This window comes from Pseudophryne corroboree, unplaced genomic scaffold, assembly GCF_028390025.1.
Source record: "Pseudophryne corroboree isolate aPseCor3 unplaced genomic scaffold, aPseCor3.hap2 scaffold_460, whole genome shotgun sequence".
NCBI lineage: Eukaryota > Metazoa > Chordata > Amphibia > Anura > Myobatrachidae > Pseudophryne > Pseudophryne corroboree.
In genome coordinates this window covers 91,891-163,531 of record NW_026970076.1, presented here as the reverse complement: position 1 = coordinate 163,531, position 71,641 = coordinate 91,891, and the positions used below count along the sequence as shown (strand labels likewise).

At 47.3% G+C, this 71,641-nt stretch overlaps 15 non-coding genes across 15 annotated transcripts; 7 read left to right on the top strand and 8 right to left on the bottom strand.

Moving 5' to 3' along the window:
• The first annotated feature begins 33,324 nt into the window (after window positions 1-33,324).
• On the top strand, window positions 33,325-33,488 carry LOC135027132 (U1 spliceosomal RNA). Its single transcript, XR_010223647.1, has one exon. It is a non-coding gene; the product is annotated as a U1 spliceosomal RNA (small nuclear RNA).
• A 152-nt stretch (window positions 33,489-33,640) lies between these two features.
• LOC135027156 (U1 spliceosomal RNA) lies at window positions 33,641-33,803 on the top strand. The gene has a single exon (XR_010223670.1). It is a non-coding gene; the product is annotated as a U1 spliceosomal RNA (small nuclear RNA).
• A 674-nt stretch (window positions 33,804-34,477) lies between these two features.
• LOC135027146 (U1 spliceosomal RNA) lies at window positions 34,478-34,641 on the top strand. Its single transcript, XR_010223660.1, has one exon. It is a non-coding gene; the product is annotated as a U1 spliceosomal RNA (small nuclear RNA).
• Window positions 34,642-34,793: 152 nt separating this feature from the next.
• On the top strand, window positions 34,794-34,956 carry LOC135027153 (U1 spliceosomal RNA). Its single transcript, XR_010223667.1, has one exon. It is a non-coding gene; the product is annotated as a U1 spliceosomal RNA (small nuclear RNA).
• A 675-nt stretch (window positions 34,957-35,631) lies between these two features.
• On the top strand, window positions 35,632-35,795 carry LOC135027141 (U1 spliceosomal RNA). The gene has a single exon (XR_010223656.1). It is a non-coding gene; the product is annotated as a U1 spliceosomal RNA (small nuclear RNA).
• Window positions 35,796-35,947: 152 nt separating this feature from the next.
• Window positions 35,948-36,110, top strand: LOC135027152 (U1 spliceosomal RNA). Its single transcript, XR_010223666.1, has one exon. It is a non-coding gene; the product is annotated as a U1 spliceosomal RNA (small nuclear RNA).
• Window positions 36,111-36,785: 675 nt separating this feature from the next.
• Window positions 36,786-36,949, top strand: LOC135027137 (U1 spliceosomal RNA). Its single transcript, XR_010223652.1, has one exon. It is a non-coding gene; the product is annotated as a U1 spliceosomal RNA (small nuclear RNA).
• A 357-nt stretch (window positions 36,950-37,306) lies between these two features.
• Window positions 37,307-37,469, bottom strand: LOC135027124 (U1 spliceosomal RNA). Its single transcript, XR_010223639.1, has one exon. It is a non-coding gene; the product is annotated as a U1 spliceosomal RNA (small nuclear RNA).
• A 152-nt stretch (window positions 37,470-37,621) lies between these two features.
• LOC135027140 (U1 spliceosomal RNA) lies at window positions 37,622-37,785 on the bottom strand. The gene has a single exon (XR_010223655.1). It is a non-coding gene; the product is annotated as a U1 spliceosomal RNA (small nuclear RNA).
• A 671-nt stretch (window positions 37,786-38,456) lies between these two features.
• Window positions 38,457-38,619, bottom strand: LOC135027159 (U1 spliceosomal RNA). The gene has a single exon (XR_010223673.1). It is a non-coding gene; the product is annotated as a U1 spliceosomal RNA (small nuclear RNA).
• A 152-nt stretch (window positions 38,620-38,771) lies between these two features.
• Window positions 38,772-38,935, bottom strand: LOC135027142 (U1 spliceosomal RNA). Its single transcript, XR_010223657.1, has one exon. It is a non-coding gene; the product is annotated as a U1 spliceosomal RNA (small nuclear RNA).
• A 670-nt stretch (window positions 38,936-39,605) lies between these two features.
• Window positions 39,606-39,768, bottom strand: LOC135027150 (U1 spliceosomal RNA). The gene has a single exon (XR_010223664.1). It is a non-coding gene; the product is annotated as a U1 spliceosomal RNA (small nuclear RNA).
• A 152-nt stretch (window positions 39,769-39,920) lies between these two features.
• Window positions 39,921-40,084, bottom strand: LOC135027143 (U1 spliceosomal RNA). Its single transcript, XR_010223658.1, has one exon. It is a non-coding gene; the product is annotated as a U1 spliceosomal RNA (small nuclear RNA).
• Window positions 40,085-40,759: 675 nt separating this feature from the next.
• Window positions 40,760-40,922, bottom strand: LOC135027149 (U1 spliceosomal RNA). The gene has a single exon (XR_010223663.1). It is a non-coding gene; the product is annotated as a U1 spliceosomal RNA (small nuclear RNA).
• Window positions 40,923-41,074: 152 nt separating this feature from the next.
• On the bottom strand, window positions 41,075-41,238 carry LOC135027133 (U1 spliceosomal RNA). The gene has a single exon (XR_010223648.1). It is a non-coding gene; the product is annotated as a U1 spliceosomal RNA (small nuclear RNA).
• Between the last annotated feature and the right edge of the window lie 30,403 nt (window positions 41,239-71,641).

Here is a 71,641-nt window from a genome sequence, read left to right as displayed (position 1 = left end):
ACTCCCAAAAACAACAACCGCGTCATTGGGACCAACTGCGATTTTGGCAAGTTTAGGAGCCAACTATGTTGTTGAAGAACTGTCAGGGAGAGTGCAATGTTTTGCACTAACTGGTCCCTGGATTTCGCCTTTATCAAAAGATCATCCAAGTACGGGATAATTGTTACTCCTTGCTTGCGATCACCCTGGTGAAAATCCTCAGAGCCGTGGACAGACCAAACGGCAATGTCTGAAATTGGTAATGACAATACTGAATTGCAAACCTCAGGTAGCTTGATGCAGAGGCTAAATGGGAACATGTAAGTAGGCATCCTTTATGTCTACCAAAACCATGAAATCTCCTTCCTCCGGACTGGAGATCACTGCACTGAGAGATTCCATCTTGAAATTTAATTTCCTTAGGTAGAAATTGAGGGATTTCAGATTTCAGATTGGTCTGACCGAGCTGTCCGGCTTAGGGACCTCGAAGAGGCTTGAATAAAAACCTTCTCCCTGCCGACTAAAGCCGATTTGAACAATCGGTGAGGGGGAACGTCTTGAAACCCCAGTTTGTACCCTTGGGACACTATTTGTAAAACACACGAGTCCATGTCCGAATGAATCCAGAACTGACTGAAGAGTTTTAGACGTGCCCCCACTGGTGCGGGCTCCTGCAAGAGAGCCCCAGCGTCATGCGGTGGATTTGGCAGAAGCAGAGGATGATCTCTGCTCCTGCGATCTTGAAGAGGATGCAGACCTCTTCCCTCTTCTCCTTCCTCTACCTGCAAAGAAAGGGGAATCTTAACTTCTTGCATATCTATTGGGCCGAAATGACTGCATCAGATAATGATGCGTCTTCATCCGTTGGGAGGGAACATAGGGCAAGAAGGTTGACTTACCTGCGGGAGCTGCCGAGATCAAATTAACTAGGCAGTCACCAAACAACGCTTCACCTTCATAGGGAAGAGACTCCCTTTCTTCTTGGAGTCAGCATCAGCATTCTCTTGGTGAATCCACAATGCCCTCCTATCCGAGACTGCCATGAAATTGGCCCGTGAACTCAAGAGTCCTATATCCCTTGCAGTCTCACGTAAGTATGCTGCAGTGTCCTTGATATGATACAACGTAAGGAGTATCCCATCTCTCCAAGGTATCTATATCGGATGACAAGGTATTCGACCAATTCTTGAATACTACTACTCACCCATGCACATGTAATGGCAGGTCTAAGTAATGTACCCTTGGTTACATAACTAGAAATAATGTAGCTTCCTGCATACGATCCGCTGGATTTGTGACAGGGCCCCGTGCAGAACAGGGGGTGACTCCCACTTTATTCTGTCCGCGGCGGGAAATGAATAAACAACCAGAATCCTTTTGGGGATTTGAAACCATCTTGTCGAGCTGGCCCAGACTTTCTCAAACAGAGATGGAGGAACGTTACATCAGCTTTCATTATATATCTATATATACATACATATAGACCCCTTTGTCAGGAACAGCAGGGCCTTCAGTGATTTTAATATGTCCTTAATATCCACAATCATGTACTGAATGCTCCTTGCCAATATTGGATCTAATCAGGAAACATTATGGTCGACATAGGAATCAGTATCCGTGTCAGTATCAGTGTGTAGTAACTGGGCAAAATAACATTTTTGCGACCCCGCGGGGCCTGAGGGAAAAGAAACATAGCCATGAACATCACATCTATTCTCTACGTCTGTGTCTGGGACACAGATTTATCCAACCTTACTCTGATATTACTGAAACTTTTATCCAGTCAGTTATTGGTGGTGCCAACAGGGCCACCATCATATGTCTGCATTCCTAATATAGTTTCCTCTTGGAAAAAACATTCAGCCACCGACATGTTGACACACATGTACCAAGTACCCACAGACACATCGGCTTATGGGGGACAGACCGTCAGTAAATCTGTCAGAGGGACACAGAGGATTTTTCAGCTCACAATCCAGCGCCAAAAGTACACAGTCTGGGAAATAATAAACTCTATAGTGATAGACTTGTAATGCTCTAAAGATGTTCTGGTGAGGTGAGGAAGAAGCCCCGCTACTGTAATGGCGCGTATCTGTCCCGCTCAGAAATAATTAATTACGCTAGCGGGGTAAGGACAGTGCCCAGGCACTAATGTCCACTTTTTCCAGCCTTTTGTGAGGAATTTATGCTGCCCAGGGTGCCCCCCCCCCGTGCCCTGCACCCTGCAGTGCCTGCGTTTGTGTGGGAGCATGGCGCGCAGCGTTCCGCTCGCTGCTCGGTACCTCAGAATGCCATCACTGGAGAAGAAGTCTTCTGTTCTTCTGCTACTCACCTGTTTTCTGGCTCTGTAAGGGGGTGACGGCAGGCTGCGGGAGTGTGCATCTAGGCGTACCCAGCGATCAGCACCCTCAGGAGCTAATGGTGTCCTGTCAGCCTGAAGCAGAGCCATTGAACTCACTAGAAGTTGGTCATACTTCTCTCCCCTAAGTCCCACGAAGCAGGGAGACTGTTGCCAGCAGCCTCCCTGAAAATAAAAAAAACTAACAAGTCTTTTCAGAGAAACTCAGTAGAGCTCCCCTGTAGTGCATCCAGTATCACTGTGCACAATACTAAAACTGGAGTCTGGAGGAGGGGCATAGAGGGAGGAGACAGTTCACACCCTTTGAAAGTCTTAAAGTGCCCATGTCTCCTGCGGATCCCGTCTATACCCCATGGTTCTTAATGTGACCCCAGCATCATCTAGGACGTATGAGAAAACAAATAACGCACACATGAGGAGGAGAGAACTAAGGAAGCTATAAGGAGAAGAGGGGAGGGAGGGGGGGTTGAAAGGTAAGGTAGTAAAGGCATATTGGATAAACTACAACCTTATACATATTCATTAATGTACCAGTAGTTAGAAGTAGAAGAGCTCTAACAGAAACCACAAAGCTTATCTAAAGCCACACCACACTGGATATGCCCAATCTCATTTGATTTTTGAAGCAAAGCAGTATTGGACTTTGTTAATACATGGATGGGAGACTGCTTGGTAGTATCAGATTCTTTAGGTGTTTTTAAACTACCAACACCATTTTCTTGGTAGATTTAATTTTTACATGTATTCTTTTATGTACCAGAAGTTAGAAGTAGAAGAGCTGTAATAAAAACCACCAGCTCATCTACAGCCACAGCACACTGGATTTGCCCAATCTCTCCTGATCATGGAAGCTGAGCAGTGTTGGTCCTGGTTTTAGTACTTGGATGGGAGACCACCAGGAAATACCAGGAGCTGTGTGTATTTTTACAATACTAACACCGTTCTCTTGATGCATTCCATTTTGAAACATTGGGGCAGATCTATTAAGCCTGGTGAACTGATAAAGTGCAAGGTGATAAAGTACCAGCCAGTCAGCTCCTAACTGTCATTTTTCAAACCCAGCCTGTGACATGGCAATTAGGAGCTGATTGGCTGGTACTTTATCACCATGCAAATTATCATTTCACCAGGTTTAATAAATCGTCCGCTTACTCATTTATGTACGAGTAGTTAGAAGTAGAAGAACTCTAACAGAAACCACTAAGCTCATCTACAGCCACACCACACTGTATATGCCCAATATCACCTGATTTTAGGCCTGGTTTGTTCTTGGATGTGAGACCACCTGGGAATACCAGGTGCTGTAGGTAGTTTTATACTACCAACACCGTTCTCTTGATGCATTCTATTTTGAAACTTATTAATTGATGTACCAGTAGTTAGAAGTAGAAGTTAGAAACAGCAAAAATCATCTACAGCCGCATCACACTGGATATGTCCAATCTCATCTGATGTTGGAAGCTAAGCAGTGTTGTGCCTGGTTAGTTTTTCGATTTCAGGTCCTGCCTTCTGGTTTGGCCACGGCACCTCGGAAATTCACCAAGGTCATGGCCGTGATGACGACCCTTCACCATCGGTGGACCAGGGAGGAATCTCTCCTCCCGATAAACATTCTGGAATTGCAGGCAGTGTTCAATTCATTGACACTGGCCCTGCCTCTAGTACAGAACAGGCCTGTTCAAGTACAATCGGACAACGCCACCACGGTAGTGTACACAAATCATCAAGGCGGCACTCGAAATTGCATAGCAAAGCTGGAAGTATCAAAAATCCTCAGTTGGGTAGAACGTCATCTGCCAGCAATATCGGCAGTGTTCATTCCCGGAGTCCTCAACTGGGAAGCGGATTTCCTCAGTCGTCAGGACGTTCACGCTGGAGAGTGGAGAGGCCGCAGCAGAAATGTCTGCACTGGTGTCAGTAGGTGACTGAGGCAGGGATGACTGGGAGATAGTGGGTGACTGAAGCATGTATGAGTGGGAGATAGTGGGTGACTGAGGCCGGGGTGACTGGGAGATAGTCAGTGACTAAGGCAGGGGTGATAGGGATATAGTGGATGACTGTGGCAGGGGTGACAGGGACAGTAGGAGACTGAGGCAGGGGTGACAGGGATAGTGGGTGACTGAGGCAGGGGTGATATGGAGATAGTGGTTGACTGAGGCAGGGGTGACAGATAGTGGGTGACTAAAGCAGGGGTGACTGGTATAGTGGGTGACTGAGGCAGGGGTCGCAGGTATAGTGGTTAACTGAGGCAGCGGTGACTGGGAGATAGTGGGTAACTGGGGCAGGGGTGACAGGGAAAGTGTGTGACTCAGGCAGGGGTGATAGGGAGATAGTGGGCAGCAGATCACTGCCTTGCTGACAGCAGCACATCCCTGCTTCACTGACAGCAGCACATCCCTGCCTCATTGACAGCAGCACATACCTGCCTCACTTATAGCAGCACATCCCTGCCTTACTGACAGCAGCAGATCACTGCCTCACTGACAGCAGCAGATCACTGCTTCACTGACAGCAGCACATCCCTGCCTCACTGGCAGCAGCAGATCCCTGCCTCACTGGCAGCAGCAGATCCCTGCCTCACTGGCAGCAGCAGATCCCTGCCTCACTGGCAGCAGCAGATCCCTGCCTTACTGACAGCTGTATATAGGGTCTAATTCAGACCTGATCTCTGCTGTGCATATTCACACAACAGGAGATCAGGTCTGAAGTGTGTGTGTGTGCTGGTGCCGCAGTGCACCGGCACATGCCAGAGATGCGATCAGCATCTCTGCCCAGTGAGCGCCTCTGCCAACACATACTTATCTTGCATATGAGATCTCTTGATCATAAAGATAGTTCTCACAGGGTGAGGTTCATCCATTACATTTTAAAGTAGGAAGGTACAAATTACATATTCAAATTACATATATGTGCTGGATTCAAATGTTTTCCCCCCTTCCTTTCTCAATTGTGCCCATCAGCAGCTATTCTAATGTTGCTGCCAATGGGTGTGACACATTCATTTCTTCTGTGGGGTACACTGGACTCCACAAGGATTCACATTGGGGTGTAGAGTAGGATCTTGATCTGAGGCACCAACAGGCTCAAAGCTTTTGACTGTTCCCAAGATGCTCAGCGCCCCCTGCTCTATAACCTCGCTTCCATGAACAGGGAGCTCAGTTTGTAGTTGGTGCCTTCAGTAGCAGGCCACTTAACAGGGGGCTGCCTCAGGCAGCCTATTCTTAGCTATTAATTTTGACAAGAAAAGAAGAACTTTTTTTTATAAGAATCTACAAGGGCTGCAGCAGGCTAGGTCTAATAGACATCTTTACTGCAGCTCCATCACTCCCAGCGGCGCAGTATACTCCCGTGCCCTGGTTGCTGGGTCACTGCAGCGGAGGCTCCGGTTTCTTCCTAAGGTCAGTCACACACACACCGCCCTCCGGGATCACGAGGCCGCTGATGAAAGGGAGGTAAGGGGCTTCTGTGCCCACACTATACCGAGATCCAGCGTGGCTGTAGGGGGCGGGCCGTGTGCGCACTGGCGTGGACACTGATTACTGGGCAGCCGCTCCACTAGCCACCAGGGACAGTTAAGGAGCACAGCTCTGGGGGTTTTTCTCCTATATTAACCCCATTTTGTACTACCTGCAGTGCATTGTGATAGGTAATAGAGCCTGATTCAGGTTGGATTGTAATCGCAATAAGCAATCCAACTGCAAAAATTGCTAAGAGCATACGCATGCGCCTGCATTTTCTGTGGCACCCCGCAGATAATGCGATCACCTCTGACTGTCAATCGGTGCGGGGGGGGGGGGGGGTCAGCAACAATCCATTTCAAAGTCGGAGATGGAGCGGTGCAGGGCTACAAAATGGGGTCGGCAACGGAGAAACATGAGGCATGGTCAGAGCGGCTGCATGACATCACATGCAGCCGCTGCGATCACAAAAATGGTGGCGGCTTCCTGCGCACACGTACAGTCTGCACCAACAGGAGGCTAACCCATTTTTTATGATCACGCTGAACTGCACTGAGACTGCAATTTCAGCGTGGTCAAGAAGGGAGGCGGCATGCTGGGTGGCCATGCCCTGTGATGGGTGGCCCCAGCATGCGAACCAAAGGATTGCAAATTCTGTTACTTAGCAGAATTTGCAATCCTTACTGAATTAGGCCCATTGATTACAAAATTGTAAACAATATTTGAAGTTTTTCTTCAGGGACTAACACAAAAGATGCTTGGGGCTACTAACACATGGGTAAGCCACGTAAAGCTTCCCATGGGTCAGTGGCATCACAACAGGGTTGCGGCACACACCCGAGTGTCACCCGCCAAGGGGGGTGACACCAAAGTGCCGGCTCTTCTTCAGTGACAGAATATGGGTGTTTCACTGTGACATTACGTGCAACACCCAGTTTCTGTCACTGTGCAGGAGCCAGCACCACTCACACACTAGTCCCCGGGTGCAGCCCCCAACCCCCGGGATACCCGGAGCAACAAAATGGTGATTCAGGCCACGCCCCTACCTATGAGACCATGCCTCCTTTTTACCATTGCGCTGCTTATCTGCGCGCACTGCATTACAATCTCCTTCGCCACCTCTCTGGGTGTCACCAGTGATAGTGACACCTCTGCCATGCTTGTAGCAGCTGGTCCTAAGATCTACGCCTCCAGCCCTGAGTGTTTGCCCATGTGACTTGTTGATCATCATAGCGAAGCAGATGCTTACAGAAAACTGCAGGGGCTTAGATTGAAAAGAAAAACATTGATGAACCCATCATTTCAGCGACAGGGTCTGCCACACGACTGACTGAAATGACTGGTTGGTTTGTGCCCCCACCAAAAAAGAATCAATCAATCAATCTCTCCTTGCACAAACTGGCTCTACAGAGGCAAGATGTCCACCTCATCATCCTCCGATTCCTCACCCCTTTCACTGTGTACATCCCCCTCCTCACAGATTATTAATTCGTCCCCACTGGAATCCACCATCTCAGATCCCTGTGTACTTTCTGGAGGCAATTGCTGGTGAATGTCTCCACGGAGGAATTGATTATAATTCATTTTGATGATCATCATCTTCTCCACATTTTCTGGAAGTAACCTCGTACGCCGATTGCTGACAAGGTGAGCGGCTGCACTAAACACTCTTTTGGAGTACACACTGGAGGGAGGGCAACTTAGGTAGAATAAAGCCAGTTTGTGCAAGGGCCTCCAAATTGCCTCTTTTTCCTGCCAGTATACATACTGACGTGCCTACCTGGATGCAGTCGCTCATATAATTCTCCACCATTCTTTCAAAGGTGACAGAATCATATGCAGTGACAGTAGACGACATGTCAGTAATCGTTGCCAGGTCCTTCAGTCCGGACCAGATGTCAGCACTCACTCCAGACTGCCCTGCATCACCGCCAGCGGGTGGGCTCGGAATTCTTAGCCTTTTCCTCGCACCCCCAGTTGCGGGAGAATGTGAAGGAGGAGCTGTTGACGGGTCACGTTCCGCTTGACTTTACAATTTTCTCACCAGCAGGTCTTTGAACCTCTGCAGACTTGTGTCTGCCGGAAAGAGATACAATGTAGGTTTTAAATCTAGGATCGAGCACGGTGGCCAAAATGTAGTGCTCTGATTTCAACAGATTGAATCCTGGTTAAGCGAATTAAGGGCTCCATCCACAAGTCCCACATGCCTAGTGGAATCGCTCTGTTTTAGCTCCTCCTTCAATGTCTCCAGCTTCTTCTGCAAAAGCCTGATGAGGGGAATGAACTGACTCAGGCTGGCAGTGTCTGAACTGACTTCACGTGTGGCAAGTTCAAAGGGTTGCAGAACCTTGCACAACGTTGAAATCATTCTCCACTGCGCTTGAGTCAGGTGCATTCCCCCTCCTTTGCCTATTTCGTGGGCAGATGTATAGGCTTGAATGGCCTTTTGCTGCTCCTCCATCCTCTGAAGCATATAGAGGGTTGAATTCCACCTCGTTACCACCTCTTGCTTCAGATGATGGCAGGACAGGTTCAGGAATGTTTGGTGGTGCTCCAGTCTTCGACATGCGGTGGCTGAAGGCAGAAAGTGGCCCGCAATTCTTCGGGCCACCGACAGCATCTCTTGCACGCCCCTGTCGTTTTTTAAATAATTCTGCACCACCAAATTAAATGTATGTGCAAAACATGGGACGTGCTGGAATTTGCCCAGATGTAATGCACGCACAATATTGGTGGCGTTGTCCGATGTCACAAATCCCCAGGAGAGTCCAATTGGGGTAAGCCATTCTGCGATGATGTTCCTCAGTTTCCGTAAGAGGTTGTCAGCTGTGTGCCTCTTATGGAAAGCGGTGATACAAAGCGTAGCCTGCCTAGGAACGAGTTGGCAATTGCGAGATGCTGCTACTGGTGCCGCCGCTGCTGTTCTTGCTGCGGGGGGCAATACATCTACCCAGTGGGCTGTCACAGTCATATAGTCCTGAGTCTGCCCTGCTCCACTTAACCACAGACAAGTGGACATTGGGTACAACTGCATTTTTTAGGACACTGGTGACTCTTTTTCTGAGGTCTGTGTACATTTTCGGTATCGCCTGCCTAGAGAAATGGAACCTAGAGGGTATTTGGTACCGGGGACACAGTACCTCAATCAAGTCTCTAGTTGCCTGTAAATTAACGATGGATACCGGAACCACGTTTCTCACCACCCAGGCTGACAAGACCTGAGTTATCCGCTTTGCAGCAGGATGACTGCTGTGATATTTCATCTTCCTCGCAAAGGACTGTTGGACAGTCAATTGCTTACTGGAAGTAGTACAAGTGGTCTTCCGACTTCCCCTCTGGGATGACGATCGACTCCCAGCAGCAACAACAGCAGCGCCAGCAGCAGTAGGCGTTACACTCAAGGATGCATTGGAGGAATCCCAGGCAGGAGAGGACTCGTCAGACTTGCCAGTGACATGGCCTGCAGGACTATTGGCTCTCCTGTCTAAGGAGGAAATTGACACTGAGGGAGTTGGTGGTGTGGTTTGCAGGAGCTTGGTTACAAGAGGAAGGGATTTAGTTGTCAGTGGACTGCTTCCGCTGTCATCCAAAGTTTTTGAACTTGTCACTGACTTATGATGAATGCGCTGCAGGTGTCGTATAAGGGAGGATGTTCCGAGGTGGTTAACGTCCTTATCCCTACTTATTACAGCTTGACAAAGGCAACACACGGCTTGACACCTGTTGTCCGCATTTGTGTACAGGATGCATACCTTCATGTCCCCATTTATCCACCTCATCAGGCGTACCTCAGATTTGCGGTACAGGACTGTCATTGCCAATTTCAGACGTTGCTGTTTGGTCTCTCCATGGCCCTGAGAATTTTCACCAAGGTAATGGCAGAAATGATGGTGCTCCTGTGCAAGCAAGGTGTCACAATTATCCCGTACTTGGGCGATCTCATAAAAGCGAGATCAAGAGAGCAGTTGCTGAACAGCGTATCACTTTCACTGAAAGTGTTACAGCAACACGACTGGATTCTCAATATCCCGAAGTCGCAGTTGATTCCTACTACTCGTCTGTCTTTCTTGGGCATGATTCTGGACACGGACCAGAAGAGGGTTTATCTCCTGATAGAAAAGGCCCAGGAACTCATGACTCTTGTCAGGAACCTATTGAAACCAAAACTTGTGTCAGTGCATCACTGCACTCGAGTCCTGGGAAAGATGGTGGCATCATACGAGGCCATTCCATTCGGCAGGTTCCATGCGAGGACTTTCCAATGGGACCTACTGGACAAGTGGTCCGGGTCACATTTACAGATGCATTGGTTGATCACCCTGTCCCCCAGGGTCAGGGTATCACTCCTGTGGTGGCTGCAGAGTGCTCACCTTCTCGAGGGACGCAGATTCAGCATTCAGGGCTGGATCCTGGTGACCACAGACGCAAGCCTCCAAGGTTGGGGAGCAGTCACACAGGGAAGAAATTTCCAAGGTCTTTGGTCAAGTCAAGAGACTTGTCTTCACATCAACATATACAATGCCCTACGTCAAGCGGAGACCTTACTTTGCGACCAATCGGTTCTGATCCAGTCAGACAACGTCACCGCAGTGGCTCATGTAAACCGCCAAGGCGGCACAAGGAGCAGAGTGGCGATGGCACAAGCCACCAGAATTCTTCGCTGGGTGGAGAATCACGCAAGCGCACTGTCAGCAGTGTTCATTCCGGGAGTGGACAACTAGGAAGCAGACTTCCTCAGCAGACACGACCTACATCCGGGAGAGTGGGGACTTCATCAGGAAGTCTTTGCACAGATTACAAGTCGGTGGGAACTGCCACAGATAGACATGATGCCGTCCCGGCTCAACAAAAAGCTACAGAGGTATTGCGCAAGGTCAAGAGACCCCCAGGCAGTAGCTGTAGACGCCCTAGTGACACCGTGGGTGTTCCGGTCGGTCTATGTATTTCCTCCTCTTCCTCTCATACCAAAGGTGTTGAGGATAATAAGACAAAGAAAAGTGAGAACAATCCTCATTGTCCACGGAGGACCTGGTATCCGGATCTGCAGGAAATGCTCACAGAAGATCTGTGGCCTCTCCCTCTAAGACAGGACCTATTGCATCAGGGGCCCTGTCTGTTCCAAGACTTACCGCGGCTGCGTTTGACGGCATGGCGGTTGAATGCCGGATCCTAGCATTCCGGTTGAGGTCATCCCTACGCTGATAAAGGCTAGGAAGGATGTAACGTTAAAACATTACACCGTATATGGCGAAATTATGTTTCTTGGTGTGAGGCCAGGAATGCTCCTACGGAAGAATTCCATCTGGGCCGTTTCCTTCACTTCCTACAAACTGGAGTGAATTTGGGCCTACAATTAGGCTCTATTAAGGTCCAGATTTCGGCCTTATCCATTTTCTTTCAAAAAGAATTGGCTTCTCCTCCAGAAGTTCAGACTTTTGTAAAAGGAGTGCTGCATATTCAGCCTCCTTTTGTGCCTCCGGTGGCACCTTGGGACCTTAACGTGGTGTTAAGTTTTCTAAAATCACACTGGTTTGAACCACTTAAAACAGTGGAGTTAAATTATCTCACGTGGAAGGTGGTCATGTTATTAACCTTGGCTTCGGCTAGGCAAGTGTCGGAATTAGCGGCTTTGTCACATAAAAGCCCATATTTGGTATTCCATGTGGATAGAGCGGAATTGCGGACCCGTCCTCAATTCCTACCAAAAGTGGTTTAATCTTTTCATATGAACCAACCTATTGTGGTGCCTGTGGCTACGCGTGACTTGGAGGATTCCGAGTTACTTGATGTGGTCAGGGCTTTGAAAATTTACGTGGCCAGGACGGCTAGAGTCAGGAAAACTGAAGCGCTGTTTGTCCTGTATGCAACCAACAAGAATGGTGCCCCTGCTTCAAAGCAGGCTATTGCTCGCCGGATTTGTAACACGATTCAGCAAGCGCATTCTATGGCTGGATTGCAGTTACTGAAATCGGTCAAGGCCCATTCCACGAGGAAAGTGGGCTCTTCTTGGGCGGCTGCCCGAGGGGTCTCGGCACTACAGCTGTGTCAAGCTGCTACTTGGTCGGGTTCAAACACCTTTGCAAAATACTATAAGTTTGATACCCTGGCTGAGGAGGAACTCATGTTTGCTCAATCGGTGCTGCAGAGTCATCCGCACTCTCCCGCCCGTTTTGGAGCATTGGTATAATCCCCATGGTCCTTACGGAGTCCCCAGCATCCTCTAGGACGTTAGAGAAAATAAGATTTTAAACCTACCGGTAAATCTTTTTCTCGTAGTCCGTAGAGGATGCTGGGCGCCCGTCCCAAGTGCGGACTACTTCTGCAATACTTGTATATAGTTATTGCTTCAATAAGGGCTATGTTATAGTTGCATCGGTCCTGCACTGATGCTATGTTGTTTTTTCATACTGATAACTGGGTAGTTTATCACAAGTTATACGGTGTGATTGGTGTGGCTGGTATGAATCTTGCCCTGGATTAACAAAATCCTTTCCTCATACTGTCCGTCTCCTCTGGGCACAGTTTCTCTAACTGTGGCATAGAGGGAGGAGCCAGTGCACACCCAGAACTAAAGTCTTCCTTAAAGTGCCCATGTCTCCTGTGGAGCCCGTCTATCCCCATGGTCCTTACGGAGTCCCCAGCATCCTCTACGGACTACGAGAAAAAGATTTACCGGTAGGTTTAAAATCTTATTTTCTACTGTATTCTTTTCTATCCTAGTTTATTACGACCAACTCTCATCCAAGGAGTTTGATATTCTACTACCTGCATGCAATTTAAATTGCTTAAATTGTTTATATGGTTGATTTGTCCTTCACAATCCATAATCTGCAACTTGGATGGTTTTGTGTCATTGAAAATCTTATAATAAAAATGTATATATATATATTAAAAAAAAAAAAGTTATAAGACATATGCATTCAATATTTGAAGAAACAAAATAAAATAAAGCTATCTATTGGGTTTCACTAACAAGCACATTGGAAGACTTGACTACTGTTAAAAGACATGCATTACATGGTATAGAGCCACAAACCACAATGTAGTAAAATAAAAACAAACTTACATGTGTATCAAACCTATGTGAGGCTTACATTGATAGTGCAAGATCAACACTCTATCAACTGTGCAAACTAGACTGCACATAAATGCCATAACATTTATCTGAGATTTTAGTAAATAAGGCCCGTTGCTGTCCGGGTCACGCAGCCGTCACGGCCCGCCCCCATACGGTCCGGCCATGTCTGCGTTGTCCGGACTGTGCCCCCAAAATGGCGGCACAACGCCGCTGGCCCGACTCCTCCTGCCCAGTGACCGCCTATGCCTGTCAATCAGGCAGAGGCGCTCACTGGGCAGAGATGCTGATCGCATCTCTGGCATGTGCCGGTGCACTGCGGCACCAGCACACACGCACTTCAGACCTGATCTCCTGTTGTGTGAATATGCACAGCAGGGATCAGGTCTGAATTAGGCCCTATATACAGCTGTCAGTAAGGCAGGGATGTGCTGCTGCCAGTGAAGCAGGGATGTGCTGCTGGTAGTGAAGCAGTGATGTGCTGCTGTCAGCGAAGCAGTGCTGTGCTGCTGTCAGCGAGGCAGAAATGTGCTGCTGTCATCGAGGCAGGGATGTGCTGCTGTCAGCGAGGCAGGGATGTGCTGCTGTCAGCGAGGCAGGGATGTGCTGCTGTCAGCGAGGCAGGGATGTGCTGCTGTCAGCGAGGCAGGGATGTGCTGCTGTCATTGAAGCAGGAATGTGCTGCTGCAGTGAGGCAGAGATATGCTGCCCACTATCTCCCTGTCACCCCTGCCTGAGTCACACACTTTCCCTGTCACCCCTGCCTCAGTTACCCACTATCTCCCAGTCACCGCTGCCTCAGTCAACCACAATACCTGCGATCCCTGCCTCAGTCACCCACTATACCAGTCACCCCTGCTTTAGTCACCCACTGTCACCCCTGCTTCAGTCACCCACTATCCCTATCAACCCTGCCTCAGTCACCCACTATCTCCCAGTCACCCCTGCCTCAGTCAGCCACTATCCCTGTCACCCCTGCCTCAGTCTCTTACTGTCCCTGTCACCCCTGCCACAATCATCCACTATCTCCCTATCACCCCTGCCTTAGTCATTTATTATCCCTGTCACCCACTTTCTTCCCATACTTACCCAACCCCTTCCTATCACCCCTCCCTCAGTAACCCACTATCTCCCAGTCACCCCGGCCTCAGTCACCCACTATCTCCCACTCATACATGCTTCAGTCACCCACTATCTCCCAGTCATCCCTGCCTCAGTCACCTAATGACACCAGTGCAGACATTTCTGCTGCGGCCTCTCCACTCTCCAGCGTGAACGTCCTGACGACTGAGGAAATCCGCTTCCCAGTTGAGGACTCCGGGAATGAACACTGCCGATATTGCTGTCAGATGACATTCTACCCAATGGAGGATTTTTGATACTTCCAGCTTTGCCATGCAGTTTCGAGTGCCGCCAAGTTTCGAGTGCCGCCTTGATGATTTGTGTACACTACCGTGGTGGCGTTGTCAGATTGTACTTGAACAGGCCTGTTCTGTACTAGAGGCAGGGCCAGTGTCAATTAATTGAACACTGCCTGCAATTCCAGAATGTATATCAGGAGGAGAGATTCCTCCCTGGTTCACCGACCCTGGAGAAAGTGTTGCTCCAACACCGTGGCCCAGCCCAAAAGACTGGCATCCATTGTCAGGAGGACACAGCTGGAGATCCAGAAGGGATGGCTCCTGCTCAACTGTTGGTCCTGTAGCCACCAGCTCAGTGTCAGACGAACCTCCGGAGTCAAGGAGATCATTTGAGACATTATCCAATGAGGCAGGCCGCCCCACTTGGAGAGGATTAACCTCTGCAGAGGGCGGTAATGAAATTGAGCGTACTCTACCATATCGAAAGCCGACACCATGAGGTCTAGTACTTGCATCGCCATGTGTATCAACACTCTTGGGCGAGAGAGAAAGATACTGTCCTGAATTTTCAGGACTTTCTCTGGAGACAGAAACAATTGTTGGCTGTGTGTGTCCAGCAGTGCCCCTAGGTGCACCATGTTCCGAGCAGGGACCAGCAAGGACTTTTTTCAGTTGATGAGCCACCCGTGGACTTGTAGGAATTGGACCGCCAGTTCCAGATAACTGTGGAGAACCTCTTGGGAGTTCACCAGGATCAGCAAGTCGTCCAGATTTGGCAGGATCCTGATTCTCTGATGGTGAAGGGTCGTCATCACGGCCATGACCTTGGTAAATATCCGAGGTGCCGTGGCCAAACTAGAAGGCAGGACTTGAAATCCAAAAACAAACCAGGCACAACACTGCTTAGCTTCCATCATCAGATGAGATTGGACATATCCAGTGTGATGCGGCTGTAGATGATTTTTGCTGTTTCTAACTTCAACATCAATGAATAAGTTTCAAAATAGAATGCATCAAGAGAACGGTGTTGGTAGTATAAAACTACCTACAGCACCTGGTATTCCCAGGTGGTCTCACATCCAAGAACAAACCAGGCCTAAAATCAGGTGATATTGGGCATATACAGTGTGGTGTGGCTGTAGATGAGCTTAGTGGTTTCTGTTAGAGTTCTTCTACTTCTAACTACTCGTACATAAATGAATAAGCGGACGATTTATTAAACCTGGTGAAATGATAATTTGCATGGTGATAAAGTACCAGCCAATCAGCTCCTAATTGCCATGTCACAGGCTGGGTTTGAAAAATGACAGTTAGGAGCAGACTGGCTTGTACTTTATCACCTTGCACTTTATCAGTTCACTGAACTAATCTCCTCTTGCGCTATAAATAGTATGATATGGCTCAAAGTTCAATAAAAACAAATAAATAATTTCATATATTCTATATTTTTTATTACATATAAATATATATATATATATATATATATATATATATACACTTTACAATAAACTATTAGACCGGTCAAATAAAATCACTAACAATATATTTGCATAGCTATAGGAGGTGGATCTTAGATAAACTCTGTGCACAGAGAAATTTTCAAAAATAAAAATCAGTCCATATATTGGATTAAAAAATCAATTTACCAGCTGTAATTCGCACCCATGTAGTAGATAACATATTTATAAGTGGTTATATATTGGAATTCCTCAATATGCTGCCACTTGGCAAAGGAGATGATATTGTGCAAAATAACCGCTCCACACTGGAGCCTTACGTGTAGCTTGCACCAGTTGTTATAACACGGGAGAGTCATTGGACCCTTATACCAGCCTTATTTGCACCCCCAAAATATACCATCATCTAGCGGTAATATCCGTGGACTAAACGGAGATCGGGAGAACACAACCGTGATTGTGGTGTCTGCATACGGCACTTGGAGGCGTGGACTCATAAAGCTTGGAAGTCGGGTAATTATTCAGCACAGCAGGCGCCAGTGAAGCGCCGTTCCCGCAGCCCGAGACCGTCTCTTCTGTCATTGGACTCTCCCGTGTTATAACAACTGGTGCAAGCTACACGTAAGGCTCCAGTGTGAAGCGGTTATTTTGCACAATATCATCTCCTTTGCCAAGTGGCAGCATATTGAGGAATTCCAATATATAACAACTTATAAATATGTTATCTACTACATGGGTGCGAATTACAGCTGGTAAATTGATTTTTTAATCCAATATATGGACTGATTTTTATTTTTGAAAATTTCTCTGTGCACAGAGATCTAAGATCCACCTCCTATAGCTATGCAAATATATTGTTAGTGATTTTATTTGACCGGTCTAATAGTTTATTGTAAAGTATATATATATATATATATATATATATATTTATATGTAATAAAAAATATAGAATATATGAAATTATTTATTTGTTTTTATTGAACTTTGAGCCATATCATACTATTTATAGCGCAAGAGGAGATTAGTTCAGTGTTCCAGTGTTACCGGAGACTTTAAAGTGCCGGTTCTTTTTTTACTTGATTTAAACCAAGTCAAGCTCTCTCCTGCAGCTTAAGTATACATTAATTGCAGTATTATTTGTACATAATTTTTAATACCAGTAATTTGATCACCAGAATATGGTGATGATGTATTAGCGCCTGGTTATATTCTTTTGTATTTTTTTACTTTATCAGTTCACCAGGCTTAATAGATCTGCCCCAATGTTTCAAAATGGAATGCATCAAGAGAACGGTGTTGGTATTGTAAAAATACACACAGCTCCTGGTATTTCCTGGTGGTCTCCCATCCAAGTACTAAAACCAGGACCAACACTGCTCAGCTTCCATGATCAGGAGAGATTGGGCAAATCCAGTGTGCTGTGGCTGTAGATGAGCTTGTGGTTTCTGTTAGAGCTCTTCTACTTCTAACTTCTGGTACATAAAAGAATATGTGTAAAAATTAAATGTACAGTACCAAGAAAAGGGTGTTGGTAGTTTAAAAACACCTAAATAATCTGATAATACATGGATGGGAGACTGCTTGGTATTAACAAAGTCCAATACTGCTTTGCTTCAAAGATCAAATGAGATTGGGCATATCCAGTGTGGTGTGGCTTTAGATAAGCTTTGTGGTTTCTGTTAGAGCTCTTCTACTTCTAACTACTGGTACATTAATGAATATGTATAAGGTTGTAGTTTATCCAATATCCCTTTACTACCTTACCTTCCCCCCCCCCCTCCCCTCCCCTCCTTATAGCTTCCTTTGTTCTCTCCTCCTCGTGTGTGCGTTATTTGTTTTCTCATACGTCCTAGAGGATGCTGGGATCACATTAAGAACCATGGGGTATAGACGGGATCCGCAGGAGACATGGGCACTTTAAGACTTTCAAAGGGTGTGAACTGTCTCCTCCCTCTATGCCCCTCCTCAGGGCCGAAACTAGGACTACCGGCACCCGGGGCAAGACAGAAATTTTGCGCCCCCCCCCCAAAAAATAAATAAATAAATATATATATATATATATATATATATATAATAAAATAGAAAAATAAAAAAAATAAGAAACAAACAAATTCAACACAGATATCCCTCAGACCAGCAGACACCAGTAATACACACATGATAGATATATATATATATATACACACACACACACACACACACACACACACACACACACACGCGTGTATATATGTACACAGCCACATACATATATTATATATCTATATATATATATATTTATATCTATATCTATCTATCTATATATATATATATATATATATATTATATATATTTTATATATATATATATATATATATTATAAGGTCACGGTCGTGCCCTTATATTAAGGCTGAATCGAACAAACGGAATTCTCCCATAGGGAACTTCTGAGATGGGGGCATGGTGTTTGAGGGGCTACACCTCAAAACTGATTGGACGTACTGAGCTGAAATTTGCCATGGGAGCGTAGAATCGTCACACGGTGCTGCATGCCAAATTTCAGGGCAAAATAATAAAAAATGAGGAATTGGGAGTAACCTAAAGTTCCAACTGTCAGTTTTTTTCTGCCACTCCCTCTGTGGCTTTTTGACACCGTATTCCCATAGAGTGAATGAGGATTTTTTTGGGAAGGCATAACTCAGGATAGAGGACGAATTAAGACTTGGGGTTTGTTTTACTAGATAGAGTATGTCCCAGTGTAGTGCCTTTTGGGGTTAAGGTTTTTCAGGAAGTTACAGTTTTTTTTTAATTAAGTAAAATATGCCCCATTATAAAGATAGGGCTTTTCAATTTGTTGCGGCTGCGCAGTGGCCGCCAGCAGGGGGTGTACAGAGAGTAGCTCTGGCAGTTGGGCACGAGGAGACAGAGTGGGAAGGAGTCACGTGGAGCTGCAGGAGGACAGCCAGCGGTTCCCGGCGCGTGAGTTCACTGAGGTCCATGAAGCGGGAGGAGCTCGCCGGAGCTGCGTAGCACTGGGTGAGTTCTGTCAGGCAGCCCACCGCTGTGTACCCAGCTTCCACTTCTCCCCCGCTTGTCCGCCCTCCCTCCCGCTGTGTGCCCGGCCGCCCGCCGGACCTTCCCTGGTTGCTGCCTGCGTCTCCTCCCCGCGTCTGTGGTGCGGCTGGCAGTAGGAGCCGTCTCGGGCAGCTGTGTCCGGCCACTCCTCCCTCCTTCTCCTCCTGCTGTGTCCGGCCCTCCCTCCCTGCAGTATGCGATATTTATCAAGGTCTCTATGGTCACCAGTCCTCCCCTCCCTCCCTGCTGTGTGTCCGTCGTCCCCCACCCCCTCGCCCTCCCTGCTGTGTGTCCGTCTCCCCCCCCTCGCCCTCCCTGCAGTGTCCCCCCCCCCGCCCTGCAGTGTGTCGTCCCTCCCTGCAGTGTGTCAGGTGTGTCCCCCCCCCCTGCAGTGTGTCCGTTAGTCCCCCCCTCCCTGCTGTGTGTCCGTCCGCCCCCCCTGCCCTCCCTGCTATGTGTCTGTCCGCCCTGCTGTTTGTCCTTCCATACCCCCCGCCCTCCCTGCTGTGTGTCCCCCCCCGCCGCCCTCCCTGCTGTGTGTCCGTCCCCCCGCCCTCCCTGCTGTGTGTCCAGCCACCCTCCCCTCCCGTGCTGTGTGTTCGGCCAACCCCCCTCCTCCCGCTGTGTCCGGCCACCCCCTCCCCTCCCTGCTTTGTGTCCGCCCCCCCCCCCTGCTGTGTGTCCGGCCACACCTCCTCCTCCCTTCCGTGTGTCCGGTCACCCTCCTCCTCCCTTCCGTGTGTCCGGTCACCCTCCCCTCCCTGCTGTGTGTCCAGCCACCCCCCCCCCGCCGTGTGTCCAGCCACCACCACCCCGCCGTGTTTTCCCCCCCCCCCTTGCCGTGTGTCCAGCCCCCCCCCCGCCGTGTGTCCAGCCACCCTCCCCTCCCCTGCTGCGTGTCCGGCCACCCCCCCCCTCCTCCCTGCTGTGTCCGGCCACCCCCTCCCCTCCCTGCCGTGTGTCCCGTCACCCCCCCCTCCCTGCTGTGTGTCCAGCCACCCCCCCTCCTTGCTGTGTGTCCGGCCACCCTCCCCTCCCCTGCTGTGTGTCCGGCCACCCCCCCACCTCTTGCTGTGTCCGGCCACCCCCTACCCCCATCCCTCCCTGCCGTGTGTCCGGTCACCCTCCCCTCCCTGCTGTGTGTCCATCCACCCCCCCTCCTCCTCCTCCTCCCTGCTGTGTGTCCGCCCCCCCCCTTCCCCCCTGCTGTGTGTCCGGCCACCCCCCCCCCCCCGCTGTGTGTCCGGCCACCCCCCCTCCCTGCTGTGTGTCCGGCCACCCCCCTCCCTGCTGTGTGTCCGGCCACCTTCCCCAGACACGCAGCGCCTGACACACACAGACATGCAGCGCCTGACACACGCACATGCAGCGCCTGACACACGCATATGCAGCGCCTGACACACACGCACACACGCAGCACCTGACACACACGCAGCACCTGACCCACACACACAGACGCAGCACCTGACACTCAAACGGACCTGACACACACGCACACACTCACACACAGCACCTGACACACACACAGACACGCAGCGCCTGACACACACAGACACGCAGCGCCTGACACACACAGACACGCAGCGCCTGACACACACAGACACGCAGCGCCTGACACACACAGACACGCAGCGCCTGACACACACACACTCACGCACCTGACACACACACACTCACGCACCTGACACACACACACTCACGCACCTGACACACACACACACTCACGCACCTGACGCACACGCACACTCACGCACCTGACACACACGCACACTTACGCACCTGACACACACGCACACTTACGCACCTGACACACACGCACACGCAGCATCTGACACACACGCAGCACCTCACGCACACGCAGCACCTGACACACACGCACACGCAGCACCTGACACACACACTCACACGCACCTGACACTCATACTCATGCACCTGACACACGCACTCACACGCAGCATCTGACATACACGCAGACACGCAGCACCTGACACACACACAGCACCTGACACACAAACACGCAGACATGCAGCACCTGACACACACACGAAGACACGCAGCACCTGACACACACACACACACGCAGACACGCAGCACCTGACACACGCAGACACGCAGCACCTGACACACACGCAGCACCTGACACACACACACACACACACACACACACACACAGCACCTGACACACACACACACACACACAGCACCTGACACACACACACACACAGCACCTGACACACAGACATGCAGCACCTGACACACACACACACACACACACACACACACACGCAGCACCTGACACACACGCAGACAGGCAGCACCTGACACACACACACACGCAGCTCCTGACACACACACGCAGACACGCAGCACCTGACACACACACACGCAGCACCCGACACACACACACACACGCAGCACCTGAAACACACACACACACACACAGCACCTGACACACACACACACACACACGCAGCACCTGACAGACATGCAGTGCCTGACACACACACACGCAGCACCTGACACACACACGCAGACACGCAGCACCTGACACACACACGCAGCACCTGACACACACACGCAGACACGCAGCACCTGACACACACACGCAGACACGCAGCACCTGACACACACACGCAGCACCTGACACACACACACATACGCAGCACCTGACACACACACACACACACACACAGCACCTGACACACACACACACACACGCAGCACCTGACACACAGACATGCAGCGCCTGACACACACACGCAGACATGCAGCACCTGACACACACATGCAGCACCTGACAGACACACACACACACGCAGCACCTGAGACACCCACACACACAGACATGCAGCACCTGACACACCCACACACACACACAGCACCTGACACACATACATACATGTGGCATTTAACGCACACACGCACAGCACCTGACACACAATCATATACACTCAGAGCACCTAACACACACATACACTCGCAGCACCTCACAAACACTCGTATACACACGCAGCACCTGCCACTCACACATATATACACATGCAGCACCTGACACACACATACACGCGCAGCACCTGACAGTCACACACATACAGATGCGACACAAACACATACACGCTCAACACCTGACACCCACGTGGCAGCTGACGCATACAAATGCAGCACCTGAGATACACACATATACACGTGCAGCACCTGAGACACACACATACACGTACAGCACCTGACACACACACATGTATGTACACGCGCGGCTCCAGGCACACACATACGTACATACACACGCGGCATTTAACACACACACACATACACGTGCGGCACCTGACACACACGTACGTACACGTGTGGCACCTGACACACACACGTATGCACACGCATGGCTCCTGACACACACACACACAAGCACGCGTGGCTCCTGACACACACACATGTACGAACACGCGCTGCTCCTGACACACACACACGTATGTACGTATATGCTCGGCACCTGACACCTACACGTATGTACGTATACGCACGGCTCCTGACACCCACACACATGTACACGCGCGGCTCCTGGCACACACACACACACACACACACACGTACACGCGCGGCACCTGACACACGCGTGTACGTACACACATGCACAGCACCTGACATACACACATGTAGGTACGCGCCACCTGACACACACACACACATACACGCACGACACCTGACACACACGTACGTACACGCAAGGCACTGACACGTACGTACGCGCACGGCTCCTGACACACACGTACATACTAGTGATGAGTGGGTTCGGTTCGTCGGAATCCGAACCCCCCGAACTTCACCCATTTTACACGGGTCCGAGGCAGGTTCGAACCTTCCCGCCTTGCTCGGCTAGCCCGAGCGCGCACGAACGTCATCATCCCGCTGTCGGATTCTCGCGAGATTCGGATGTCTGCATTCGTGGAAAGGGGTCCCATGTGTAAACATGGGACCCCTTTCAGTCCGTCTGGTCCGGGTGTTCGGTTTGTTGTTTTGCCAAGTACGTGGATTTAATCTGGAACCTGGATCAGGTGAGTATAATTATCTTATTTTCAGGTACCCGTGGATTCTACTTGGAGAAGAGGACCGACTGCTTCATGTCAACATAGGTAAGTATGTGTGTGTCGGCAGGTGTGAAATAAAGTTATACTTTCACGGTGCCTGTGTCCTGTTTTTATTTGGGTATTTTTTTCCCAGTAGAACTACAGGTACCAGCGGGCCCGTTTTTCTCCTGCATGCTGGTACTTGTGGTTCTCCAAGTACCAGCTTGCGGGGGAGGCTTGCTGGGACTTGTAGTACTACTAGAAAAAACAATATTCTTTAAATTTTCTCAAGGCTATCAGCCTCCCATCCGCAGCCCTTGGATGGGGGGGACAGCCTCGGGCTTCACCCCTGGCCCTTGGGTGGCTGGGGGGGGGACCCCTTGATTGAAGGGGTCCCCACTCCCCCAGGGTACCCCGGCCAGGGGTGACTAGTTGGATATTAAATGCCACGGCCGCAGGGCACTGTATAAAAGTGACCCCCGGCTGTGGCATTATCTGTCCAGCTAGTGGAGCCCGATGCTGGTGTAAAAAATACGGGGGATCCCTACTCTTTTTGTCCCCCGTATTTTTTGCACCAGCACCAGGCGCAGAGCCCGGTGCTGGTTTTAAAAATACGGGGGATCCCCTGTCCGTTTTTCCCCCGGATTTTTAGAACCAGGACCGGCTCGAAGAGCCCGAGGCTGGTTATGCTTTGGAGGGGGGACCCACACAATTTTTTTTCTGGGTTTTTCACATTCCATTTAAAAAATAAATAATATTTTAAAAAATATATAAATAATACTTGTGCCTCCAAAAAAGACAAACCAAGTACCTAATCCCTTCTAATATAAATAGATATGCTATTACCAGAAAAAAAAAAAACAGCAAAAAAAAACATGTTTTTAAATTTTTTTAATTAGATTCCGCCAGCAAAGTGTTGCAGATTGAGAATGACGAATTTACTGTTTAAAAGCACTGTTGTCGAATTTACAAACTTCAATTGAATATACTTTTGTCGAATTGCCGCATTTGTACCATTGCAGAAAAGTCGAATTTGTCAAATGTCGAATTTTAAAGTCGAATTTTGAAAGCCTGTAAGAATAGGCCCCGCCCCCTTCTTCACATCAGCCGTCCCCTTCTACCCCTGTACCTTGCTCTCTCCTGTCTGTGCTCTCTCCCGTCTGTAGGACTAGGCCCCGCCCCCTTCTTACCCTCCTGTGACTGCTCTCTCCTGAAAAGTGGACCAGGCCTGCCCCCTACACGCTGCTGGTGTCTTCATTGTTACTTGGTCTGGAGCTCCGTTAGGGAGAGAACTCACGTGAGCTCATTAAGAATTAGGAACTGGGATGTTTTAATTTTATTGTGAGTAGTGTAGTGTGGTGATGTAGTATGTTGTATGGGGGGTATAGTGTAATTATGAAGTGCAGCATATGGGAGGGCTGTAGCATAGTGATGTAGTGTGGCATATGGGGGGTGGTAGCGCATAGGCGTGCGTACAGGGGGTGCCTGGTGCGCACAGGCACTCCCTAATGTCCAGCACCGCTGCACGCCACGCTTGCTGTAGCACAGTGATCGCTGAGTGTGTGATCGGTGGAGCCTAGCCTGCAGCTCATTTCCGTACCTCCCACCACCGCTGCACCCGCCCCCCCTCTGCCTGCTGCTAATACTATGCTGAGTGCATTCGTCGGCAGCCTCACTGGGGTGACTGGCGTCACCTTGCAATGTGACGTGGTGATGTCCGCCCATGCTCTCCTCCCGCCCACCTGTGCTTTCCTCCTGCTGCGGTCTCTCAGTCCTAGTGTGCCGCGGCCGCCACACCACTGGCAGTGTTCCTCTAGGAGGGACTGGGAGCTGCTGGCAGACACATTCTGCTGAGACTTACTTGTCAGTGTGGGTTCCGGACGGCAGGCGGCGGGTGGGAGGGCAGACGGGGAGCAGGTGTCACAAGGAGTGTGTGGGTAACTAATTCACAATACTTCCGCTCAACGTGGCACTGCTGGTCCTTCATCTCCCATGTCTCTTCACCAGGTGGCGGGCGGCCCGGAAATTAAGTGATGTGTTGTGCAGCAGTCAGTGTGAAGTGACTGTGAGTAACACTGGTGGTGCTGATGATGATGCTGCAGAATCGGGAAGCAATTAATTCATAAATATAATGTACTCTATCAGTGTATTATACATACATAAACATGTACATACGTGTATTTGTGTATACATGTATATGCATGTATATACATGAGTGTGTGTGCATATATATATATATATATATATATATGAAAAAAAGGGGAATAGGGGTACCAGCGACTTACAGTGTCTATCAAATTAAAGTAACTATGAAGAATATAGCAGGATACGGTTTTAGAAAAAGGGTAACAATATATTTATTTATGCAATTTATAATATAATGATGGGATAAAAAAGTAGGTAAAAAATTTTTTTTTGATATGCAGTAAAAAAAAAAGATTTTAAAAACATAAACAGGTAAAAATAGAGTATATAATTTAGCTAGAATCCAAAATCATGTAAAATCAGTAAAAACAATTTCATACTGATAAAAAATATTTCAGGATGATAAAAATGATGCTTATCTTTTTGAAGATGGAGAGTCAGTGGAGGTACACCCAACGCGTTTCGTCCTTAGACTTCATCAAGGGGTGATGAAGTCTAAGGACGAAACGCGTTGGGTGTACCTCCACTGACTCTCCATCTTCAAAAAGATAAGCATCATTTTCTCTGACGTCCTAAGTGGATGCTGGGGACTCCGTCAGGACCATGGGGGATTAGCGGCTCCGCAGGAGACAGGGCACAAAAGTAAAAGCTTTAGGACTAGGTGGTGTGCACTGGCTCCTCCCCCTATGACCCTCCTCCAAGCCTCAGTTAGGTTTTTGTGCCCGGCTGAGAAGGGTGCAATCTAGGTAGCTCTCCTGAGCTGCTTAGAATAAAAGTATAGACTTAGGTTTTTTTATTTTCAGTGAGTCCTGCTGGCAACAGGCTCACTGCATCGAGGGACTAAGGGGAGAAGAAGCGAACTCACCTGCGTGCAGAGTGGATTGGGCTTCTTGGCTACTGGACATTAGCTCCAGAGGGACGATCACAGGCCCAGCCATGGATGGGTCCCGGAGCCGCGCCGCCGGCCCCCTTACAGAGCCAGAAGAGTGAAGAGGTCCAGAAATCGGCGGCAGAAGGCATCTTGTCTTCAAGAAAGGTAGCGCACAGCACTGCAGCTGTGCGCCATTGCTCTCAGCACACTTCACACTCCGGTCACTGAGGGTGCAGGGCGCTGGGGGGGGGCGCCCTGAGACGCAATGAAAACACTATTTATGGTAAAAAATACATCACATATAGCTCCTGGGCTATATGGATGTATTTAACCCCTGCCATTTTACCTCATAAAAAGCGGGAGAAAGGCCGCCGTGAAGGGGGCGGAGCCTATCTCCTCAGCACACAAGCGCCATTTTCCCTCACAGCTCCGCTGGAAGGACGTCTCCCTGACTCTCCCCTGCAGTCCTGCACTACAGAAACAGGGTAAAAAAGAGAGGGGGGGGCACTAATTTGGCATATAAAAACATATATAGCAGCTATAAGGGAGAAACACTTATTTATAAGGTTGTCCCTATACATATATAGCGCTCTGGTGTGTGCTGGCAAACTCTCCCTCTGTCTCCCCAAAGGGCTAGTGGGGTCCTGTCCTCTATCAGAGCATTCCCTGTGTGTGTCCTGTGTGTCGGTACGCGTGTGTCGACATGTATGAGGAGGAAAATGGTGTGGAGGCGGAGCAATTGCCTGTAGTAGTGATATTACCCGATAAGGAGTCGACACCTGACTGGATGGTCTTATTTAAGGAATTATGTGATAGTGTCAGCACTTTACAAAAAACTGTTGACGACATGAGACAGCCGGCAAGTCAGTTAGTGCCTGTCCAGGCGTCTCAAACACCGTCAGGGGCTCTAAAGCGCCCATTACCTCAGTCGGTCGACACAGACACGGACACTGACTCCAGTGTCGACGGTGAAGAAACAAACGTATTTTCCAGTAGGGCCACACGTTACATGATCACGGCAATGAAGGAGGCTTTGCATATTTCTGATACTACAAGTACCACAAAAAAGGGTATTATGTGGGGTGTGAAAAAACTACCCGTAGTTTTTCCTGAATCAGAAGAATTAAATGAAGTGTGTGATGATGCGTGGGTCTCCCCCGATAAAAAATTGCTGATATCTAAGAAATTATTGGCATTATACCCTTTCCCGCCAGAAGTTAGGGCGCGTTGGGAAACACCCCCTAGGGTGGATAAGGCACTCACACGCTTATCAAAACAAGTGGCGTTACCGTCTCCTGATACGGCCGCCCTCAAGGAGCCAGTTGATAGGAAGCTGGAAAATGTCCTAAAAAGTATATACACACATACTGGTGTTATACTGCGACCAGCGATTGCCTCAGCCTGGATGTGCAGCGCTGGGGTGGCGTGGTCGGAGTCCCTGACTGAAAATATTGATACCCTGGACAGGGACAGTATTTTATTGACTATAGAGCGTTTAAAAGATGCGTTTCTATATATGCGTGATGCACAGAGGGATATTTGCACCCTGGCATCAAGAGTAAGTGCGATGTCCATTTCTACCAGAAGATGTTTATGGACACGACAGTGATCAGGTGATGCGGATTCCAAACGGCATATGGAAGTATTGCCGTATAAAGGGGAGGAGTTATTTGGGGTCGGTCTTTCGGACCTGGTGGCCACGGCAACAGCTGGAAAATCCACCTTTTTACCCCAACTCACCTCTCAGCAGAAAAAGACACCGTCTTTTCAGCCTCAGTCCTTTCGTCCCCATAAGGGCAAGCGGGCAAAAGGCCAGTCATATCTGCCCCGGGGTAGAGGAAAGGGAAAAAGACTGCAGCAGACAGCCTCTTCCCAGGAACAGAAGCCCTCCACCGCTTCTGCCAAGTCCTCAGCATGACGCTGGGGCCTTACAAGCGGACTCAGGTGCGGTGGGGGGTCGTCTCAAGAGTTTCAGCGCGCAGTGGGCTCACTCGCAAGTGGACCCCTGGATCCTACAGGTAGTATCCCAGGGGTACAGATTGGAATTCGAGACGTCTCCCCCTCGCAGGTTCCTGAAGTCTGCTTTACCAACGTCTCCCTCCGACAGGGAGGCAGTATTGGAAGCAATTCACAAGCTGTATTCCCAGCAGGTGATAATCAAAGTACCCCTCCTACAACAGGGAAAGGGGTATTATTCCACACTATTTGTGGTACCGAAGCCAGACGGCTCGGTGAGACCTATTCTAAATCTGAAATCTTTGAACACTTACATACAAAGGTTCAAATTCAAGATGGAGTCACTCAGAGCAGTGATAGCGAACCTGGAAGAAGGGGACTATATGGTGTCCCTGGACATCAAGGATGCTTACCTTCATGTCCCAAATTGCCCTTCTCACCAAGGGTACCTCAGGTTCGTAGTACAGAACTGTCATTATCAGTTTCAGACGCTGCCGTTTGGATTGTCCACGGCCCCCCGGGTCTTTACCAAGGTAATGGCCGAAATGATGATTCTTCTTCGAAGAAAAGGCGTCTTAATTATCCCTTACTTGGACGATCTCCTGATAAGGGCAAAGTCCAGGGAACAGTTGGAGGTCAGAGTAGCACTATCTCGGGTACTGCTACAACAGCACGGGTGGATTCTAAATATTCCAAAATCGCAGCTGATCCCGACGACACGTCTGCTGTTCCTAGGGATGATTCTGGACACAGTCCAGAAAAAGGTGTTTCTCCCGGAGGAGAAAGCCAGGGAGTTATCCGAGCTAGTCAGGAACCTCCTAAAACCAGGAAAAGTGTCAGTGCATCATTGCACAAGGGTCCTGGGAAAAATGGTGGCTTCTTACGAAGCGATTCCATTCAGCAGATTTCACGCAAGAACTTTTCAGTGGGATCTGCTGGACAAATGGTCCGGATCGCATCTTCAGATGCATCAGCGGATAACCATGTCTCCGAGGACAAGGGTGTCTCTTCTGTGGTGGCTGCAGAGTGCTCATCTACTAGTGGGCCGCAGAAGAGCATATATGCTGGCGCATTCTCCATGATTGTGTCAGCTTATGTTTTGGTGCACTGCACTTTCCTTCACTAAGTTTTAGCCATTTTGGTTAAACGCAAGTGTAGTTGCTTCTCGCCCTTTTGGCTGTGATCTTGTATCGTGGTTGAAGAGTCTGCTGGAGGGATTGTTTTCTTCATTGGCGAGAGACTGAAGATATTCCAGGATGGAAGGCTTGGGAACACTATCCGTTTTTCAGTTGTGGAAGAGTTGAAAGACCGGATTGGACTACATTCTATAGTAAAGGATATCTTTGTATTTATTAATCCTCTCTTTATATGTGTCTGTCTTTCAATAAAGCTTCGGGCTTGTGATTCCTTCACCCTCTTACACTCCACACCCAAAGCCTTATTAACTGTTGTATTATTGTATTGTTTAAATGTATAGTGCAGTTCATGATTTATAGTGTAGGCTGGCCTGTGCTGTAGTTCTTGAACTGTACTATACCGACAGCATTTGTATTGTGTTTTGGCTGTGCTGCAACACAGTACTTATGTGTGTAATGTTTATGTATGTTTTTTTGCTTCTTTATGTCAATAAAGACTGCTTTTTCAATCCAATATCTGAAAACAATCAATGTTTATCTTTGATGGCAATAGAAGTGGTATGATATTTGATGCTTTTGAATGGCAATATCTGATATGTCCCCTATCTGGGAACCATATATTAAATGGCTTTTCAGAAAAGGGAGATGGGAGAAGAGCTTTCAGTACTTGTAGGACCGATGCTCATTTCCTATTCTAGCCTCCAAAAACAGATTCAGTTGCATTTTCCAGCGTGTTTTGGATGCGCCTTTGCAAATGTCTTACATCGACAAACTTATTTAGTACTATTTTGCAAATAGGGTTACATTGTTGCAACATTGTGTTCCCTAATTGCTTGATTTTTTAAATGCAACAATTGATAAAGACACCTGATAACTGCTCTGTGGAGTCTTATTTTGTGTCTACTTCTTATCTACATTTAATTCTCTACCTCTAATCAAGGCATTTTTAAATGCCGGGGGCTGCCTGGACGTGAGGCCTACCTAGACTTTAGATCTGAATTTGAATGTACTTGTGAACTAACTTAATTTCCTACTTCTAAATTCATTCCTAAATTCACTACTTACATGAATCCTGTAGTTGGGCATTTTGGGACTTCGATTGTGGGCAATGTTTTGTGTCCAGACCAGCAGCAGGTGGTGTGCATTTGCTGGAAAGGCATCGAAGACCTCCGATATGCTGCATCTCCTGATGTGTGTCTCCCTCAAGTGTCTGTCAGCAAATGCCTGCTAGACACCCCATTTCAAGCTGATTGTGACATCACGGTACATGCATCATAGAACAGGCATGCTAGAACATGGGTCTTCAACCTGCGACCCTCCAGCTGCTGTGGAACTACACATCCCAGCATGCCCTGCCTCAGTTTTAGCATACCTTAATAGCAAAACTGTGGCAGGGCATGCTGGGATGTGTAGTTTCACAGCAGCTGGAGGGCCACAGGATGAAGACCCATGTGCTAGAGCCAAGCCGCAGGTACATTGAATGCTAGCAAGCTGAATATTTAAATCCTTTTTGTTCCGCAGCATTCCAATGTGGAAGATTCCATGGAACCAGAGATCCTTCCATTGAGAAGGACATGCTGCCTGGATGACTACACTGTGCAAATTAAATCACGGAGCCAGTTGGTTTGTGGGTGGCTCTGGTGACTGGGTGGTTGGGTGGGTGGTGTGTCGGAGGTGGAGCACATGCAAATGATTGTGTATCATCCAGCTAGTGAGAGCGAAAACACATGCAGGAGTGTGCCTGCTTGTCAGTGGGTTATGCACCTTGCCAGACGTCAAATCTACATAGAGCAGCTGGAGGGGACAAGAGCAGGTTTGCAAAATATAGATAGAAGAGCATATATGCTGGCACATTCTCCATGATTGTGTCAGCTTATGTTTTGGTGCACTGCACTTTCCTCCACTAAGTTTTAGCCATTTTTGTTAAGCTCAAGTGTAGTTGCATCTCGGCCTTTTGGCTGTGATCTTGTATCGTGGTTGAAGGGTCTGCTGGAGGGAGGGATTGTTTTCTTCATTGGCGAAAGACCACAGATATTCCAGGATGGAAGGCTTGGGAACACTATCCGTTTTTCAGTTGTGGAAGAGCACAGAGGTCAGATTAGACTACATTCTATAGTAAAGGATACCTTTCTATTTATTGCCCCTCCCCTTATATGTGTCTGTGTTACAATAAAGCTTCGGTCTTGTGATTCCCTCACCCTCTTACACTCCACACACATAGCCTTATTAACTGTTGTATTATTGTATAGTTTAAATGTATAGTGCAGTTCATGATTTATAGTGTAGGCTGGCCTGTGCTGTAGTTCTTGAACTGTACTATACCGACAGCATTTGTATTGTGTTTTGGCTGTGCTGCAACACAGTACTTATGTGTGTAATGTTTATGTATGTTTTTTTGCTTCTTTATGTCAATAAAGACTGCTTTTTCAATCCAATATCTGAAAACAATCAATGTTTATCTTTGATGGCAATAGAAGTGGTATGATATTTGCTGCTTTTGAAAGGCAATATCTGATATGTCCCCTATCTGGGAACCATATATTAAATGGCTTTTCAGAAAAGGGAGATGGTAGAAGAGCTTTCAGTACTTGTAGGACCGATGCACATTTCCTATTCTAGCCTCCAAAAACAGATTCAGTTGCATTTTCCAGCGTGTTTTGGATGCGCCTTTGCAAATGTCTTACATCGACAAACTTATTTAGTACTATTTTGCAAATAGGGTTACATTGTTGCAACATTGTGTTCCCTAATTGCTTGATTTTTTAAATGCAACAATTGATAAAGACACCTGATAACTGCTCTGTGGAGTCTTATTTTGTGTCTACTTTTTATCTACATTTAATTCTCTACCTCTAATCAAGGCATTTTTAAGTGCTGGGGGCTGCCAGGACGTGAGGCCTACCTAGACTTTAGATCTGAATTTGAATGTACTTGTGAACTAACTTAATTTCCTACTTCTAAATTCATTCCTAAATTCACTACTTACATGAATCCTGTAGTTGGGCATTTTGGGACTTCGATTGTGGGCATTGTTTTGTGTCCAGACCAGCAGCAGGTGGTGTGCATTTGCTGGAAAGGCATCGAAGACCTCCGATATGCTGCATCTCCTGATGTGTGTCTCCCTCAAGTGGCTGTCAGCAAATGCCTGCTAGACACCCCATTCCAAGCTGATTGTGACATCACGGTACATGCATCATAGAACAGGCATGCTAGAACATGGGTCTTCAACCTGCGACCCTCCAGCTGCTGTGGAACTACACATCCCAGCATGCCCTGCCTCAGTTTTAGCATACCTTAATAGCAAAACTGTGGCAGGGCATGCTGGGATGTGTAGTTTCACAGCAGCTGGAGGGCCACAGGATGAAGACCCATGTGCTAAAGCCAAGCCGCAGGTACATTGAATGCTAGCAAGCTGAATATTTAAATCCTTTTTATTCCGCAGCATTCCAATGTGGAAGATTCCATGGAACCAGAGATCCTTCCATTGAGAAGGACATGCTGCCTGGATGACTACACTGTGCAAATTAAATCACGGAGCCAGTTGGCTTGTGGGTGGCTCTGGTCACTGGGTGGTTGGGTGGGTGGTGTGTCGGAGGTGGAGCACATGCAAATGATTGTGTATCATCCAGCTAGTGAGAGAGAAAACTCATGCAGGAGTGTGCCTGCTTGTCAGTGGGTTATGCACCTTTCCAGACGTCAAATCTACATGGAGCAGCTGGAGAGGACAAGAGCAGGTTTGCAAAATATAGACAGAAGAGCTCTCCAGCCTAGTTTGCTGTCTGTTTCCACTTCTCTTTTCTTGAGCCGCTCCCTTCTATGCCCTTGCGCACTATCCTGACTTCTCCCATCTGCTTACTTTGTGCCTTCCAACGCACAATGCGAACTACAGGTAGTGCTGCAGGGCCCACACCCTTTTACTTGCCATACAGAGCATCTCTGGAGCTGTTACAGTGCCCAGCTTCTGCAAGAAATCAGCTTGAATGCTTCAGGGGCTGGGGCATAGCCAACATGAGCCCCACACCGAAGGAGGGTGGAGGTGTTTAATGCAAACTATAGGTCATCCAAGCGCCGCAAAAGGCCGCCATGCCCTGCACGCCCCTTTTCTCTTTTCATATGCAGACGAGGGTTGAAGCCAACTTTGACCCACTGCTTGGATGACATCACCATATGCAAATCCATCTGCTGCAGGCCTTCCCGCAGGAATGCTTGCACTAGTTGTTGCATTTGGTTTGTTGTTTGGGGGTGCTTCAGTATTAGGCAGCCTTCTGCCCTCCCATGTTCATCTGAAAATATGTGTTCTCCCTGCAGTTGTTGTCCCCAGATGAGAGTTCCCTTGTGCTGCCTCAGTTGAATCTTCTTTACTTGACAGAGATGTGCCTGAGCAGCGGCCCTCCCCAGCCCTATCCCAAATCATACTTATTTTGCATAGGAGATACCATGGTCATGAAGATTGTTCTCCCAGGGTGAGGTTCATTCATTGCATTCTGGGTATGCTGACCCCTGTGATTTCCCCAAATTTGGGAAACTTGACTGCATTATTTGTGGTAGTGGGGGACTGTGTTTGTGCTTTCCTCTGGTCAGCTCTGGTAAAAGTCAGATTTCTTTGTCTCAGATCTTCCTCTAGCCTTGTTCTTCTTTCGAGAGTTCCCTTGTGCTGCCTCAGTTGGATCTCCTTTACTTGACAGGGGGGTGCCCAAGCAGCGACCCTCCCCAGCTCTAGCCCAACTCCTACTTACCTGCCAGGTGAGATACTATGATCATGAAGGTGCTTCTCCCAGGGCAAGGGTCACTCATTGCACTCTGGGTGTGCTGCCCCTGTGATTTCCCCAAATGTGGGAAACTTGACTGCATAATTTGTGTTTCTACTGGTCGGCTTTCATATAATTCAGATCTCTTTGTCTCAGGTCTCTCTCCAGCCTAGTTTGCAGTCTGTTTCCACTTCTTCTTTTTTGAGCCCCTCCCTTCTATACCCTTGTGCACTATCCTGACTTCTCCTCCTGTCTGCTTACTTTGTGCCTTCCAATGCACAATGCAAACTACAGGTAGTGCTGCAGGGCCCACAAACTTTTACTTGCATTACAGAGCAGCTCTGGAGCTGTTACAGTGCCAAGCTGCTGCAAGAAATCAGCTTGAATGCTTCAGGGGCTGGGGCATTGCCAACATGAGCCCCACACCGAAGGAGGGTGGGGGTGTTTAATGCGAACTAAGGGTCATCCAAGCGCCGCAAAAGGCCGCCATTCCCTGCATACCCCTTTTCTCTTTTCATATGCAGATGAGGGTTCCAGCCAACTTTGGCCCACTGCTTGGATGACATCACTGTATGCAAATCCGGCTTCTGCAGACCTTCCCCGAGGAATGCTTGTACTAGTTGTTGCATTTGGTTTGTTGTTTGGGGGTGCTTCAGTATTAGGCAGCCTTCTGCCCTCCCATGTTCATCTGAAAATATGTGTTCTCCCTGCAGTTGTTGTTCCCAGATGAGAGTTCCCTTGTGCTGCCTCAGTTGAATCTCCTTTACTTGACAGAGATGTGCCTGAGCAGCGGCCCTCCCCAGCCCTATCCCAAATCATACTTATTTTGCATAGGAGATATCATGGTAATGAAGACTGTTATCCCATGGTGAGGTTCATTCATTGCATTCTGGGTATGCTGACCCCTGTGATTTCCCCAAATGTGGGAAACTTGACTGCATTATTTGTGGTAGTGGGGGACTGTGTTTGTGCTTTCCTCTGGTCAGCTCTGGTAGAAGTCAGATTTCTTTGTCTCAGATCTTCCTCTAGCCTTGTTCTTCTTTCGAGAGTTCCCTTGTGCTGACTCAGTTGGATCTCCTTCACTTGACAGGGAAGTGCCCGAGCAGCGACCCTACCCAGCTCTAGCCCAACTCCTACTTACCTGCCAGGTGAGATACTATGATCATGAAGGTGCTTCTCCCAGGGCAAGGCTCACCCATTGCACTCTGGGTGTGCTGCTCTTGCGATTTCCCCAAATGTGGGAAACTTGACTGCATAATTTGTGTTTCCACTGGTCGGCTTTCATATAATTCAGATCTCTTTGTCTCAGGTCTCTCTCCAGCCTAGTTTGCAGTCTGTTTCCACTTCTTTTTTTTTGAGCCCCTCCCTTCTATACCCTTGTGCACTATCCTGACTTCTCCTCCTGTCTGCTTACTTTGTGCCTTCCAATGCACAATGCAAACTACAGGTAGTGCTGCAGGGCCCACAAACTTTTACTTGCATTACAGAGCAGCTCTGGAGCTGTTACAGTGCCAAGCTGCTGCAAGAAATCAGCTTGAATGCTTCAGGGGCTGGGGCATTGCCAACATGAGCCCCACACCGAAGGAGGGTGGGGGTGTTTAATGCGAACTAAGGGTCATCCAAGCGCCGCAAAAGGCCGCCATTCCCTGCATACCCCTTTTGCTCTTTTCATATGCAGATGAGGGTTCCAGCCAACTTTGGCCCACTGCTTGGATGACATCACTGTATGCAAATCCGGCTTCTGCAGACCTTCCCCCAGGAATGCTTGTACTAGTTGTTGCATTTGGTTTGTTGTTTGGGGGTGCTTCAGTATTAGGCAGCCTTCTGCCCTCCCATGTTCATCTGAAAATATGTGTTCTCCCTGCAGTTGTTGTCCCCAGATGAGAGTTCCCTTGTGCTGCCTCAGTTGAATCTCCTTTACTTGACAGAGATGTGCCTGAGCAGCGGCCCTCCCCAGCCCTATCCCAAATCATACTTATTTTGCATAGGAGATATCATGGTAATGAAGACTGTTATCCCAGGGTGAGGTTCATTCATTGCATTCTGGGTATGCTGACCCCTGTGATTTCCCCAAATGTGGGAAACTTGACTGCATTATTTGTGGTAGTGGGGGACTGTGTTTGTGCTTTCCTCTGGTCAGCTCTGGTAAAAGTCAGATTTCTTTGTCTCAGATCTTCCTCTAGCCTTGTTCTTCTTTCGAGAGTTCCCTTGTGCTGACTCAGTTGGATCTCCTTCACTTGACAGGGAAGTGCCCGAGCAGCGACCCTACCCAGCTCTAGCCCAACTCCTACTTACCTGCCAGGTGAGATACTATGATCATGAAGGTGCTTCTCCCAGGGCAAGGCTCACCCATTGCACTCTGGGTGTGCTGCTCTTGCGATTTCCCCAAATGTGGGAAACTTGACTGCATAATTTGTGTTTCCACTGGTCGGCTTTCATATAATTCAGATCTCTTTGTCTCAGGTCTCTCTCCAGCCTAGTTTGCAGTCTGTTTCCACTTCTTTTTTTTTGAGCCCCTCCCTTCTATACCCTTGTGCACTATCCTGACTTCTCCTCCTGTCTGCTTACTTTGTGCCTTCCAATGCACAATGCAAACTACAGGTAGTGCTGCAGGGCCCACACCCTTTTACATGCTTTACAGAGCAGCTCTGGAGCTGTTACAGTGCCCAGCTGCTGCAAGAAATCAGCTTGAATGCTTCAGGGGCTGGGGCATAGCCAACATGAGCCCCACACCGAAGGAGGGTGGAGGTGTTTAATGTGAATTAGGGGTCATCCAAGCGCCGCAAAAGGCCGCCATGCCCTGCACATCCCTTTTTTCTTTTCATATGCAGACGAGGGTTGAAGCCAACTTTGACCCACTGCTTGGATGACATCACCATATGCAAATCCATCTGCTGCAGGCCTTCCCCCAGGAATGCTTGCACTAGTTGTTGCATTTGGTTTGTTGTTTGGGGGTGCTTCAGTATTAGGCAGCCTTCTGCCCTCCCATGTTCATCTGAAAATATGTGTTCTCCCTGCAGTTGTTGTCCCCAGATGAGAGTTCCCTTGTGCTGCCTCAGTTGAATCTCCTTTACTTGACAGAGATGTGCCTGAGCAGCGGCCCTCCCCAGCTCTATCCCCAAATCATACTTATTTTGCATAGGAGATACCATGGTCATGAAGATTGTTCTCCCAGGGTGAGGTTCATTCATTGCATTCTGGGTATGCTGACCCCTGTGATTTCCCCAAATGTGGGAAACTGGACTGCATTATTTGTGGTAGTGAGGGACTGTGTTTGTGCTTTCCTCTGGTCAGCTCTGGTAAAAGTCAGATTTCTTTGTCTCAGATCTTCCTCTAGCCTTGTTCTTCTTTCGAGTTGCTCCCTCGGTGTGGGGCTCATGATGGCTATGCCCCAGCCCCTGAAGCATTCAAGCTGATTTCTTGCAGCAGCTGGGCACTGTAACAGCTCCAAAGCTGCTCTGTAAGGCAAGTAAAAGGGTGTGGGCCCTGCAGCACTACCTGTAGTTTGCATTGTGCGTTGGAAGGCACAAAGTAAGCAGACAGGAGAAGTCAGGATAGTGCGCAAGTGCATAGAAGGGAGCAACTCAAGAAAAGAGAAGTGGAAACAGACTGCAAATTAGGCTGGAGAGAGACCTGAGACAAAGAGATCTGAATTATACGAGAGCCGACCAGGTGAAACACAAATTATGCAGTCATGTGTCCAACATTTGGGGAAACCGCAGGAGCAGCACACCCAGAGTGCAATGGGTGAGCCTTGCCCTGGGAGAAGCACCTTCATGATCATAGTATCTCACCTGGCAGGTAAGTAGGAGCTGGGCTAGAGCTGGGGAGGGTCGCTGCTCGGGCACCCCCCTGTCAAGTGAAGGAGATCCAACTGAGGCAGCACAAGGGAACTCTCGAAAGAAGAACAAGGCTAGAGGAAGATCTGAGACAAAGAAATCTGACTTTTACCAGAGCTGACCAGAGGAAAGCACAAACACAGTCCCTCACTACCACAAATAATGCAGTCCAATTTCCCACATTTGGGGAAATCACAGGGGTCAGCATACCCAGAATGCAATGAATGAACCTCACCCTGGGAAAACAATCGTCATGACCATGGTATCTCCTATGCAAAATAAGTATGATTTGGGATAGAGCTGGGGAGGGCCGCTGCTCAGGCACATCTCTGTCAAGTAAAGGAGATTCAACTGAGGCAGCACAAGGGAACTCTCATCTGGGGACAACAACTGCAGGGAGAACACATATTTTCAGATGAACATGGGAGGGCAGAAGGCTGCCTAATACTGAAGCACCCCCAAACAACAAACCAAATGCAACAACTAGTGCAAGCATTCCTGGGGGAAGGCCTGCAGCAGATGGATTTGCATATGGTGATGTCATCCAAGCAGTGGGTCAAAGTTGGCTTCAACCCTCATCTGCATATGAATAGAGAAGAGGGGCGTGCAGGGCATGGCGGCCTTTTGCGGCGCTTGGATGACCCCTAGTTCGCATTAAACACCTCCACCCTCCTTCGGTGTGGGGCTCATGTTGGCTATGCCCCAGCCCCTGAAGCATTCAAGCTGATTTCTTGCAGCAGCTGGGCACTGTAACAGCTCCAGAGCTGCTCTGTAAGGCAAGTAAAAGGGTGTGGGCCATGCAGCACTACCTGTAGTTCGCATTGTGCGTTGGAAGGCACAAAGTAAGCAGACGGGAGAAGTCAGGATAGTGCGCAAGGGCATAGAAGGGAGCGGCTCAAGAAAAGAGAAGTGGAAACAGACAGCAAACTAGGCTGGAGAGAGACCTGAGACAAAGACATCTGAATTATACGAGAGCCGACCAGGGGAAACACAAATTATGCAGTCAAGTTTCCCACATTTGGGGAAATCACAGGGGCAGCACACCCAGAGTGCGATGGGTGAGCCTTGCCCTGGGAGAAGCACCTACATGATCATAGTATCTCACCTGGCAGGTAAGTAGGAGTTGGGCTAGAGCTGGGGAGGGTCGCTGCTCGGGCACCCCCCTGTCAAGTGAAGGAGATCCAACTGAGGCAGCACAAGGGAACTCTCGAAAGAAGAACAAGGCTAGAGGAAGATCTGAGACAAAGAAATCTGACTTTTACCAGAGCTGACCAGAGGAAAGCACAAACACAGTCCCCCACTACCACAAATAATGCAGTCAAGTTTCCCACATTTGGGGAAATCACAGGGGTCAGCATACCCAGAATGCAAAGAATGAACCTCAATCTGGGAGAACAATCTTCATGACCATGGTATCTCCTATGCAAAATAAGTATGATTTGGGATAGAGCTGGGGAGGGCCGCTGCTCAGGCACATCTCTGTCAAGTAAAGGAGATTCAACTGAGGCAGCACAAGGGAACTCTCATCTGGGGACAACAACTGCAGGGAGAACACATATTTTCAGATGAACATGGGAGGGCAGAAGGCTGCCTAATACTGAAGCACCCCCAAACAACAAACCAAATGCAACAACTAGTGCAAGCATTCCTGGGGGAAGGCCTGCAGCAGATGGATTTGCATATGGTGATGTCATCCAAGCAGTGGGTCAAAGTTGGCTTCAACCCTCGTCTGCATATGAAAAGAAAAAAGGGATGTGCAGGGCATGGCGGCCTTTTGCGGCGCTTGGATGACCCCTAATTCACATTAAACACCTCCACCCTCCTTCGGTGTGGTGCTCATGTTGGCTATGCCCCAGCCCCTGAAGCATTCAAGCTGATTTCTTGCAGCAGCTGGGCACTGTAACAGCTCCAGAGCTGCTCTGTAAAGCATGTAAAAGGGTGTGGGCCCTGCAGCACTACCTGTAGTTTGCATTGACGTTGGAAGGCACAAAGTAAGCAGACAGGAGAGGTCATAATAGTGCGCAAGGGCATAGAAGGGAGCGGCTCAAGAAAAGAGAAGTGGAAACAGACAGCAAACTAGGCTGGAGAGAGACCTGAGACAAAGAGATCTGAATTATACGAGAGCCGACCAGGGGAAACACAAATTATGCAGTCAAGTTTCCCACATTTGGGGAAATCGCAAGAGCAGCACACCCAGAGTGCAATGGGTGAGCCTTGCCCTGGGAGAAGCACCTTCATGATCATAGTATCTCACCTGGCAGGTAAGTAGGAGTTGGGCTAGAGCTGGGTAGGGTCGCTGCTCGGGCACTTCCCTGTCAAGTGAAGGAGATCCAACTGAGTCAGCACAAGGGTACTCTCGAAAGAAGAACAAGGCTAGAGGAAGATCTGAGACAAATAAATCTGACTTTTACCAGAGCTGACCAGAGGAAAGCACAAACACAGTCCCCCACTACCACAAATAATGAAGTCGAGTTTCCCACATTTGGGGAAATCACAGGGGTCAGCATACCCAGAATGCAATGAATGAACCTCACCCTGGGATAACAGTCTTCATTACCATGATATCTCCTATGCAAAATAAGTATGATTTGGGATAGGGCTGGGGAGGGCCGCTGCTCAGGCACATCTCTGTCAAGTAAAGGAGATTCAACTGAGGCAGCACAAGGGAACTCTCATCTGGGGACAACAACTGCAGGGAGAACACATATTTTCAGATGAACATGGGAGGGCAGAAGGCTGCCTAATACTGACGCACCCCCAAACAACAAACCAAACGCAACAACTAGTACAAGCATTCCTGGGGGAAGGTCTGCAGAAGACGGATTTGCATACAGTGATGTCATCCAAGCAGTGGGCCAAAGTTGGCTGGAACCCTCATCTGCATATGAAAAGAGAAAAGGGGTATGCAGGGAATGGCGGCCTTTTGCGGCGCTTAGATGACCCTTAGTTCGCATTAAACACCCCCACCCTCCTTCGGTGTGGGGCTCATGTTGGCAATGCCCCAGCCCCTGAAGCATTCAAGCTGATTTCTTGCAGCAGCTTGGCACTGTAACAGCTCCAGAGCTGCTCTGTAATGCAAGTAAAAGTTTGTGGGCCCTGCAGCACTACCTGTAGTTTGCATTGTGCATTGGAAGGCACAAAGTAAGCAGACAGGAGGAGAAGTCAGGATAGTGCACAAGGGTATAGAAGGGAGGGGCTCAAAAAAAGAAGAAGTGGAAACAGACTGCAAACTAGGCTGGAGAGAGACCTGAGACAAAGAGATCTGAATTATATGAAAGCCGACCAGTGGAAACACAAATTATGCAGTCAAGTTTCCCACATTTGGGGAAATCACAGGGGCAGCACACCCAGAGTGCAATGGGTGAGCCTTGCCCTGGGAGAAGCACCTTCATGATCATAGTATCTCACCTGGCAGGTAAGTAGGAGTTGGGCTAGAGCTGGGGAGGGTCGCTGCTTGGGCACCCCCCTGTCAAGTAAAGGAGATCCAACTGAGGCAGCACAAGGGAACTCTCGAAAGAAGAACAAGGCTAGAGGAAGATCTGAGACAAAGAAATCTGACTTTTACCAGAGCTGACCAGAGGAAAGCACAAACACAGTCCCCCACTACCACAAATAATGCAGTCAAGTTTCCCACATTTGGGGAAATCACAGGAGTCAGCATACCCAGAATGCAATGAATGAACCTCACCCTGGGAGAACAATCTTCATGACCATGGTATCTCCTATGCAAAATAAGTATGATTTGGGATAGGGCTGGGGAGGGCCGATGCTCAGGCACATCTCTGTCAAGTAAAGAAGATTCAACTGAGGCAGCACAAGGGAACTCTCATCTGGGGACAACAACTGCAGGGAGAACACATATTTTCAGATGAACATGGGAGGGCAGAAGGCTGCCTAATACTGAAGCACCCCCAAACAACAAACCAAATGCAACAACTAGTGCAAGCATTCCTGGGGGAAGGCCTGCAGCAGATGGATTTGCATATGGTGATGTCATCCAAGCAGTGGGTCAAAGTTGGCTTCAACCCTCGTCTGCATATGAAAAGAGAAAAGGGGCATGCAGGGCATGGCGGCCTTTTGCGGCGCTTGGATGACCTATAGTTCGCATTAAACACCTCCACCCTCCTTCGGTGCGGGGCTCATGTTGGCTATGCCCCAGCCCCTGAAGCATTCAAGCTGATTTCTTGCAGAAGCTGGGCACTGTAACAACTCCAGAGCTGCTCTGTATGGCAAGTAAAAGGGTGTGGGCCCTGCAGCACTACCTGTAGTTCGCATTGTGCGTTGGAAGGCACAAAGTAAGCAGATGGGAGAAGTCAGGATAGTGCGCAAGGGCATAGAAGGGAGCGGCTCAAGAAAAGAGAAGTGGAAACAGACAGCAAACTAGGCTGGAGAGCTCTTCTGTCTATATTTTGCAAACCTGCTCTTGTCCTCTCCAGCTGCTCCATGTAGATTTGACGTCTGGAAAGGTGCATAACCCACTGACAAGCAGGCACACTCCTGCATGAGTTTTCTCTCTCACTAGCTGGATGATACACAATCATTTGCATGTGCTCCACCTCCGACACACCACCCACCCAACCACCCAGTGACCAGAGCCACCCACAAGCCAACTGGCTCCGTGATTTAATTTGCACAGTGTAGTCATCCAGGCAGCATGTCCTTCTCAATGGAAGGATCTCTGGTTCCATGGAATCTTCCACATTGGAATGCTGCGGAATAAAAGGATTTAAATATTCAGCTTGCTAGCATTCAATGTACCTGCGGCTTGGCTTTAGCACATGGGTCTTCATCCTGTGGCCCTCCAGCTGCTGTGAAACTACACATCCCAGCATGCCCTGCCACAGTTTTGCTATTAAGGTATGCTAAAACTGAGGCAGGGCATGCTGGGATGTGTAGTTCCACAGCAGCTGGAGGGTCGCAGGTTGAAGACCCATGTTCTAGCATGCCTGTTCTATGATGCATGTACCGTGATGTCACAATCAGCTTGGAATGGGGTGTCTAGCAGGCATTTGCTGACAGCCACTTGAGGGAGACACACATCAGGAGATGCAGCATATCGGAGGTCTTCGATGCCTTTCCAGCAAATGCACACCACCTGCTGCTGGTCTGGACACAAAACAATGCCCACAATCGAAGTCCCAAAATGCCCAACTACAGGATTCATGTAAGTAGTGAATTTAGGAATGAATTTAGAAGTAGGAAATTAAGTTAGTTCACAAGTACATTCAAATTCAGATCTAAAGTCTAGGTAGGCCTCACGTCCTGGCAGCCCCCAGCACTTAAAAATGCCTTGATTAGAGGTAGAGAATTAAATGTAGATAAAAAGTAGACACAAAATAAGACTCCACAGAGCAGTTATCAGGTGTCTTTATCAATTGTTGCATTTAAAAAATCAAGCAATTAGGGAACACAATGTTGCAACAATGTAACCCTATTTGCAAAATAGTACTGAATAAGTTTGTCGATGTAAGACATTTGCAAAGGCGCATCCAAAACACGCTGGAAAATGCAACTGAATCTGTTTTTGGAGGCTAGAATAGGAAATGTGCATCGGTCCTACAAGTACTGAAAGCTCTTCTACCATCTCCCTTTTCTGAAAAGCCATTTAATATATGGTTCCCAGATAGGGGACATATCAGATATTGCCTTTCAAAAGCAGCAAATATCATACCACTTCTATTGCCATCAAAGATAAACATTGATTGTTTTCAGATATTGGATTGAAAAAGCAGTCTTTATTGACATAAAGAAGCAAAAAAACATACATAAACATTACACACATAAGTACTGTGTTGCAGCACAGATAAAACACAATACAAATGCTGTCGGTATAGTACAGTTCAAGAACTACAGCACAGGCCAGCCTACACTATAAATCATGAACTGCACTATACATTTAAACAATACAATAATACAACAGTTAATAAGGCTATGGGTGTGGAGTGTAAGAGGGTGAGGGAATCACAAGCCCGAAGCTTTATTGAAAGACAGACACATATAAAGGGAGGATTAATAAATACAAAGATATCCTTTACTATAGAATGTAGTCCAATCCGGTCTTTCAACTCTTCCACAACTTAAAAACGGATAGTGTTCCCAAGCCTTCCATCCTGGAATATCTTCAGTCTCTCGCCAATGAAGAAAACAATCCCTCCAGCAGACTCTTCAACCACGATACAAGATCACAGCCAAAAGGGCGAGAAGCAACTACACTTTTGTTTAACCAAAATAGCTAAAACTTAGTGGAGGAAAGTGCAGTGCACCAAAACATAAGCTGACACAATCATGGAGAATGCGCCAGCATATATGCTCTTCTATCTATATTTTGCAAACCTGCTCTTGTCCCCTCCAGCTGCTCCATGTAGATTTGACGTCTGGCAAGGTGCATAACCCACTGACAAGCAGGCACACTCCTGCATGAGTTTTCACTCTCACTAGCTGGATGATACACATTCATTTGCATGTGCTCCACCTCCGACACACCGCCCACCCAACCACCCAGTCACCAGAGCCACCCACAAGCCAACTGGCTCCGTGACTTAATTTGCACAGTGCAGTCATCCAGGCAGCATGTCCTTCTCAATGGAATAATCTCTGGTTCCATGGAATCTTCCGCATTGGAATGCTGCGGAACAAAAAGGATTTAAACATTCAGCTTGCTAGCATTCAATGTACCTGCGGCTTGGCTCTAGCACATGGGTCTTCATCCTGTGGCCCTCCAGCTGCTGTGAAACTACACATCCCAGCATGCCCTGCCACAGTTTTGCTATTAAGGTATGCTAAAACTGAGGCAGGGCATGCTGGGATGTGTAGTTCCACAGCAGCTGGAGGGTCGCAGGTTGAAGACCCATGTTCTAGCATGCCTGTTCTATGATGCATGTTCCGTGATGTCACAATCAGCTTGGAATGGGGTATCTAGCAGGCATTTGCTGACAGCCACTTGAGGTAGACACACATCAGGAGATGCAGCATATCGGAGGTCTTCGATGCCTTTCCAGCAAATGCACACCACCTGCTGCTGGTCTGGACACAAAACAATGCCCACAATCGAAGTCCCAAAATGCCCAACTACAGGATTCATGTAAGTAGTGAATTTAGGAATGAATTTAGAAGTAGGAAATTAAGTTAGTTCACAAGTACATTCAAATTCAGATCTAAAGTCTAGGTAGGCCTCACGTCCTGGCAGCCCCCAGCATTTAAAAATGCCTTGATTAGAGGTAGGGAATTAAATGTAGATAAGAAGTAGACGCAAAATAAGACTCCACAGAGCAGTTATCAGGTGTCTTTATCAATTGTTGCATTTAAAAAATCAAGCAATTAGGGAACACAATGTTGCAACAATGTAACCCTATTTGCAAAATAGTACTAAATAAGTTTGTCGATGTAAGACATTTGCAAAGGCGCATTTAAAACACACTGGAAAATGCAACTGAATCTGTTTTTGGAGGCTAGAATAGGAAATGTGCATCGGTCCAACAAGTACTGAAAGCTCTTCTACCATCTTCTTTTTCTGAAAAGCCATTTAATATATGGTTCCCAGATAGGGGACATATCAGATATTGCCTTTCAAAAGCAGCAAATATCATACCACTTCTATTGCCATCAAAGATAAACATTGATTGTTTTCAGATATTGGATTGAAAAAGCAGTCTTTATTGACATAAAGAAGCAAAAAAACATACATAAACATTACACACATAAGTACTGTGTTGCAGCACAGCCAAAACAATACAAATGCTGTCGGTATAGTACAGTTCAAGAACTACAGCACAGGCCAGCCTACACTATAAATCATGAACTGCACTATACATTTAAACTATACAATAATACAACAGTTAATAAGGCTATGTGTGTGGAGTGTAAGAGGGTGAGGGAATCACAAGACCGAAGCTTTATTGTAACACAGACACATATAAGGGGAGGGGCAATAAATAGAAAGGTATCCTTTACTATAGAATGTAGTCCAATCCGACCTCTGTGCTCTTCCACAACTGAAAAACGGATAGTGTTCCCAAGCCTTCCATCCTGGAATATCTTTGGTCTTTCGCCAATGAAGAAAACAATCCCTCCCTCCAGCAGACCCTTCAACCACGATACAAGATCACAGCCAAAAGGCCGAGAAGCAACTACACTTGAGCTTAACAAAAATGGCTAAAACTTAGTGGAGGAAAGTGCAGTGCACCAAAACATAAGCTGACACAATCATGGAGAATGTGCCAGCAGATATGCTCTTCTATCTATATTTTGCAAACCTGCTCTTGTCCCCTCCAGCTGCTCTATGTAGATTTGACGTCTGGCAAGGTGCATAACCCACTGACAAGCAGGCACACTCCTGCATGAGTTTTCTCTCTCACTAGCTGGATGATACACAATCATTTGCATGTGCTCCACCTCCGACACACCACCCACCCAACCACCCAGTCACCAGAGCCACCCACAAACCAACTGGCTCCGTGATTTAATTTGCACAGTGTAGTCATCCAGGCAGCATGTCCTTCTCAATGGAAGGATCTCTGGTTCCATGGAATCTTCCACATTGGAATGCTGCGGAACAAAAAGGATTTAAATATTCAGCTTGCTAGCATTCAATGTACCTGCGGCTTGGCTCTAGCACATGGGTCTTCATCCTGTGGCCCTCCAGCTGCTGTGAAACTACACATCCCAGCATGCCCTGCCACAGTTTTGCTATTAAGGTATGCTAAAACTGAGGCAGGGCATGCTGGGATGTGTAGTTCCACAGCAGCTGGAGGGTCGCAGGTTGAAGACCCATGTTCTAGCATGCCTGTTCTATGATGCATGTACCGTGATGTCACAATCAGCTTGGAATGGGGTGTCTAGCAGGCATTTGCTGACAGACACTTGAGGGAGACACACATCAGGAGATGCAGCATATCGGAGGTCTTCGATGCCTTTCCAGCAAATGCACACCACCTGCTGCTGGTCTGGACACAAAACAATGCCCACAATCGAAGTCCCAAAATGCCCAACTACAGGATTCATGTAAGTAGTGGATTTAGGAATGAATTTAGAAGTAGGAAATTAAGTTAGTTCACAAGTACATTCAAATTCAGATCTAAAGTCTAGGTAGGCCTCACGTCCTGGCAGCCCCCAGCATTTAAAAATGCCTTGATTAGAGGTAGAGAATTAAATGTAGATAAGAAGTAGACACAAAATAAGACTCCACAGAGCAGTTATCAGCTGTCTTTATCAATTGTTGCATTTAAAAAATCAAGCAATTAGGGAACACAATGTTGCAACAATGTAACCCTATTTGCAAAATAGTACTAAATAAGTTTGTCGATGTAAGACATTTGCAAAGGCGCATCCAAAACACGCTGGAAAATGCAACTGAATCTGTTTTTGGAGGCTAGAATAGGAAATGAGCATCGGTCCTACAAGTACTGAAAGCTCTTCTCCCATCTCCCTTTTCTGAAAAGCCATTTAATATATGGTTCCCAGATAGGGGACATATCAGATATTGCCTTTAAAAAGCAGCAAATATCATACCACTTCTATTGCCATCAAAGATAAACATTGATTGTTTTCAGATATTGGATTGAAAAAGCAGTCTTTATTGACATAAAGAAGCAAAAAAACATACATAAACATTACACACATAAGTACCGTGTTGCAGCACAGCCAAAACACAATACAAATGCTGTCGGTATAGTACAGTTCAAGAACTACAGCACAGGCCAGCCTACACTATAAATCATGAACTGCACTATACATTTAAACAATACAATAATACAACAGTTAATAAGGCTATGGGTGTGGAGTGTAAGAGGGTGAAGGAATCACAAGCCCGAAGCTTTATTGAAAGACAGACACATATAAATGGAGGATTAATAAATACAAAGATATCCTTTACTATAGAATGTAGTCCAATCCGGTCTTTCAACTCTTCCACAACTGAAAAACGGATAGTGTTCCCAAGCCTTCCATCCTGGAATATCTTCAGTCTCTCGCCAATGAAGAAAACAATCCCTCCAGCAGACTCTTCAACCACGATACAAGATCACAGCCAAAAGGGCGAGAAGCAACTACACTTGCGTTTAACCAAAATGGCTAAAACTTAGTGAAGGAAAGTGCAGTGCACCAAAACATAAGCTGACACAATCATGGAGAATGCGCCAGCATATATGCTCTTCTATCTATATTTTGCAAACCTGCTCTTGTCCCCTCCAGCTGCTCCATGTAGATTTGACGCCTGGCAAGGTGCATAACCCACTGACAAGCAGGCACACTCCTGCATGAGTTTTCACTCTCACTAGCTGGATGATACACATTCATTTGCATGTGCTCCACCTCCGACACACAGCCCACCCAACCACCCAGTCACCAGAGCCACCCACAAGCCAACTGGCTCCGTGATTTAATTTGCACAGTGCAGTCATCAAGGCAGCATGTCCTTCTCAATGGAATAATCTCTGGTTCCATGGAATCTTCCGCATTGGAATGCTGCGGAACAAAAATGATTTAAACATTCAGCTTGCTAGCATTCAATGTACCTGCGGCTTGGCTCTAGCACATGGGTCTTCATCCTGTGGCTCTCCAGCTGCTGTGAAACTACACATCCCAGCATGCCCTGCCACAGTTTTGCTATTAAGGTATGCTAAAACTGAGGCAGGGCATGCTGGTATATGTAGTTCCACAGCAGCTGGAGGGTCGCAGGTTGAAGACCCATATTCTAGCATGCCTGTTCTATGATGCATGTTCCGTGATGTCACAATCAGCTTGGAATGGGGTGTCTATCATGCATTTGCTGACAGCCACTTGAGGGAGACACACATCAGGAGATGCAGCATATCGGAGGTCTTCGATGCCTTTCCAGCAAATGCACACCACCAGCTGCTGGTCTGGACACAAAACAATGCCCACAATTGAAGGCTCAAAATGCCCAACTACAGGATTAATGTAAGTAGTGAATTTAGGAATGAATTTAGAAGTAGAAAATTAAGTTAGTTCACAAGTACATTCAAATTCAGATCTAAAGTCTAGGTAGGCCTCACGTCCTGGCAGCCCCCAGCATTTAAAAATGCCTTGATTAGAGGTAGGGAATTAAATGTAGATAAGAAGTAGACACAAAATAAGACTCCACAGAGCAATTATCAGGTGTCTTTATCAATTGTTGCATTTAAAAAAATCAAGCAATTAGGGAACACAATGTTGCGACAATGTAACCCTATTTGCAAAATAGTACTAAATAAGTTTGTCGATGTAAGACATTTGCAAAGGCGCAAACAAAACACGCTGGAAAATGCAACTGAATCTGTTTTTGGAGGTTTGAATAGATGCAGGATCAAGTAGCTCAATGGGTAAGGTATTTGATTAGAATTCAACAGGTTATAGGTTTGAATCCTGGGTATGATAGTTTGAGGTGTTATTTAATAAAGTATGTTTATATATTAGTCACACATGGCTTACTTGTACAAATGGCATGTCACCAGTTAGTGCTGACTGCTGATATGCCATTTGCACAAACACGCCATGTGTGACTGTATATGCATTTAAGGAGGGCACCCCGGCAATACCACAAACCATTGAGTGTCAAGTATACTAGATATATCTTCATATCTCATGTGCTTTCTCTGAGACCAATCTTGTTATGCCCCTTCCCCACAAGGCATGCGCCTTTTGTCCATATTACAAAAATGGGGAGGGGGGGGGCATATAATTATCTGTCACAGGGCACCAAAAAGTCTAGTTATGGCTCTGGTATGCATTATGTAATCTGGCAGACCATATCTCCAACACTGGCTGGTTGGAATAGAAATCCGGTTATCTATGTGAGCAAATGACCATCAACGATTTACTCTCAAACACTAGAAAATGGACAAAAATGGTCCCCTAAACAAATTGGTTAAATTTTGGGTTTAACCAATTTGTGTAATGACCATTTTTGACCACTTTTCTAGTGTTTGGGAGCAAATGGTTAATTGACATTTGCTCCTATACATTACCAGATTTTCATTCCATCCATCCAGACTGGATAGATAGCCTGACAGATAATTGTGTAGTGTACGCCCAGGATAACTGTCAGTTGTGCTTTCTTTTATGACGGCACATAAATGGGTGGGCAGATCCAGAGCAAGCACTGCCCACTCATGCATAGTTGTCAACTGATGTGAAGTTCCAGGGGGCAATCTCAGTTATAAAGAAAAGTATCTGGAAATTGTCCCTAGTTTATAAAAAAAATTAAAAAAAATTGATCAACTCCATTTATTTAGTATGATATCCCAGGTGATAGGATGCCGGCAGTCAGAACAACATACTTTATTAAATAACACATCTCAAACTACCATACCCAGGATTCAAACCTATAACCTGTTGAATTCTAATCAAACACCCTACCTATTGAGCTATTTGATCCTGCATAAAAATTGTGAACATTATATGAAGCTATTGGTACTTTGAAAAAAAAAGTATCAGCATTACAACGCAGCAGATCCATGCAGTTTGCAGCCACACACTACATGTATCTGCTCAGCCACAATGCTGATTATTTCTTCACAAAGTACAAGGTAAGCTCCAAACAGAATTCTCTAGCTTAGAATTATGCCAAACCTAGAAGTCGGGCCCCCCACCCTGGGATCCCCCAGAGGGAGGCCTGCACCGTCATGCGGCAGGCTTGTCCGTTTTGGAAGCAGGCTGATGGGCAGCCCAGGCTTGCTTCAGTCTGGGCTTGGCAGGTCTGGAAGCATGAGCTTGCTTTGGGTATGCCTGACCTTGGGTACGCTTTACCTTGAGGATGAAAGGGCCAAGGGAAAGTACTTTTAGCCTTCTGCGTGGTAGGAGTCATACTAGGTAGGCAAGCTGTTTTAGCAGTAGCCAGATCAGCTACAATCTTATTGAGGTCTTCTCCAAAGAGAGTGTCTCCCTTGAAAGGAAGCACCTCCAGGGTTTTCTTGGAATCCATATCCACCGACCAGGATCTCAACCAGCTGTATAAAGTATTACCTTGGAACTGGCTCTCCACTCCCCATTATCTGGTTATCATGGCTTCCTCCGCCAGTGTCCAGACTCGCTTGCTGAAGCTCGGCCACTTCTTCCTAGCAGCAGGCTCCTGGATCACTGGGCAGCAGAGGTGCTTGGGAGCCGGAAGGGGGCGGAGCAATCAGGCAGGCAGTTGCAGTGCTGCCCAGCTATCTGTGGTGTGAGAAGAATCAGGGGCACCCCACCGCTGGCAGTGCTGCAGCTAGCGGTGGTGGCAGCGGCGAGGCTGCTGGGCTGGGTCTTGAAAAAGGTGGAAAGAAGGGTGTTACGGCATGGAATGTACAAACTGCGAGACCCTGCTGGTAGCGCCTTTGTCTATTTAGTAGGAAGGGCACGTAACAGCCGGAGGGCAATGGAGGAAGCCCCTTTAGGGCTGGAGCCCGGCGGCAACTGACTCCGTTGTCTCTGGCAGTTCCGCCCCTGGACTAGAGGAATGGTCAAGAACATGGCAACATTTAATGCCAAAAAATGCAAAATCATACACGTCTCAAAAATACAAAGGCTAACTATAATATTAAGGGCATTATAATGGCAAGAGGAAAGCTATCTAAGTATTACTATTTCAGGTGAGCAATGTAACAAAGCAATAGGAAAGGCAAGTCAGATGCTTAGGTAAAGAACCAGTAGCAGAAAAAAGTAATACAGGTTGAGTATCCCATATCCAAATATTCCGAAATACGGAATATTCCGAAATACGGACTTTTTTGAGTGAGACTGAGATAGTGAAACCTTTGTTTTTTGATGGCTCAGTGTACACAAACTTTGTTTAATACTCAAAGTTATTAAAAATATTGTATTAAATGAACTTCAGACTGTGTGTATAAGGTGTATATGACACATAAATGAATTCTGTGAATGTACACACACTTTGTTTAATGCACAAAGTTATAAAAAATATTGGCTAAAATTACCTTCAGGCTGTGTATATATGGTATATATGAAACATAAATGCATTCTGTGCTTAGATTTAGGTCCCATCACCATAATATCTCGTTATGGTATGCAATTATTCCAAAATACAGAAAAATCCGATATCCAAAATTCCTCTGGTCCCAAGCATTTTGGATAAGGGATACTCAACCTGTAATGCCACTGTATAGGTCCTTGGTACAGCCACATTTAGAATCCTGTGTTCAGTTCCAGAAGCCATATCTCAAGTCCTGTTGGAGAAAGAGCACTATATAAATAAATAGTATCAAAATTTGTTTCACGGCACCCCTAGGCCAAAGTTTTTTTTATTGAGAAATTCAGAAAAAAATATAAAATTAAGTAAATTGTGTCTATAGCATGTCATCCTCAGGTTCAGTTATGTTGTGAGGGAATGGTTTTGCCAATTTAATAAAGTATAAATAATTTTAATTGGTCCTGGACCACCAAACTATGCTACCAGTGCAAGAACCCCAGTTTGGAAACTACTGCCATAAAATAAACCTTTTTTGTTTTTTTTAAACTACATGTAATACACCTTAGATCTCAGTTCCTAAAAGGTTTTAAACCCTTGCATACAGTAAACTACACATATTTAAAAATCCTACACCGGGCACAAGTGCTCACGGGCCAATTTCATGGCAGTCTCGGATAGAAGGGCATTGTGGATTCACCAAGGGAATGCTGATGCTGACTCCAAGAAGCCTCTTCAAGATCGCAGGAGCAGAGTCCTCTGCTTCTGCCAAATCCACTGCATGACGCTGGGGCTCTCTTGCAGGAGCCCACACCAGTGGGGGGCACCAGGGGCGGAACTACTGGCAGGGCAGGCAGTGCATTGCACTGGTGCCCCACCGCACTCAAGGGCCCACAGCCGCCGGCATTACAATGAGTCACAATGACTCATTGTATTATGCCGCAGCCGCACACCAGCGCTCCCGTCAGGTCTGCGTCCTGCGACTCCCGCCGCCCGCCCGTCGTAACGAACAGATCAGGCCAGGGCACTACGGGCAGCAGCCGCAGCACCAGACACGCTGCCGCCTCTGTAACACACGAAGAGGGAGGAGGGTCGCTTGGAGATGAGAGGAGCAGCGGCACGGGCGGGAGGAGGAGGAGGAGGGAGGTGAAGGAAGGAGCCGCAGCAGCGCTTTGTTACTGGTGGAGGCGCTGCTGCTGCTGCCCCTCTGCTTCACTATAGGCTGTCTTCCGAGAACAGCCTATAGTGAAGCAGAGGGGCAGCAGCAGCAGCGCCTCCACCAATAAGACAGCGCTGCTGCGGCTCCCTCCTCCACCTCCCTCCTCCTCCTTCTCTACTGCCCGGGAATCGTCAAGCTGCACGAGAAGCCTGAGCCAGCGGAGAGGGTAAGTATAATTCTTCTTTCTTTCTTTCTTTCTTTCTTTCTTTCTTTCTTTCTTTCTTTCTTTCTTTCTTTCTTTCTTTCGTCTCTTTCTTTCTTTGTTGGGACTGCCTGCCGCTATGTGTAAAAAGGGGGAATCTGCCTGCCGCTATGTGTAAAAAGGGGGAATCTGCCTGCCGCTATGTGTAAAAAGGGGGAATCTGCCTGCCGCTATGTGTAAAAAGGGGGAATCTGCCTGCAGCTATGTGTAAAAGGGGGGAATCTGCCTGCAGCTATGTGTTAAAAGGGGGAATCTGCCTGCAGCTATGTGTAAAAAGGGGGACTACCTGCCGCAATGTGTAAAAAGGGGGAATCTGCCTGCCGCTATGTGTAAAAAGGGGGAATCTGCCTGCAGCTATGTGTAAAAAGGGGGACTGCCTGCCGCAATGTGTAAAAAGGGGGAATCTGCCTGCCGCAATGTGTAAAAAGGGGGAAGCTGCTTGCCGCAATGTGTAAAAAGGGGGAATCTGCTTGCCGCAATGTGTAACAAGGGGGAATCTGCCTGCCGTAATGTGTAACAAGGGGGATGCTGTCTGCCGTAATGTGTAACAAGGGCACGCTGTCTGCCATAATGTGTAACAAGGGCAAGCTGTCTGCTGTAATGTGTAACAAGGGCAAGCTGTCTGCTGTAATGTGTAAAAAGTGTACGATGTCTGCCATTATGTGTAACAAGGGCAGGCTGACTGCTGTTATGTGAAAAAAGTGTACGCTGTCTGCCGCTATGTTTAACAAGGGCAGGCTGTCTGCCGTTATGTGTAAAAAGTGTACGCTGTCTGCCGCTATGTTTAACAAGGGCAGGCTGTCTGCCGTTATGTGAAAAAAATGTACGCTGTCTGCCGCTATGTGTAACAAGGGCACGCTGTCTGCCGTTGTGTAAAAAAGGGGGATGCTGTCTGCCGTAATGTGTAAAAAGGGGACGCTGTCTGCTGTAATGTGTAAAAAGAGGACGCTGTCTGCTGTAATGTGTAAAAAGAGGAATCTGTCCGCCGTAAGGTGTAAAAGGGTCTCTACCTGGTGTAGTGGTGCTACTGTGCGGCGTAATTTGAATAATGGAGACTACTGTGCACCGTTTTATGAATTGGTATTATTTTGTGGCCACACCCCTTAACCACGAAGCCACGCCACTATGTTTTTTTGCGCGCGCCTACGGCGCGCACTGCCCCTGTTTTGCATGCAGGGGTGGGGCTCCAATGCCGTTTCTTGCACACACTGCTAAAATGTCTAGTTACGGCACTGTTGCTAAGTATCCACTTCCCTGAGCAGGCCCCCCTAACCAGATCCTCTTCAGGGGTGAGGGGGTGGACTTGGATGGGAAGGGATGGGGGGGGGGCCCAAGCCATTTTGTCGCACATGGGCCCACTGCTCGCTAGTTCCACCACTGGGGGGCACGTCTAAAACTCTTCAGTCAGTTCTGGATTCATTCGGACCTGGACTCGTGGGTTTTACAAATAGTGTCCCAAGGGTACAAACTGGGGTTTCAAGAAGTTCCCCCTCACCGATTGTTCAAATCAGCCTTAGTCAGCAGGGAGAAGGTTTTTATTCAAGCCTCTTCGTGGTCCCGAAGCCGGACGGCTCAGTCAGACCAATCTTAAATCTGAAATCCCTTAATTTCTACCTAAAGAAATTCAATTTCAAGATGGAATCTCTCAGGGTAGTGATCTCCAGTCCGGGGGATAAAGGAGATTTCCTGGTTTTGGTAGACATAAAGGATGCCTACTTACATGTTCCCATTTAGCCACTGCATCAAGCTACCTGAGGTTTGCAATTCAGGATTGTCATTATCAATTTCAGACGTTGCCGTTTGGTCTGTCCACGGCTCCGAGGATTTTCACCAGGGTGATGGCGGAAATGATGGTTCTCCTTCGCAAGCAAGGAGTCACAATTATCCCGTACTTGGATGATCTCCTGATAAAGGCGAGATCCAGGTACCAGTTGGTGCAAAACATCTACTCTCCCTGACAGTTCTTTAACAACATGGTTGGCTCCTAAACTTGCCAAAATTGCAGTTGGTCCTAATGACGCCGTTGTTGTTTTTGGGAGTGATACTGGACACAGAAGAGGTTTTCTTCTAGTGGAATGGCTCTGGAGATCCAGAGTCTGGTCAAACAAATTCTGAAACCAGCAAGAGTGTTAATCCATCAATGCATTCGGTTGCTGGGGAAGATGGTTGCGGCCTACGAGGCCATTCAGTTTGGCAGGCTCCATGCCAGAGTGTTCCAGTGGGACCTGTTGGACAAGTGGTCCGGATCCCACCTACACATGCACCGGAGGATAATCCTGTCTTCCAAGACCAGAATCTCACTCCATTGGTGGCTGCACAGTTCTCACCACCTAGAGGGGCGATGGTTTGGGATCCAGGACGGGATCCTAGGGACCACGGATGCAACCCTCCGAGGCTGGGGAGCGGTCACACAGGGGGAAAACATCCAAGGAAGATGGTCAAGTCAGGAAAGTTGTCTCCACATAAATGTTCTGGAGTTAAGGGCCATTTAATAACTGCAGACACAGTACGCACTGGGACGGGTGCCCAGCATCCTCTACGGACTAAGAGAAAAGGATTTACCAGTAGGTATTAAAATCCTATTTTCTCTAAAGTCCTAGAGGATGCTGGGGACTCCGTAAGGACCATGGGGATAGACGGGCTCCGCAGGAGACATGGGCACTTTAAGAAAGACTTTAGTTCTGGGTGTGCACTGGCTCCTCCCTCTATGCCCCTCCTCCAGACCTCAGTTTGATACTGTGCCCAGTGGAGACTGGGTGCTTTTCAGGAGCTCTCCTGAGCTTTCTGACAGAAAGTATTTTGTTAGGTTTTTAATTTTCAGGGAGCACTGCTGGCAACAGACTCCCTCATCGAGGGACTGAGGGGAGAGAAGCAGCCCTACTCTCTGAGTTGCAAGGTCCTGCTTCTTAGGCTACTGGACACCATTAGCTCCAGAGGGATTGGTACGCAGGATCTCACCCTCGCCGTCCGTCCCAGAGCCGCGCCTCCGTCCCCCTCGCAGAGCCGGAAGATAGAAGCCGGGTGAGTATGAGAAGAAAAGAAGACTTCAGAGGCGGCAGAAGACTTCATGATCTTCACTGAGGTAACGCACAGCACTGCAGCTGTGTGCCTTTGCTCCCATACACCTCACATACTCCGGTCACTGTAAGGGTGCAGGGCGCAGGGGGGGCGCCCTGGGCAGCAATATAAACCTCTTTCGCAAAAATATAACATATATACAGCTGGGCACTGTATATATGTATGAGCCCCCACCAATTTTACAGTTTAAGCGGGACAGAAGCCCGCCTCCGAGGGGGCGGGGCTTCTCCCTCAGCACTCACCAGCGCCATTTTTTCTCCACAGCACCGCTGAGAGGAAGCTCCCCGGACTCTACCCTGCTTATACCACGTTAGACAAGAGGGTTGAAAAGAGGGGGGGGGGCACATAATTCGCAAATTACATACAGCAGCACTACTGGGCAAACATTAAGTTACTGTTTTATTCCTGGGTTATATAGCGCTGGGGTGTGTGCTGGCATACTCCCTCTCTGTCTCTCCAAAGGGCCTTGTGGGGAAACTGTCTTCAGAAAAAGCATTCCCTGTGTGTGTGGTGTGTCGGTACACGTGTGTCGACATGTCTGAGGAAGAAGGCTATATTAGAGAGGAGCGGGAGCAAATGAATGTGGTGTCTCCGCCGACAGCTGATTGGATGGATATGTGGAATGTTTTAAATGCTAGTGTAAACTCATTGCACAAAAGATTAGACAAGGCAGAAGCTTTGGGACAGTCAGGGTCTCAACCCATGCCTGATCCTATGTTGCAGGGACTGTCAGGGTCTCATAAGCGCCCACTATCCCAGTTTGTTGACACAGATACCGACACGGATTCTGACTCCAGTGTCGATTACGATGATGCAAAGTTACAGCCAAAATTGGCAAAATCCATTCGATTTATGATTATGGCAATAAAAAATGTTTTGCACATCACAGAGTAACCCCCTGTCGCTGACAAGAGGGTACATATGTACAAGGGAAAGAAGCCTGAGGTAACCTTTCCCCCCTCACACGAGCTGAACGAGTTATGTGAAAAAGCTTGGAAATCTCCAGATAAAAGACTGCAGATTTCCAAAAGGATTCTTATGGCGTATCCTTTCCCATCAACGGATAGGTTACGATGGGAATCCTCCCCTAGGGTGGACAAAGCATTAACACGCTTATCCAAGAAGGTAGCCCTCCCGTCCCAGGATACGGCTACCCTCAAAGAGTGTGCTGACCGCAAACAGGAGATTACCCTGAAGTCCATTTATACACATTCAGGTACCTTACTCAGACCGGCAATTGCGTCGACCTGGGTGTGTAGTGCTGTAGCGGCATGGACAAATGCCTTATCTGAGGGGATGGATAGCCTAGACAAGGATACTATTTTATTGACCCTGGGGCATATAAGAGATGCTGTCCTATATATGTGTGTATGCAAACTACCGGTGGTGCTGCAGGGCCCACACCCTTTTACTTGTCTTGTAGATCAGCTCTGAAGCTGTTACAGTGCCCAGCTGCTGCAAGAAATCAGCTTGAATGCTTCAGGGGCTTGGGCATGGCCAACATGAGCCCCACACCGAAGGAGGGTGGGGGTGTTTAATGCAAACTTGGGGTTATCCAAGCGCCGCAAAAGACCGCCATGCCCCACATGCCCCTTTTCTCTTTTCATATACAGATGAGGGTTCCAGCCAACTTTGGCCCACTGCTTGGATGACATCACTGAATGCAAATCCGTCTGCTGCAGACCTTCCCCCAGGAATGCTTGCAATAGTTGTTGCATATGGTTTAATGTCTGAGGGTGCTTCAGTATTAGGCAGCCTTACGCCCTCCCATGTTCATCTGAAAAGATGTGGTCTCCCTGCAGTTGTTGTCCCCAGACGAGAGTTCCCTTGTGTTCCTCAGTTAAATCTCCTTAACTTGACGAGGGTGTGCCCGAGCAGCCGCCCTCCCCAGCCCTTTCCCAACACATACTTATCTTGCATATGAGATCTCTTGATCATGAAGATAGTTCTCACAGGTTGAGGTTCATCCTGGCCCCGCTCCCCGCTGGAGAGCGCTGATGGGGACAGCAGCGGGCTTCAGCAGCAGGGTGAGTATGTGTGGCCAGAGACCTCCCTTCCCATGTGCAGGCCTGCAGAGTGTGCCGCGCAGGATGGGGCATGTGACACTCTCCCTCCCTGGGGCTCTTCCAGATGTAGCTCCTCAGCAGTATTTTTCCCGGGCTGCGCAGCGCTCTCCCCGACTGGCATCCGCCCTGGAACACTGCCTTCCTCAACGCAACATCAGCAGGGGGCCCGGGCCTCATCACCATCCCAGGTCTTTCTCATGTATGTATCATGTATGTGTGTGTGATATATGTATGAATCATATATGTTTGTGATATATATATATATATATATATATATGTATCTATCTATCTATCTATCTATCTATTTATCTATCTATCTATCGTATGTGTGTGTATATATGTATCTATCATGTATGTATGTATGTATCTATCTATCTTGTATGTATGTGTTCTATCTATCTATCTATCTATCTATCTATCTATCTATCTATCTATCGTGTGTGTGATATATGTATGTATCTATCATGTATGTGTTATATGTATGTATCACACCTTCCTCTATACATATACATACATACATACATACATACACACACCTATATCTGTACGTACACTGATATACACACACCAACATCTATACATAAACACGCTGACCCCTAAACGTACACCAACGTACCCACATGTGAATCTATACATACATGTGCTGACACCTGGACATACACTGATGTACCCACACCTAACATCTATACATACACATGCTAACAACTGGACGTATACAGACGTACCCACATTTGCATCCATGCATATATAGATGTAGGTGTGTGTACGTCAGTGTACGTCCAGGTGTCAACGCGTGTATGTATAGATGCAGGTGTGGGTACGTCTGTGTATGTCCAGGTGTCAGAATGTGTATGTATAGATGCAGGTGTGGGAACGTCAGTGTAGGTTCACGTGTCAGCGCGTGTATGTATAGATGCAGGTGCTTGTATGTCCAGATGTCAGTGCATGTATGTATAGATGCAAGTGTGGGTACGTCGGTGTATGTCCATTTGTCAGCGCGTGTATATATAGATGCAGGTGCTTGTATGTTGGTGTATGTCCAGGTGTCAGCATGTGTATGTATAGATGCAGGTGTGGGAATGTTGGTGTATGTCCAGGTGTCAGGGCGTGTATGTATGGATATTAGGTGTGGGTACATCAGTGTATGTCCAGGTGTTAGCGCATGTATGTATAGATGCAGGATAATAATCGCACAGCGTGCCCCCCGCCAACCACAAACCTCCCCCACCCCCCTGTATGACATAAACACCGCTAATTCCACTTACACACAATAATTTCAGTTTGCGACCAGGAGTCGGCAATGTATGTGCACCCAAATGAAGCCACTGTACATGCCCTGCAGGCTGCTATGTACTGCACAGGTGCAACAAATTTAAATGCCCTATCTTTAAAATGGGGCATATTTTACTAAATTAAAAAAAACTGTAACTTTCTGTAAAACCTTAACCCCAAAAGGCACTACACTAACATCGGGGTGTAGAGTTGGATGTTGATCCAAGGCACCAACAGGCTAAAGCTTTGACTGTTCCCAGGATGCCTTGCACCGCCTCCTCTATAACCCTGCCCAGTGGCGTAACTAGACCTTTGTGGGCCCCATAGCAAAATTCTGAATGGGCCCACCAGCACTCAACAAGAATGAGTGGCGTTTGGGGTCAGAAAAGTAGAGGGGAAGGGGTCTGACAGAGTAGGGGGCAGGACATGAATGAATAGAAACTGAGGTGTCCATTATATAAAGAAATACAGTATGTGTGTCTGTTTGTATATCACACACACACATATAAGGGAAATTCAAATGCATTCAATTATTGCGCCCATTACACTCTGGTTTAGGTGCACAAAGCACCTAAACCTGAATAAAGTAATGGGCGCGATCGTGAAAAGACACCGTTTGGTTGCCCAAATGGGTCTCTTTGCACACATTTCAGCTTGTTTCCCCTGGGGGTAGCGAGCTGAAATAAACATGTCGCACCCGTTGGCAGCAACATTAGAATAGCTGCTGACGGGCACGATTGAGGGAGGAAAGGGACATTTGAATCCAGCCCATAGATGCAATGTGAATATGTAATTTGTACCTTCCTATCTTAAAATGTATATAGTAGTGTATACACTAGAGGTCTTTCCGAACCCCCTAATCCTAACATTGTAATTTGCTTTAGGGCGCACCTCCAATTAGTCTAGTGTTTCGTATTTTCACATTAAATACTTTCTTGCATTGGTTGGTTAAAGATTAGATCGTATATTTTTCTAGATATAGCTGTGCATAGTCTACAAGGCTACATGCTTCTCCCCTAACTAGAGATGTGCAGCGGGCATTTTTCGTGTTTCATGTTTTGGTTTTGGTTTCGGATCCGCAGTTGTGTTTTGGATACGGACGCGTTTTGGCAAAACCACCCTTTCGGGTTTTGGATTCGGGTGATTTTTTTTTAAAACCTCAAACAGCTAAAATCATAGAATTTGGGGGTAATTTTGATCCTATAGTATTAAGCTCAATAACCAATTTCTACTTCTTTCCAGTCTATTCTGAACACCTCACACCTCCCAATATTATTTTTAGTCCTAAAATTTGCACCAAGGTCCCTGGATGACTAAGCTAAGCGACCCAAGTGGGCAGCACAAACACCTGGCCCATCTAGGAGTGGCACTGCAGTGTCAGACAAGATGGCACTTAAAAAAATAGCCCCAAACAGCACATGATGCAAAGATAAATAAAAAAAGAGGCGCAAGATGAAATTGTAGTGTGTCTCTCCTGCTCAGTGTCAGTTCTCAGTAGTATCCTCATCAGTGCTCAGTATCACTGCTCATTGTCTTGTGCTGCATTGTGGTGCTCAGTATACTAGAGTACATTACTAATAGTCCAGTGCTGCATCTTGCTGCTCAGTGTCAGTTCTAGTATCCTCATCAGTGCTCAGTATCACTGCTCATTGTTTTGTGCTGCATTGTGGTGCTCAGTATACTACAGAACATTACTAATAGTCCAGTGCTGCATCTGGCTGCTCTGTGTCAGTTCTAGTAATCTCATCAGTGCTCCGTATCACTGCTCATTGTCTTGTGGTGCTCAGTATACTACAGTACATTACTAATACTCCAGTGTCTTGTGCCGCATATGGCTGCTGTAGGGTGCTGTGGTAGTGTCCTGTCACTGTGCATATGTCATCATTCCAGTCACAGTGACATACCCTCCAACTGTACCTTTTTAATAGGTATTTTCTCTGACGTCCTAGTGGATGCTGGGACTCCGTAAGGACCATGGGGAATAGCGGCTCCGCAGGAGACAGGGCACAAGAATAAAAGCTGTAGGATCAGGTGGTGTGCACTGGCTCCTCCCCCTATGACCCTCCTCCAAGCCCCAGTTAGATTTTTGTGCCCGAACGAGAAGGGTGCAGGCTAGGTGGCTCTCCTGAGCTGCTTAGAATAAAAGTATATTTTAGGTTTTTTATTTTCAGTGAGTCCTGCTGGCAACAGGCTCACTGCATCGTGGGACTAAGGGGAGAAGAAACGGACTCACCTGCGTGCAGAGTGGATCGGGTTTCTTAGGCTACTGGACATTAGCTCCAGAGGGACGATCACAGGTTCAGCATGGATGGGTCCCGGAGCCGCGCCGCCGGCCCCCTTACAGAGCCAGAAGAGCGAAGAGGTCCGGTGAAATCGGCGGCAGAAGACGATCCTGTCTTCAGACTAAGGTAGCGCACAGCACCGCAGCTGTGCGCCATTGCTCTCAGCACACTTCACACTCCGGTCACTGAGGGTGCAGGGCGCTGGGGGGGAGCGCCCTGAGACGCAATATAACATGATATACCTTAGATTGGCTAAAGAATACATCACATATAGCTCTGGGGCTATATGGATGTATTTTAACCCCTGCCATTTTTTACAGAAAAAGCGGGAGATAAGGTGGTCGTGAAGGGGCGGAGCCTATCTCCTCAGCACACAAGCGCCATTTTCCCTCACAGCTCCGCTGGAAGGACGGCTCCCTGACTCTCCCCTGCAGACTTGCTACTGAATCAGGGTAAAAAAGAGAAGGGGGGGCACTATTGGCAGCTAAAAACTATATAAACAGCAGCTATAAGGGATTAACACTTATATAAGGTTATCCCTGTATATATATATAGCGCTTGGTGTGTGCTGGCAGACTCTCCCTCTGTCTCTCCAAAGGGCTTGTGGGGTCCTGTCCTCTATCAGAGCATTCCCGGTGTGTGTGCTGTGTGTCGGTACGTGTGTGTCGACATGTATGAGGAGGAAAATGATGTGGAGGCGGAGCAATTGCCTGGGTTAGTGATGTCACCCCCTAGGGAGTCGACACCTGACTGGATGATCGTATTTAAAGAATTAAGTGATAATGTCAGCACTTTGCAAAGAACGGTTGATGACATGAGACAGCCGGCAAATCAATTAGTGCCTGTCCAGGCGTCTCAGACACCGTCAGGGGCCCTAAAACGCCCGTTACCTCAGTGGGTCGACACAGATCCAGACACAGATACTGAGTCTAGTGTCGACGGTGAGGAGACAAACGTAATGTCCAGTAGGGCCACACGTTACATGATCACGGCAATGAAGGAAGCATTGAACATTTCTGACACTACAAGTACCACAAAGAAGGGTATTATGTGGGGTGTGAAAAAACTACCAATAGTTTTCCCTGAGTCAGATGAGTTAAATGAGGTGTGTGATAAAGCGTGGGTTTCCCCCGACAAAAAACTGCTAATTTCTAAAAAATTATTGGCACTATATCCTTTCCCGTTAGAGGTTAGGACACGTTGGGAAACACCCCCTAGGGTAGATAAAGCGCTCACACGTTTATCTAAACAAGTAGCGTTACCGTCTCCTGATACGGCCACCCTCAAAGAACCAGCAGATAGAAGGCTGGAAAATATTCTTAAAAGTATATACACACATACTGGTGTTATACTGCGACCAGCAATCGCTTCAGCCTGGATGTGCAGTGCTGGCGTCGCGTGGTCGGATTCCCTGACTGAAAATATTGATACCCTGGATAGGGACAATATACTGTTAACTATAGAGCATTTGAAGGATGCATTACTATATATGCGTGATGCACAGAGGGATATTTGCACCCTGGCATCAAGAGTAAGTGCTATGTCCATTTCTGCCAGAAGAGCGTTATGGACGCGACAGTGGTCAGGCGATGCGGATTCCAAACGACATATGGAAGTATTGCCGTATAAAGGGGAGGAGTTATTTGGGGCTGGTCTATCGGACCTGGTGGCCACGGCAACGGCTGGAAAATCCACCTTTTTACCCCAGGTCACTTCACATCAGCAGAAAAAGACACCGTCTTTTCAAACTCAGTCCTTTCGTTCCCATAAGTACAAGCGAGCTAAAGGCCATTCCTTCCTGCCCCGGGGCAGAGGAAGGGGAAAAAGACTGCACCATGCAGCCGCTTCCCAGGAGCAGAAGCCATCCCCTGCTTCTGCCAAGTCTTCAGCATGACGCTGGGGCTTTACAAGCAGACTCAGACATGGTGGGGGCCCGTCTCAAGAATTTCAACGCGCAGTGGGCTCACTCGCAAGTGGACCCCTGGATTCTACAGGTGGTATCGCAGGGGTACAAACTGGAATTCGAGGCGTTTCCCCCTCGCCGGTTCCTGAAGTCTGCTCTACCAAAGTCTCCCTCCGACAGGGAGGCAGTTTTGGAAGCCATTCACAAGCTGTATTCCCAGCAGGTGATAATCAAGGTACCCCTCCTACAACAGGGAAAGGGGTATTATTCCACGCTGTTTGTGGTACCGAAGCCGGACGGCTCGGTGAGACCAATTTTAAATCTAAAATCCCTGAACACTTACATAAAGAGGTTCAAATTCAAGATGGAATCACTCAGAGCGGTGATAGCAAACCTGGAAGAAGGGGACTATATGGTGTCTCTGGACATCAAGGATGCTTATCTCCACGTCCCAATCTACCCGTCTCACCAAGGGTACCTCAGGTTTGTAGTACAAAACTGTCATTATCAGTTTCAGACGCTGCCGTTTGGGTTGTCCACGGCACCTCGGGTCTTTACCAAGGTAATGGCCGAAATGATGATTCTTCTTCGAAGAAAAGGCATCTTAATTATCCCTTACTTGGACGATCTCCTGATAAGGGCAAGGTCCAGGGAACAGTTAGAAATCGGAGTAGCACTATCTCAGGTAGTGTTACGTCAGCACGGGTGGATCCTAAATATTCCAAAATCGCAGCTGATTCCAACGACACGTCTACTGTTCCTAGGAATGATTCTGGACACAGTCCAGAAAAAGGTGTTTCTCCCGGAGGAGAAGGCCAGGGAGTTATCCGAGCTAGTCAGGAACCTCCTAAAACCAGACCAGGTGTCAGTGCATCAGTGCACGAGGGTCCTGGGAAAAATGGTGGCTTCTTACGAAGCGATTCCATTCGGAAGATTCCATGCAAGAACGTTTCAGTGGGATCTACTGGACAAATGGTCCGGATCGCATCTTCAGATGCATCAGCGGATAACCCTGTCGACAAGGACAAGGGTGTCTCTTCTGTGGTGGCTGCAGAGTGCTCATCTACTAGAGGGCCGCAGATTTGGCATTCAGGATTGGGTCCTGGTGACCACGGACGCCAGCCTGAGAGGCTGGGGGGCAGTCACACAGGGAAAAAATTTCCAGGGCTTGTGGTCAAGCATGGAAACATCTCTTCATATAAACATTCTGGAACTAAGGGCCATTTACAATGCCCTAAGTCAAGCGAAACCCCTGCTTCAGGGTCAGGCGGTATTGATCCAATCGGACTGACATCGGTCAGTCGCCCACGTAAACAGACAGGGCGGCACGAGAAGCAGGAGGGCAATGGCAGAAGCTGCAAGGATTCTTCGCTGGGCGGAAAATCATGTGGTAGCTCTGTCAGCAGTGTTCATTCCGGGAGTGGACAACTGGGAAGCAGACTTCCTCAGCAGACACGACCTTCACCCGGGAGAGTGGGGACTTCACCCAGAAGTCTTCCACCTGATTGTAAACCGTTGGGAAAAACCAAAGGTGGACATGATGGCGTCACGTCTAAACAAAAAACTAGACAGATATTGCGCCAGGTCAAGGGACCCTCAGGCAATAGCGGTGGACGCTCTGGTGACACCGTGGGTGTACCAGTCAGTGTATGTGTTCCCTCCTCTGCCTCTCATACCAAAAGTACTGAGAATCATAAGAAGGAGAGGAGTAAGAACGATACTCGTGGTTCCGGATTGGCCAAGAAGGACTTGGTACCCGGAACTTCAAGAGATGCTCACGGAAGACCCGTGGCCTCTACCTCTAAGAAAGGACCTGCTCCAACAGGGGCCTTGTCTGTTCCAAGACTTACCGCGGCTGCGTTTGACGGCATGGCGGTTGAACGCCGGATCCTGAAGGAAAAAGGCATTCCAGATGAAGTCATCCCTACCCTGGTCAAAGCCAGGAAGGATGTAACCGCAAAACATTATCACCGCATTTGGCGAAAATATGTTGCGTGGTGTGAGGCCAAGAAGGCCCCTACAGAGGAATTTCAACTGGGTCGTTTCCTCCATTTCCTGCAAACAGGACTGTCTATGGGCCTAAAATTAGGGTCCATTAAGGTTCAAATTTCGGCCCTGTCGATTTTCTTCCAGAAAGAACTGGCTTCAGTACCTGAAGTTCAGACATTTGTAAAAGGGGTACTGCATATACAACCTCCTTTTGTGCCTCCAGTGGCACCTTGGGAACTCAATGTTGTTTTGAGGTTCCTTAAGTCACATTGGTTTGAACCACTCACCACTGTGGACTTAAAATATCTCACATGGAAGGTGACGATGCTGTTAGCCCTGGCTTCAGCCAGGCGTGTGTCAGAATTGGCGGCTTTATCATATAAAAGCCCTTACTTAATTTTTCATTCTGACAGGGCAGAATTGAGGACTCGTCCTCAATTTCTCCCTAAGGTGGTTTCTGCTTTTCACATGAACCAACCTATTGTGGTGCCTGCGGCTACTAGGGACTTGGAGGACTCCAAGTTACTTGACGTTGTCAGGGCCCTGAAAATATATGTTTCCAGGACGGCGGGAGTCAGAAAGTCTGACTCGCTGTTTATCCTGTATGCACCCAACAAGCTGGGTGCTCCTGCTTCTAAGCAGACTATTGCTCGTTGGATTTGTAGTACAATTCAACTTGCACATTCTGTGGCAGGCCTGCCACAGCCAAAATCTGTGAAAGCCCATTCCACAAGGAAAGTGGGCTCATCTTGGGCGGCTGCCCGAGGGGTCTCGGCTTTACAACTTTGCCGAGCAGCTACTTGGTCAGGGGCAAACACGTTTGCTAAATTCTACAAATTTGATACCCTGGCTGAGGAGGACCTGGAGTTCTCTCATTCGGTGCTGCAGAGTCATCCGCACTCTCCCGCCCGTTTGGGAGCTTTGGTATAATCCCCATGGTCCTTACGGAGTCCCAGCATCCACTAGGACGTCAGAGAAAATAAGATTTTACTTACCGATAAATCTATTTCTCGTAGTCCGTAGTGGATGCTGGGCGCCCATCCCAAGTGCGGATTGTCTGCAATACTTGTACATAGTTATTGTTACAAAAATCGGGTTATTATTGTTGTGAGCCTTCTTTTTAGAGGCTCCGCTGTTATCATGCTGTTAACTGGGTTCAGATCACAGGTTGTACAGTGTGATTGGTGTGGCTGGTATGAGTCTTACCCGGGATTCAATATCCTTCCTTATTATGTACGCTCGTCCGGGCACAGTATCCTAACTGAGGCTTGGAGGAGGGTCATAGGGGGAGGAGCCAGTGCACACCACCTGATCCTAAAGCTTTTATTCTTGTGCCCTGTCTCCTGTGGAGCCGCTATTCCCCATGGTCCTTACGGAGTCCCAGCATCCACTACGGACTACGAGAAATAGATTTATCGGTAAGTAAAATCTTATTTTTTCATGGTCTGTACCTATTTTTGGCTCTCCAAACTTCCATTGAAAGTATAGGAAAAGGGGCGTGACAACGCCCCCTTTACATGTGACCACGCCCCTTTTTCTAATTTGTACCGATTTTTGTGTGTAAAATGTTGGAGGGTATGCAGTGATATCTGGTATCTATCTAGTGGTATCTAATTCCAGACATTACCACCGTCTAATTCCAGATATATTACTGGCATATAATTCCACACATTAAAAAATGGAGAACAAAAAGGTGGAGGGTAAAATAGGGAAAGATCAAGATCCACTTCCACCTAGTGCTGAAGCTGCTGCCACTAGTCAAGGCAGAGACAATTCAATGCCATCAACATTATGTAATGATTATACGATACATTATATATCATATCATTGTATGGTTGTAAAATACAACTTAAAAACTTTAATGAATAAATACATAAAGTAGCTTTTATGTAACCTTTTTAAACCTATTAGCATAGACCGAATCTCATCGTGTGTATAGGCCTTTAGTTCAACAACAGCATGGGACCAGTTAGTGTGTTTTGACCACTGCACAGCACCTGGTGTTATATAGTAAGCACCACTATGGCATAGTATACAGCATTATGGGCCTGATATGAGTGTGACCAGCGGTGATGTGGAATGCAGTAGGAGGTGCTGTTTAGTAAGCACCACTTCTATATTCACCATGCAGTATATTGTGTGAATATAGAAGTGTTGGCTGTGTTATGTATTAGAGTAATTATTGCAGCTCCCAGCTAAAATTGCAACAATGTAATTTAGTGACAAGCTGCAGAGATTAACCCTTTCTGTGGCTGCTGCACAACCTCTATTCATATCGCTGAATTCAATTAGGGAGATGTTCTCACCCCAAGAGCAAGCGCAGGTATATGCCACACTTATGGTAACATTGGATTTGCAGATATTTTCTTGCAGGGGTGTTTCTAAACAATTTGGCTTCAAATGCGTGCCCCCCGCCACCATTGGCATTAAAAATTGTGCCCCTCCCCCATATATATATATATATATAAAAAAAAACTATATTTGCGTGAGCGCTCCGGACGGGATGGGGGGGCGTGACCTCGCAAAAATGGGTATGGTCTCCATAAAATGGGCGTAGCCTTGCAGGCAAAGACTACCTTACACCCCAGTTCTTGACCCTGCACCAGCAGACCTCGGCCACCACAGGGAAAAAAGTACAGTAATTTCCACCATGTTAAGCCCCACACATTAATGCCCTTTGGAACATATTATGTCACTCACCACAATATCTGTGATACACTATGCCCTACAGTAAAGCTTCTAATTACTTTTACAAAAACTGCTCAATGCCAAGAGTTTCACGTGCTGGGTGTCATGCTCATTGCCAGGGGTTTCACTCTCTGGGTGTCATGCTCATTGCCAGGGGGAACGCAGTAGGAGGTGTTATATAGTAAGCACCACTATGGCATAGTATATATCATTATATATATTGTGAGCACTGGTGATGTTGAGTGCAGTAGAGCTGCTGCTGGGTAATTACAATTGACTACAACCACCAATATATTCTGCTGCACTATATATATGCAAAGCTAATTCTGCTGGGTAATTACAACTGACTACAACCACCAATATATTCTGCTGCACTATATCTATATTTGCAAAGCTAATTCTGCTGGGTAATTACAATTGACTACATCCACCAATATATTCTGCTGCACTATATCTATATATGCAAAGCTAATTCTGCTGAGTAATTACAATTGACTACAACCACCAATATATTCTGCTGCACTATATCTATATATGCAAAGCTAATTCTGCTGGGTAATGCAAATTGAAACATTAATGCATAGTATGTGATTTTGAAGTACTTTTTTAAAGTTTTGAATGATATAGACCCAGTTTAATCTTTGTGGAATGCCTGGTTGTTGTTTTTAAGGTAATTTATTGCCTGGCATTTGAGGGGGTGGGGTGTGGTTACAGATTTCAATTATTGGTTTCACTTGTAATAGTCTTCTACTTAAGTCCAATGGTGTAGGCTGTGCAAAGCCGTTTGGCTGTGCATTTATTGATCTAAGCGTGCATTTTTATCAAAGCGTGATAAAATTGACACATAACAGCAGTGTTCAATCAGCATTAATTTATCTTCAGCTGATATCGATTGTGAATTGACGTTTCTTCTCTTCTTGTCACCTACAGGTAATTACAATTGACTACAACCACCAATATATTCTGCTGCACTATATCTATATATGCAAAGCTAATTCTGCTGGGTAATGCAAATTGAAACATTATTGCATAGTATGTGAAAGGATTTGCCCTTATACCTTAACCCTCGATGTGATGGCCTCTTAGACGTCTGGAGTGTAAACTCTTAGCCACAAGGTACATGCACAACACAAGCAGTAAGAATTCACACTGTTTTATTGAATGTTTAACATTGGTATAAAAAGAGAACACATAAGGGTGTAACTGATAAGTGTAAAAGGGCTCATTGGCTTAGGGGTAGGTGCCTGGGTGGGGTACGTAGGGGTGGTTAATACTTGACATAACATAATTGGATATAGCAGTTGCTAGGCAGATGTTATATACGTTGCATCAGACGGAACTTAACAAAGGATCTTTTAGTAACACACAGAAGTAGAAAAAGCAGGTTTCATCTAGTATAGAGCTGACCTTGGATGCCAGACCCACACAAGCCTGGTATCTGTATGAGAGACAAAGGCATCTAACACAGGGCAGCACGCATCCATTGCAAACACATAAGAGTTCATAAAGCATGTTTTAACCCTTCACTAGGGAAATAGAAATATTCACTTTTACACTGTAACCACCACAAGGAAACTGATCATATAAAAAGTAATATGTACAAAGACAGAAGAGGTAACCCTTCAATCCCCTCTTAGAATCATGATTATTATATGACATGATTCTTGAGTGAGGCTCCTTTCTTGTTTCTCCAGTTCTTGAGATATTGGACATAATCGTCGGGTCCCTTACTATCAGAGGAGGTGACAGGACTGGTGGTTATGTCATAATACATCAGGGCCTTATCAATGCCTTTGGAGGTAAGTTTCTTTCCACAGGGAATTATACAATAAACTATAATGCCTAAAAGAATTAAAGTTATGAGTATAAATATGCTTATTTGCACAAGAGCCTGTTTCCAATTTTCAAATCACCCAAAATATTGGCTCCATGGGTTATCAATACCTGAATTTTTCTTAAGTTCTATGGATAAGGTTTCTAACTTGTTTATGGCTAAAGTAACCTTACCATTGGGACCAGTGTTGTCAGGAATATATGTACAACAGCCTTCCACCTTACTAATGTAAACACATGTACCGCCTTTTTCTGCTAGGATCATGTCAAGGGCCATTCTATTTTGGAATGTCATTTGGGAAGTGGCTTCTAGCTGTTCAGCTATACCTTTAAGAGCATCTTTGGTATCATTAACAAATCTTTGTTGATTATAATATATATAATTAATCCAGGCTACGTTTTTATTTACAGTTACTATAGGGAACAATGACTCAAAACCCGCAGCCACCTCATCTCTAGCTTTGAACTCATTTGGAACACCTCTTGGGACCCCTATAGCATCAATGTATACGTGGGGGTCAAAGCTACCTCCTGGGAGTGCTCTTTTCTTTCGATTAACAGGAGTATTAGAGGGAGGAGTGGGGTCATCGGTGATCATTAAAAAGGCTGAAAAAAAAACAATTTTCTTGTTCTAGGGGTATATTAAGGGGCACTGTACCTAGGTGGGGCCTAGATTTGCCACAGACATAACAGTTGCTTTTATTGTGTTTGTTAGCACTATACTTCATCCATTCCAACCAAAATTAATGTCAGGGAAACCAGTTTCAATAGCTAGGGTGTCTTCAAAGGTAGGGTTAGTAATAGCCACCATATCTTTAGAAGTGGCAATATGGGGCTTTAAAGGTTTGTTTTGGGGATATTTGCTATATCTATTTTTTGCAAATGATGGGCCATATTTCCAATCTGCTCCTGTATTCCACCCCACAGCTTCCCAGGAATTACAATTAGATCCATAATATCTAATGTCATAGTACCATTCGTCAGTAACACAAATATATACTGTCTCAGACATTCCTGATTTCCTTTTCTGCTGTATGAAATGTTTGTTGTCAGCAAGTTTAGGGAACATAAAATAGTCAAGGATATATGTGGCTACGTGTGTATTGGAGGAATTGTACCACAAGGTGGGGACCCCATCTGTTTGTGTGATGTCGACTTCACATAGTGTGAGGTGAATGAGGGCCAGTAGGGCTATCGAGATAGTCCCCAGGATAAAGATAGGGGACAGGTTCCTCATCTTCTTCTGTTCTTCTTTCTTCGCTAGGTGGGAGGTCAGGGCTGTCTGCCCCGGTTCGTACCTCACTGGAATCACTTGCTTCCCTCTCTAGGTCTGGTCTAGGAACCTTTTTTACTCGGGATGCATGGATCCAGGCAGGACTTTCCTCTGTCAGGACTGCTGTCCGGGTAACTGCTACGACCTCTGTCTCTGGACCATAGGTGAAGTCTCCTGGGCTCTTGTTCCTGGGGAGCACCTTCACCACGACTCTGTCTCTGACTTTAAAGGGGTGTGTAGGTTCCTGTGGATTCAAAGGGTTTTTACAAACAACCTCATGTTCAATTTCATTCAGTTTTGTTATCAGGGACCTGACATACTCTTCTCTGATGAGTTCTAGATCTCCTTCCTGTATTACTAGTGGTTTCTTAGCCCAGGGTGTAGGAAAAGGCCTGCCCATTAGTATTTCAAATGGGGAGTAACCTAGAGTTTTCTGTGGG